This window comes from Mus musculus, chromosome 4 (assembly GCF_000001635.26).
Source record: "Mus musculus strain C57BL/6J chromosome 4, GRCm38.p6 C57BL/6J".
NCBI classification, from domain to species: domain Eukaryota; kingdom Metazoa; phylum Chordata; class Mammalia; order Rodentia; family Muridae; genus Mus; species Mus musculus.
Genome location: NC_000070.6, coordinates 55,203,105 through 55,275,193, shown reverse-complemented (window position 1 = coordinate 55,275,193; position 72,089 = coordinate 55,203,105). Strand labels below are relative to the sequence as shown.

At 44.6% G+C, this 72,089-nt stretch overlaps 1 long non-coding RNA gene and 1 pseudogene across 2 annotated transcripts; both read right to left on the bottom strand.

Moving 5' to 3' along the window:
• Positions 1-19,974: 19,974 nt before the first annotated feature.
• Gm12508 lies at positions 19,975-31,521 on the bottom strand (annotated as a pseudogene).
• Positions 31,522-36,257: 4,736 nt separating this feature from the next.
• On the bottom strand, positions 36,258-67,294 carry Gm34231. Of its 2 annotated transcripts, none has more exons than XR_390581.4 (3): positions 67,070-67,294; positions 49,161-49,324; positions 36,258-36,461 (listed from the first exon to the last, which is right to left on the bottom strand). It is a non-coding gene; the product is annotated as a predicted gene, 34231 (long non-coding RNA). The 2 variants fall into 2 exon arrangements; XR_881287.1 differs by lacking the exon at positions 67,070-67,294 and adding an exon at positions 62,612-62,822.
• Between the last annotated feature and the right edge of the window lie 4,795 nt (positions 67,295-72,089).

Below are 72,089 nucleotides of genomic sequence, written 5' to 3'. Positions count from 1 at the left end.
ACTCTCGCCTCAAGCTTATTGCCTCTACGCAATGTGGCTTCTGCACCCGCGTCCTCTGTTACTTCCTGTTCTGGGGATGGTCTTGGGCACACCCAGTTTCTTGACATCACGATTAAGTGTTGTCATCTAAAAAGTTCACACTGAGAATTGCATTAAAGAAAAAATCATAGTGCCACTCCTCCCCTCCACCCCCCAGTCCTCACCAATCTACAGTGTTTTAAGTAAGTTTACCATTTTGTGTTAGGCTTATTCATAGCCATGGTAAGGTATATAAGGCCCACAGGCTGTGGGTTGGAAGCCAGAGTCTGTCTTGATTGCGATGAAATGAGACTCAGTCATCTCCGATCAAGCATCTTTTCTCCCTAATGACTTTTCCCATTGCTTTCACACTACGATGACATGCCTAGAATGTCCAACACTTGACTTAGGGTCAGATGAGATTTTGTAAGTGGTCCACCATGCTACACTTCCTCTGGTGTTTGGGGGTATACGGCTTCAATTGGTCTGTGTTTGCGTTGCACCGATTACATCCCACTTTTGACTTTTGGGGGATGGAAGAAGCAGAAAGCTGGGAAGCAAGAGGCTCTTGTCTAAATTCTTTATTCCTTGAGACAGGCTTAGCATTGGGGCATCAAGAATGTGTTTTGTGACTACAAAGTAAAGAGGAGGTTACATGGCAGGCTTAGGTGATGCAGTAGCTAGAATATGGAAGTAGACTCAGTGTATGTTAGATGCCAACGCAAGAGAAAAATTAAGTTGGAAACCACATCTTGCCAAACCTCCAGCCATGTCAAGGACACATTAGGGACACAAGAGTAGGGATTTATATGAGATTTGTGCAGATTCCTTTGCGAAGTGTGGTTATGCTGAGTTCTTCCTGTCCTGGGATCCTGGTTGAAACAGAGGTTATGCCCAGTCCCCACTTCATCAATGGAACCATGTGGCAAGCAATCAGTGAAACACATGAACCTGTTGTCTGACTCCTAACCCTGCTCTCCAGCCCTCTAGGACATCAGAAGATGAAGTTTCCTTCTTGGGCATTGATTGACCTTCACTTCCATATTTTGACTGGACAAAGAGAGGCGTTTATCTGGCAGCCCTAGGTATGACTGTCTTGCATCCTGTACAGTCGATTGGTCTTGAGGGAAAGGAAGCCTTCACAGAAGATAAGCCAGTGTAGCATTTCTAGAGCACGAGGATCAGAGGAGAGAGTGATACCAGAGCAGCAGCCTTTTTCCCAGGTCAAGGGTATTATAGCCTGTGGAAGCCCACCAGTGAACTGCTCCAGGAAGCAACTTGAATATCTTCCTGTCTGTCAGTCTATCATAGAAAGACAATAGATGAGCTGGAGAGATAGCTCAGCAGTTTTAAGAGCACTGATTGCTTTTCCAGGGGTCTTGAGTTCAATTCCCAGAAACCACATGGTGGCTCACATCCATCTGCTAATGGGATTTGATGCCCTTTTCTGATGTGTCTGAAGACAGCAACAGTGTATACACCTACATTAAATAAATAAATAAATAAATAGTTTTTATTAGATATTTTCTTTATTTACATTTTAAATGTTATCCCCATTCCTGGTTTCCCCTCCAAAAACCCCCTATCCTGTTTCCCCTCCCCCTGCTTCTGTGAGGGTGTGCCCCCACCCACTTACCCACTCCTGCTTCCCTGTCCTGGCCAAAAAAAAAAAAAAAAAGAAAGGCGATAGACACATTTGGTAAGACATTTTTCTGCTACTATTCCCCACTGCCTCTATCTTCCTGCCTGATTTTGCTGTACCTCAGCCTGGGGGGTGGGGGGGGGCGGGCAGGATAAGTGTGGGGCAGAGTCCAGGTCCTGCTCTCATTCTCACTGGAAAGGAGAAGAAAGTCTCCTTTTCAAATTGTTGACATCTTCAAATAAGATTGCTGATCTTTTTAGTTACATACTATATATATATAATGTTTGCAACTTTAAGTGGCCACCGGACATTTTAGCAAAAAAGTAATAAAAAAATCATGATATATTCTGATATTTTCCATCTCAGTTTCAAAGTCTCCATCCAAAACTAGCTGTTGAAATATTTTGGTGAGAATTTATTTATTTATTTATTTATTTATTTATTTATTTATTTATTTATTTATTTATTTATTTATTTTGAGATGGGGACCTGCTTTGTAGCTCAGGCTGGCCTTGAACTCACCATCCCCCTGCTGCGGTTTTCCTAGTAAATGACAGGCGTGCCTCACTACATGGAGCCTCAAGTAATTTTTGCCTAAGCTTGTGGACGCCCGGGAGGCAGACATTGTGCTGTTCGTTGTTAATTCCACAGCTTTGCCCACTGAGAAACATCAGGTACCGATGGATTCGCTCCTTTCCCCAGGGCTGGGTAATCCATGCCCCACACTCAGGTGCTTCTAGCTGCCCCGACTCAGTCTTATCAGGGGAACTCTTGAACAAATCGATCACCCTTTCTTTGCTTCAAGTCTCATTCCTGAGTCTGTCTCTCTAGTTTTCAAAAACACTTCGATTTTAAAATTGTGCTGAAAAGGGAAGAAAATGACTTTTCAAGGTCAGGAGGGTCACCGGGAAAGAAATAGATGTGTTCAGAGCTGCCGTGTGAACACATCGCTTATAAAAACCAAACCATCCTATTGCTGGCACTCCCCCCTCATTCTTGACACCATTTTCTTTGGAAGAATAGAACACTTATTATTCAGACTCTGGGCAGGAGAGTGAAATGGCTGGGATCTAGAGATAAGGAGCAATTTGTGACTGGTCAGCGGCTGCCCTTGTCACCTAGCAAACGCAGGTGTAAATGGAAGAGGGGTGGGGCTGTGGCTGCCAAGACAGACTAAGTTATTTTGAGCCATGGTTTTCCTTTTTCTTTGTATCCCCATCACCTTTTGATAACCCTCATCTATTTTCATCTCACTCCATGCCTCTCTTCTGCCCAGCTTCCTCCTCAGCAGAACATAACCTCCCACCTGGCCCCTTTGATTCAGGCCTCTCCCTTCATCTTTCCAAGCTCACCCTCTGCCCTACACAGTTCCTGAAGCTCAGTTCCGGCACCCATATCAGAGGCTCTCATAACTCATTGACTAAGGGCCAGCGATGTATTCATGGCCTTCCAGGCATTCTCTGCTTTCTGATCTTTCCTATTGTGTTGCTCTGCCATCAACCGATTTCACCAATAGCCTGTTGGTAGGCAAACCCACTTTTTCCCCTCTCTCTGTGGCACTTTGTCTGTTTCCTTGGAATAGGCCTTTCCTCAAATTCTGCAAACTATTCTGTCTTTACTTTCAGAACCTAGAATTAGCTTTCTTGAACAATTCCCCTAGTTTGCAGAGGACTGGGGCGGGGGTTGGGGAGGGATTGATCAGAACTGTACACACAAGCGAGCAGGGAGTGGCACTTTCTAGGGTTTTGTGGGAGGGTGAAGTGGGGTGTGTGTGAGGTTTTAGGTAGGCAAGGTGGATACATTTTAGGGGTGGGTTGCTAGGCAACTGCATCTACAAGTCCACAGCATGTATCTCACAATTAAAAATGTGCTGAGAGAGTATACTGCATGTCAAGTGTTCTTACCATAGGACAACAGGAATTGTGCAAATACAGACGTGCCAGGCTAATTGCGGACTGCACACTACTTGTCTGCACCATTTAATTGTACAGGGAGAAGGGCCACAGTTTCCAATGTCTGATATCTGGCTGCACAGCCCACTCCCAACATTCAAGAGAGCTGTGTGATCTTAAATAAGTTGCCACTTCCTCCTCTTCTCCCTCCTCCTCCTCCTCTGCCACCACCTCCTCAGATTTAAACTATTTTTTCATGTATTGTTTTTTGTGTGTGTATGTTTGTGTACGAGATGTGTGGATATGGATGTGTACATGCTACAGCACATGTGTAGAGATCACAGTACAGTTTTCTGGAGTTAGTTCTTTCCTGCCATCATGGGACCCAGGGATCAAACTCAGGTTGCAAAGCTTATGAAGCAAGTGCCTATACCTACTAAGCCATACCATAGACCCAAAGGTTTAGTTGACTTAGAAATGTCTTTTGTTCACAGAAAATCAAAATAAAGTCCGAGATTGCCTATATATGCATTGTGTCCCTGTTGACAACATAACCTACATAGAGAGACACTTGTCACAACCAGGACACGTCATTGACACTCCAAGCCCAGGGTTCTCATTAAGATTTGCTTTGATCTGATACATTATATAATGTGCAGTATCACATAGGAGGTAGATACTTCTTTATAATGTTCTGATAATAATAATAACTGTCTCTCTGGGACTATAGGTAGACTGACTGTAATGATACAAATGATATGTCCAGAGTGGGGCCAGGTCCCTGATACCAGGTTAGGACTCTGCTATGAGAACAAGTGCAATCCCAAACCAGACTGGGCGAGGGGGGGGGTCCATTAGCAAGGAGTGAGGCAAAGGCATTGGTGATGATGACCATCTAAGGGAGGGTGAGCTATTATGGATGTCTTAGTTAGGGTTTTACTGTTGTGAACAGACACCATGACCAAGACAACTCTCATAAGGACAACATTTAATTGGGGCTGGATTACAGGTTCAGAGGTTCAGTCCATTATCATCAAGGGAGGAGCATGGCAGCATCCAGGCAGGCATGATGCAGGAGGAGCTAAGAGTTCTACATCTTTATCTGAAGACTGCTAGCAGAGTACTCACTTTCAGGTAGCTAGGACTAGGGTATTAAAGTCCATACCCACAGGGACACACCTACTCCAACAAGGCCACACCTCCTAATAGTGCCACTTCCTGGCCTAACGATATACAAACCATCACAATGGGTAACACAATTCTTACTAAAATGACTGTGTGGCAGGGGTGGGGGTGGGGAGAATCTTCTCTTTCCTCCCTGCAACAATCAACACAGAAGACCAAACTCCCCAAATGTGTGGAGGATTCTCCCAAGCAGCAAACAAACCATCAGTTCTGTCTAGGACAGCACAGTTCTGGCACTGTCTACCTTGATACAGTGTCAGATCCCATGGGTTAAGGGTTCAGTTCCAAAGACAGCCCTTCAGCTCTGTAGTTGATGATTGACAGCTCTGGGATTTTCACCCAGGTCACTACTGGGGCTCCCATGATCCTTTCCTTGGGTTTGATTATTTGTTTGAACAGCTCATAGAATTCAGGGAAACATTTATAGGAACTGGTTTCTTACAAAGGGATACAGGTGAAGGGGTGCACAGGGGATGAGGGGAAAGGAAATTGAGCTTTCATGGCCTGTCAGGAATGCCAGCCCCTACGCGCCGCAGCATGTTTGGCTATCTGAAGATCTTTAAACCCCATTGGAGTTCTTATGGAAGTGTCATTCTGCAGGCAGATTGATGAAATCTCGAGTCTTTGATAGCCAATGAATCCTTCAGTCTCATTCCCTTCAATGAGGTTTGAGAAGGGGGCTCAAAGTTCTGACCCTCCAGCCCTGCAGTGGTCTCTCTAGTAGCCAGCCTCCATATTGATATTATCCTGGGACTGCTGTGAATCAAATTTATTAGTATACCAAAAATATCATACACAAAAGTTTAAAAATTTTAGGAATTTTGTGTCAAGAAATGTTAGCAAAATATTAATATGTATATATAATACATATATTAAAATATGTATATACACAAGCACATATTTAAATATGGAACATACAAATATATTTTAATAGTTAATATGAATATAAAATGTATAAATTATATAAAATATATTAAATTAATGTACTTATTAATATATTAATACATTTATTATTTGTTATTTATTTATATGTAAATAAATAAATAGATAAAAATAAATAAAATTTTAACTCACATCCCATTGTCTCTGAAGACAAGTCAGATCTACAGTATGCCACAAAAGAAGAGGCTAAGGAACACAGTCAGTATCAAAAATTATGGGATGTAAAGGGTGAGTAACTCTAATTATGTCAGTTTGTCAGAATTCTTGTGAAAACTAGGTGAGGTAAGTGAAGGACAGGAGGGGCCAAACAGGGAGGTGAATACTCAGAGGAACTTGACTAAACTTTGGTCAAAGAGCGTCATTACTTTCTGTGACTCTCTATCTCTGTCTTGCACCTCTCTCTTTCATCTACCTCTCTCCCCTTGAATAAGATGGTATTTTATTCTTTTTTTCAAAGATGCCTACAAGGGCTGGGAGATGGCTCAGTAGTTAAGAGCATCGCTACTCTTCCAGAGGACCCAAGCTCCCACCTTGGGCAGTTCAACTGCCTATAAACCTAGCTCCAGGGGATCTGACAGCCTTTTGCTTTCATGGGTGTCTGCACACATATGGCACATATGCAAAAGTATACATACATACACATAAATAGTAATAAATAAACAACAATAACAGTAAAGTCATCATAATGACCAATTCTGGAAAGTTCTGCATCTGTTTTTAACTTTTTTTTTTACAGTTAAAATTGCAGTAAAAATAAAGTGGATTACAAAGTAATGGGTTGTATCACGACAATTATATATCTATATCTATCTATATATAACATATATAATATATAAAGTATATAATGTATAATTATAATATATGTATATATAATTATACTTTGTTTTCATTGATTTCCCTACTCTACCACACTTCCTCTCCCTTCCAACTGCTTCACTTTCTTATCTCTGTTATTTCTAGTCTGTTTCCTTTTGTTGCATTTTGTTTTTATGAGACAGGGTCTCTCTACCTAGGCTGTTCATCCTGGAACTCACTATGCAGACCAAGCTGTTCTCAAACTCACAGAGATCTGTCTACCTTTGCCTCCCGAGTGCTGGGATTAAAGTTGTGAACCACACAACCTGGCTGTCTGTTCATTCTCTCTCCCTCTCCCTCTCCCTCTCCCTCTCCCTCTCCCTCTCCCTCTCCCTCTCCCTCTCCCTCTCCCTCTCCCTCTCCCTCTCCCTCTCCCTCTCCCTCTCCCTCTCCCTCTCTTTCTCTTTCTCTCTTTCTCTTTAGTTTTATGAGACAGAGTTTTGCTGTGCATCCCTGACTGTCCTGGAACTTATTCTGTAGACCAGGCTGGCCTCAAACTCACAGAGACATGCCTGACTCTACCTCCCAAGTGCTGGGATCAAAGACATGCTCCACATTGCCTGTCTATACTCTTTTTCTCTCTCTTTCTTTTCCTTTCTTCCTTCCTTCCGTCAACTCTCCCTCCCTCCCTCCCTCCCTCCCTCCCTCCCTCCCTCCCTCCCTCCCTCCCTCCCTCCCTCCCTTCCTTCCTTCCTTCCTTCCTTCCTTCCTTCCTTCCTTCCTGTCTTCCATGTATCCCCCGTTGTCTTGGAACTCACTCTGTAGATCAGGCTGGCCTCAAATTCCCAAAGCCTAGCGAATTCTGGGATTAAAGACATGTGCCATCACTGCCTGGCATCTGTTTTCTCAATACTCATCTTCTGTCACAGATCAAAGGGACTTTGCTTGTAATCAAGTCCTGATGATCTGGGTTGCATCCCTAGAACTCCCCAAGTAGAAGGAAAGAATTGATGCTTTCAAGTTGTACTCTGACCTCCATACTCTGTCAGGGCATGTGTGCCTCCTCTCAATATACATACATAAAATAAACACAGAAATAAATAAATGTAAAGATGAGACCTTGGATTTATAGTGTCTGAGGTACTTCACAACCTCAGGGAAATTCAGAAACATTGTGGACTCATTTGCAGTTAGATGACCCCTGTACTGGCTGGCTTTGTGTGTCAATTTGACACAGGCTGGAGTTATCACAAAGAAAGGAGCTTCAGTTGGGTAAGTGCCTCCATGAGATCCAGCTGTGGGATATTTTCTTGGTTGGTGATCAAGAGGGGAGGGCCCTTTGTAGGTGGTGCCATTCCTGGTAGTCTTGGGTTCTATAAGAGAGCAAGCTGAGAGCAAGCCAGGGGAGGCAAGCCAATAAGTAACATCCCTCCATGGCCTCTGCATCAGCTCCTGCTTCCTGACCTGCTTGAGTTCCAGTCCTGACTTCCTTTGGTGATAAACAGCAATGTGGAAGTATAAGCTGAATAAACCCTTTTCTCCCCAACTTGCTTCTTGGTCATGATATTTGTGCAGGAATAGAAACCCTAAGACAACCCCTGAGATTATTTTGAAGTTTGTCCTAAAGTTTTGTTGCTATTGTAGGTAGTGATTGAGAGCTTCCACTTGGCCTGTTGGGTCTTCCCATCTGTGTCTAGTAAGCATCAACTTTAACATAATTACTGCTTTTTCCCAATATTATTGTTTCTCCACACATCTTCTGAATCCAATTGTGATTCTTAGTAAACAGTACAGCCTAGGGTCCAAACACAAGAGATTCAGGCTACAGAGGTCATGAGGAAGAGGGACTCCACCATGCCAGACCTTATATCATAGCTTTAATTTTAGGGGGCATCTTCAGGATTTTGGTACTGGGGTGAGGCACCACTTAGAGACCCTTGGCAGTGACTATTATACAACTAGTATAGAAATGTTTCAATAGTCAACTGAGAAGACTCCCCTGGCTGGTATTGTTTATCTCCTTTTTATTTCTATTGTTTCTGCTTTATATCTGTCACTGTTTCTTGCCTGGACCTATTTTATGGTCTCCCAGTGTTTTCTTGCTTCCAAACACGCATCTCTATAACCTGTTGTCCAAACAGCAGCCAGAGCAATCTTTTAAGAATATAAACCGCATCATAGCACACTTGAAAACGCTCTCACCTGATCTGGGTGATGGCACTGTTTGCCCTTCTTCTCTGCTCTGCTCTCTTTTTTTTTTCCATTTTTTATTAGGTATTTAGCTCATTTACATTTCCAATGCTATACCAAAAGTCCCCCATACCCGACCACCCCCACTCCCCTACCCACCCACTCCCCCTTTTTGGCCCTGGCGTTCCCCTGTACTGGGGCATACAAAGTTTGCGTGTCCAATGGGCCTCTCTTTCCAGTGATGGCCGACTAGGCCATCATTTGATACATATGCAGCTAGAGTCAAGAGCTCCGGGGTACTGGTTAGTTCATAACTCTGCTCTCTTGCACTCTACTCTCTTCCACTGCCATAGTAGCCTCCATCCTCTATATTCCTTCTTCCCCTCACAACCCTGACGCCCAGTCTCTCATAAATTGTATTTCCAGGCCAATTTTGTATGAGAATCTCTTCATCCAGGGTCAGAGTCAAAAGTCACATGCCACCCTTCTCTAAGTGTTATAATGAGATTCCATCTATTCAGTCTTTGTTTCCCCATGTCCTTAAACTTTTATTGGCTTTTACTCCCATCCACTTGCCACTCCCCCAGCTACTAAGGGCACACAAATTAATATGACCAAGTTGCTCTCCACAAGGTCCTCAACTGGGTAAGAGAAGCAGAAAGAGAATTTCACAAAGACCTCAGGATATTTATGGCACAATGCAAAAGTGAGCTGTAATGGAAGGCTCATGGGAGCCCAGCGGACATGGCCATTAATAACTGTGCCTGGGGAAATTAAGGGAGGTTTTAGAGAGTATCTGACTGCCTGGGTAATTAGAGTGGAGGATCCTTGTTTCCAAATGGACATAGTGAAACAAATTGCATGCACTATTTAAGACCTAAGATTTGCAAAACACTAAAATGGACATATCCCCGATTTTCATACAGGTACATCTTAATGGTCATCTTCTGTATCTAGTGTTGATTCCTTTACCTTCTTATTCAATGAGGGCCTCTTTTGGCTTAGCTGACTTAGCAACAAAATTGATTTTCACTGTGTACCATCAGGAAACTGAGTATTTTTAAAGCAGGGTGTGTGTGTGTGTGTGTGTGTGTGTGTGTGTGTGTGTGTGTGTGTGTGTGTGTGCTGGAGGTCTTGATGATGGAGCTGATTCATTTTTCAGTCCTTGAAAGGATGAGTGGATGTCTTCTCTCTTGGGTAGGACATAGCTTCTAACTGCTCTTTACCTTGCCCAGGAAGGTGAGTATCTTCCTAATCAGTCTTTTCAGAGAAATGGGAGACGAGAGAAAACAAACATATTCCCAGTTTTCATGCCCTCGTTAATACAACCATCAGAACCATAAGTATTTTTATTTTTATTTTTTTATCTTCCTTGTATTTTTTTTTTCTACCTAGCAGCCACCAGGACGTATCTTTCTTTCCAGGTCATTTGTTGTACATGTTTGTTTTTGCTACATTTCGGAAAGTTCTACGAATGAGAAAATGTCTACAAGTCCATTGCTGTACCTTCATAGTTAGCATCTGGCGTGTAGTCAATTCTCAAAATCCATTGATTCAATGAGTGAGCAAATGAAGGAAAGAATGGTCTTGATCATTTGAGTAAAATTCCAAAAGAAGGTAATTGGATGGGTTCACATCAATTAAAGGCTAATTGACTCCTCTGGGGACAACCTAACATGTTCACAGAGCTGTTTCAAGTGGGCAGGAATTTCAGGTCCCTAACCAATCATATTCTTTTCCAAAGGGATATTTTAAAATGGTCTTCTGGGGCTGGACATACTCAAAATTATAAATCATAGAAATATTTTTATTTGCTCAGCTAGCAAAAATCCTTTGCTTTCCATAAGAGGGGAGTATTAGTCATGTTCCACTTCAATAGATTATGTTCAACATTACTAAATTCATTCAAGAAAAATAGTCCTTTTACAATTATTATTGTTGTGTGTGTATGTGTGGGATGTGGCACATGTGTGGAAGTCAGAGGACAACTTTCAGGAGTTGGTTCTCTCTTTACTGTGTGTCTCTCTTTACTGGGGATCAAACTCAGGTCATCAGGTTTCCCAGGCAAGAGCTTTTACCTGCTGAGTCATCTCACCCTCCCAAGAATGGGGCTGGAGACTCACTCAGGACTTTGTATATGCAAATCACATGCTGTTACACCGAACCTGTGCCCCCAAACGTCTTTAAGATGAACTTTAGCAAACGGGTAGAGTTATAATTTGAGAATGAATCATTTAAGAAGTAGTTCAAACTTGGTGACTATATCATTGAGCAAATGGTTCCTGTTAAGCAAGTTCTCAAGTTTTGCTTGCCTTCCTGGTGGTCAATGGTGCTAAATGCTTTTGTTATTAGAAAGAACCCATGACCCCAGGTGGGGCGCCTGTAAGTCTGCCTGGTGGTTTCTCTTTTTAATGTTATGGATTGACTTGACACAGCTTGACTGTGCATAGTCTAAAGTTCTTTGCTTAGAAGTCACAGCTGAAAAATATTGGTACCTTTCAATAATTGATGGCTAGGGACAAAGTTAAAGATCATGGTGTGATAAACAGATGGACCTCAGGATTCCTGCCACCCTGTTGAATCTGAATTAAATTCAAATGAGACAAAAGAATACATAGAACCATTATTCCCATGACTGGGTTAGAATCATCCCAAAGGTAGATTATTTTATTTTGTGTGCTCTTGACTTATTCAGGTGAGCCCTTGAAGGAAAGTAAAATGTCAGAGAGATTGCTCTGCCAGCTTCAGACAAGGCAAAGAACAAGTCATGAATTCCTGTGGGTGGTGGTGGTGGGGGGGGTGAGGTCACATGACCAAAACCAAAGGCAGCCTCTAGGAGCAGAAAGCAACACCTGGCCAATAGCCACTGAGAAAGCAAAAGGCTTGGATGAAGCTCAGTTGCTTTGCTGGCATGCTCAAAGATTTCTGAGTTTAATCTTGTCACTCCGTGAATGAGGCATGCCTGCAATCCCAGCATTTGGGAGGTGGAGACCAAAAGACCAGAAGTTTAAATTTGTCTTCAGTTATACACTGTATTTGAAGCTAGCCTGGGCTATATGAGGCCCTGTATCATAAAAGAAAAACTCAGAAACCCAGAAAGAGTCAAGAGAAAGAAAGCAGAGCCAGAATTCTGCATGCACCCAGAACTCTGCCCACTACCCAGAGTTGCTTGGGGGGGTGGGTGGGTGGAAATGCCAAGTGGTAGATGAGGATGTAATCTGATGGACACCTTGATTTCAGCTTGTAAGCATTTTTGCAGAGGACCTAACTGCTGCCAAGCTAGGGAGAATGTGAAACAATATGTTTATGGGTTGTTTTTTTTTTTTTTTTTTTGAGACAAGTTTTCAGTGTTTAGGGCAGGCTGGCTTTGAACTTGTGACCCTTCTGCCTTAGCTTCCTGAGTGCTTGGATTATGGATGTGTGTACCATTCCTGCTCTGCCTTTTGGTGCTTTGAAACATCTATCTCTGAAAATTTCTTATATAGGAACAAATTATATATATATACATATATATATATACACATACACATTTATATGTATGTATACACACACACACACATACACACATATATATATATATATATATGAAATATAATTGGTTCATTGTAACTAGGAAGATAAAACTAAATGGGCTGTCTTAGTACAGAAGTTACAGACTTTTAACTATGTGAGGGGGATCTACAGGGAGATCAGAGATCAGGGTTTAGATGCTGTCAGAGTTGCGGCCCTTCTATGACTGAGAATCCTCATACTATTTTATCTAAGGGATGGGAGGAGCAGATGCAGCTGAGAGGAAAAATCCTGGAGAAGTACCAGATACTAGTTAGCTGAACAAGGACAGTTACGTGGTTTGGATACTGCTCGTGTGTTTGTGCTTGGACATGAATCCATGGTCTTCTTGACTTTCATCTTGATTCATAACTGCCAGAGAAGCCTCATGCAAGTTCAACAGGAGGGTACCATGGGCTTGCTCTGAGAATTGGGCCAGCCTCAGCTGATAGCCTTTAGGGGCTTCTCCAGGATGGGGTTGGTGACAGTGAAATAGTTACACCCCAATAGATTTCAAGTAGCTCTATAAAAAAAATTCTGCCATATGTACAAATATTTATCAAAAAATGCTTATTAGCAAGTTGGGACAAAAGAGTTCACATGACCTGGTGCAAAGGCTTGAGAAGATCTGCTATGAGGTATTCAGCCTGTACTACACATTAAAGAGTCACTCAAGGTAAAGGCCAAAGATCTGGTCGTCTCTCAAGTCTTCATTAGGCAGCCAACCCCTTTGGCAATTAATAACAAAATGTGGGACCTTTTCGTTTAAGACCTTTGGGACAACATATCTCTAATAAAATAGCTAGTATAATATTTCTTTTTCAAATTTATTTTTCTACTTACGTGCTTTTGTGTATGTCCGTATATCTGTATGCCGTGGATGTGGGTGTCTGAGGTGGCCAGAAAAAGGTGTTGGGTTGCCCTGAAGCCAGAATTATAGACAGCTGTGAGCTGCTCTCTGTGGATGCTAGAACTAATCTAGGCTTTTGTAGAAGAGCAGGAAGTACTCTTAACCACTGATCCATCTCTCTAGCCCTATAATATTTCTACTATAATATCTTCTTTATTCTAGGTTCATATGAAGTAGGAAGCAACTCTAATATACATTGATTATAGAAACAATTTGCATTGAAGTAGAGAACCCATTTGGTTCTACAGTTTTGATTGATTGAAGACGGGTAATCAGGGTCTCTCTATATGGTTCCATCTTTCCTGGAAACTATCCTTTAGATCAGGATGACCTCAAACACATAGAGATCTGTCTGCCTCTGCCTACTAAGTGCTGGGATGAAAGGCCTGTGACACCATGCTTAGCTCATATTAAAATGCTATCTAACCACCTCTAAACTTTGTACATTTAAGTACATTGACAGTTTCTGGTCTAGAACTTGATCTGGTGAGTTTCTTCTTGGCCACGAATTAGAGTCAACTGGAGAAACTTTTAAGGCCACTGATACTGCTGCCGTGCCTTCAGATGGAGGATGTCAGAATCTCCAGAGGTGGGATCCTAGCATCAATACTTTTTAAAAGTTCCTGTACTCATTACTTTTCTAGTTGCCATGAAAACCACTTGAAAGAAGTAACTTAAGGGAAGAGGGACTTATTCTGGCTCACAGTTTAAGGGGACACAGTCCATTGTGGAGAGAAGGCATGGCCATGGAAACAGCTCAGGGCTGTGGCAGCAGAAGGATGCGGTGGCTGGTTACATCATGTCTTCATTTAGGAAGTAGAAACCTTGGGCTAGAGGTAGAGCTGACCTATAACTCAGAAGTGCAGCTCCTCTGGCATTACCAGTAACCAACTTCCTCCAGCTAAATTCCATTTCCTAAGGGTTCCACAACCTCCCACAAAATCATGCCAGCTGGGGACAAAATGTCCAATCATGGGCCTATTGGGGACATTTCACATGGAAATCATAAAAACTCCCTAGGTGACATTAGCCTATAACCTACATCAAGAACGATGGCTTAATTCACACTTCATTAGTATTACATACTTTTTGCTGAGGTTTTGGGAAATCAATTATGCATATTTTAGATACTGGTCTCCTTAGGATTACCTGGAGGAACTTTTAAAACAAACAAACAAACAAACACGGCACTTGGTAGGTAGATCTCTGTGAGTTCAAGGCCTGGTCTACATAGTGAGATACTTTCTCAAACAAACAAACAAACAAACAAACAAAACAAACTCCACAAAACAAAACAAAACAACAACAACAACAAAAAGCAAACAAGCAAATATGCTTAGACCTAGCCCAGAGAACTAACTCAAAATCTTTTCCTGAGTCCTGTGACCTTTATACATGTCTAGACGATTCTAATGCACAAATGGGATGAGGAATCATTGCCTAGAGATACATCACCCCAGTGATAGGCAAGCAGAAATTAAAGGCCTAGAAGGAGAATAGCGCCATGGCTCTTCCCTTGAGTGCTAGGAAGGACTTATAGCAGGGCAAGTTCTGTCCCTTGGAACTTGCCACATACTGACCACCAGGGGCACCAGTCTGTCCCACAATACCAACATGCTTCCTCTCTCTAAACCCTTTAATCTTAGTTTTCACCCTCTCCTTGTATACCTCTTTAAATATCGTGACTTCCCCTCTGTTGCTCCACACCCTCATTGTAGCTTACCCAAGTTCTCAGTGGATGTCCTCAGTGGGTCTTCTCGTGGGGAGGAGTGATGGTTAATTCCATGTGTCAACTTGACTGGGAGGATGGATGGCCAGATAGCTAGTCAAAGGCCATTTCTCGATGTGATTGTGAAGGTGGTTCCCAGAGAAACTAGCATTTGATTCTACATACCCAATGGATATGTTCACCTTCATCTACATGCGTGGGCATCATTCAGTCTGTGGGGGATCAAGTAAAAGAAAAAAAGGCCAAAGCATGGTTACATCTCATTGTGTCCTCTTGAGTGAAGACATCATCTTCTACTGCACTTGCACATCAGAACTCCTGGTCCCTAGGTCTTTGGGTTTCCAGCCTGTCTTATTTAGATTTTCCATTGCTGTGAGGAGACACTATGACCAAGACAAGTCTTATAAAGGACAACATTTAATTGGAACTGGTTTACAGATTCAGAGGTTCAGTCCATCATCATGAAGGTAGGAGCAGGGCAGTGTCCAGGCAGGCATGGTACAGGAGGAGCTGAGAGTTCCAGATCTTCATCCAAAGGAAGCCGGGGGAGATTGACTGTCCCCTAGGCAGCTAGGAGGAGGGTCTCAGAGCTCACCCCCAGAGTGACACACTACCTCCAACAATGTCACACCTCCTAATAGTGCCACTCCCTAGGCCAAGTATATTCAAACCACCACACAGCCAAATGAAACAATGAAGACAATAAACAGACAAAAGGCTCCTACATACTGACAACAGAAAGACACAAAAACAGCTGGCTTATTTTCTAAATGTGTTGGAATGTAGGCCATCTGTTATTGGGTCATCCGATCTTGAAGGTTTACTTTGAGACAAAAATACCAGAAAGTTTTGACAATAACTTAGAAGTTTACCCAGCCACCAAAGCATTCTGGATGCTGGTCTGTCCTGAGCACTGTAGGGCAATTGGTCTGGACCTACACGATGTACTCTGCTAACCTTAGTCACTGTGGTAATACTGCAAGACACCCCCACATCACAGGTCTAAATCTCTATGGTTTTCTGATAAATACAGAGATCATAGATAAGAGCGAGTTCTTGAACCCAAGATGCTGTTCCAAAGATGTTGGGCTTCTGTGTTTTGATACCTGACTTGTCAAAATGTTCTGCTAATACAAGGCAGGTATTCTTTAGATAGATTGCACTTTGTCACTGAAACATTATTCCTAATATCTCTTACACTAATTAATAAGCTTGCCGTGTAGCTTCAGCCGGTGGCATTTAAAACAAGCACTTGTGTTAACACTCACAGCAAGCTGTGCAGTTGGAGTGCAGGCTTCTGATTAGGGGCTTTCAAATGCTAACCAGCCACCTCTGGAATGTGGATTCCTGATTAGGGTGCTTCGGAGATGAATTAATTCTTTCTAGGTTATAGACTACTGTTCATTTCTACAGCACATCCTACTACCTCTGCTAAAATGTTTTCGTGTAAATGACAGATAAGATACAAAATTTTACATATACTGAATGTGGCAATTGGTCTAGGTCTAATGGAGGATACTAGAGTATATTTAGGAAAGACCTAGAAAGCATGTAGAGTGGGTAACTGTCCCAATTTACCAGGACTGAGGGGTGTCCTCAGACATGGGATTTTCAATACAAAGCCATGGAGAATATCTAGGGCAAGGAGCATAGACACTTGGTTACCCCGACAGTGACTCTGCCTCCATAAAACTATATTGGGAGCCAGGAAAAGTTAAGAGGGATTGCTTGTGAAAGTAAGTCTGTAGTGAAGATACAGGATCATACTAGGAAATCCATTGACTACCTCTTGCTCTGTTCATCAGTTGGAGCATCACAGCTCTGAAAAACCCATGCATGCCCTTTGCTGCTAGGGCTGCCATACCAAGAGATCACAGGATGAATGAGTTAAATAACACAGATGTGTTTTCCCGTAGTTATGGAGTCTGGAAGCTTCAGGTCAAAATACTGCAGGTTTCCTGGTTCTCTTTGTGGATTACAGATATCCACCATTTTTTTAAATAGGACTTTTAAAATTAATTAATTATTTTATTTATTTACATTCCATCTGTTGATTCCCTCCCTTGCCCCTCTCCCACAGTTCCTCATCCCATCCCCCACCCCTTACCTCCAAGAAGGTCCCCCCTGGGGAGGGTATCCCCTTCCCCTGGGGCCTCAAGTCTTTCAAGGTTTAGTCTTTCAAGGATCTTCTCCCACTGAGGCCAGGCCAGGCAGTGAGTTATTACAGCACATGAGACTAATGTCCTTTGCAGAGCAACATGCTGAATGGGTTAGCTGATTTTCTTTACTGCTGTCCTTAAAAAAAAAAAAAGATAAAAACAAACAAACAAACAAACAAACAAACGAAGAGGACTTGGCACTTCACACCACAGCTTTGGACACAGTAACCCTGCTTTCCTGGGAAAACTTCTTAATTATTGTTGGGATCATTAGCATTAACAACTGAAGACATAGGACACCCAAGAAAACCAGAATTTCAGAGAAACAAATGACATTTCAGTATAAATATATCCTAACTATGGCTGAGAGCCTAGGCTTGGGTACTGAAAACTACCCTTTCTGTACTGAACCTTCATATGTAACTGCATACCATGTATTCTACCAAGTATTTCCAGTTAGTATGGATATGGTCCCAGCACTGAGAAGGAACTGGACCATGAAGCTGCTTCGCTCGCCAAGTCTGCTGCTCTTTGGTTTGGGTACTGACGTTTCCTCTGCAGTGAGGAATAAATTGCATATGAGACAACCTCTAGGGTCCTAAGTGGGCGCTCGTCATGTGAGGTGCGCTTGCTGGGTGAAAGGGACAAGAAAGCTTCTGCTTCAGTAGCCATGGAGTTTTGTGAAAGTTGTACAGCCTCCTCAGGCTTCACTCTCCTCATCTTCAAAATAAGTCTGTTTATATATGACTTGTGAGACATAAAATGAGACACATCTAACGAAGCAGAATATAAAACATTTGATATATAGATTAGACAGCCAACCAAGAAGACCTAGTATGAATACTACTAATTCAAAACCAAGTGAGACATGATGAAAATTGATATTAAGTCCTTTTTCTGTACTCCTCTTCCTTGAACATGTAAGGGACAACATGAAGACGTTCTCTTTCCTGCCCCCAAGCTGTTTCCAGTGGAGAGGTCTGCAGGAGATAATATTCTACCAAATTCTCTCAACTGATACAAGAGAATCAAGGGAGAGAGAGAGAGAGAAAGAGACAGAGAGACAGATAGATACAGACACAGAGACAGAGAGACAGAGACAGAGAGAGACAGAGTGACAGACAGATAAAGATGGACAGAGAGACAGACAGAAACAGAAACAGATAAAGACAGACATACACAGAGAAACAGACAGAAGCAGAGAGAGACAGAAAGACAAATAGATAAAGATGAACACAGAGACAGAGAGACAGACAGACAGATAAATATGATCTCACACAAAGACACACACACACACACACACAGAAAGAGAGAGAGAGAGAGAGAGAGAGAGAGACTCTTTTGAGCTCCATCACAGGCTGAGAGTAGCTATGAGACGTGAGGGTGAATATGGGGTGGCTTCCAGAACACAGAAGCAAGGCTGTCAATCAGCCCTAGTGTTTGCAGTACAAAAGTGAGGGGTGCCATCTGTCTAGATCCCCTACTACTTCTAAGCAGAACATTGGGAGGAACAGGAAAAGGGTGTCTACTTGACTTCATACTTTAGATCTCGTTTGAGTGACTTTAAGTAGCTAGAAGAACTTGCATGGTGTACTGTCTGGTTTTGTGTGTCAACTTGGCACAAGCTGGAGTTATCCCAGAGAAAGGAGCCTCCCTTGAGGAAATTCCTCTATGAGAGCCAGCTGTAAGGCATTTTCTTAATTAGTGATCAGTTAGTCCAGGCCATTGTGGGTGGTGTCATCCCTGGGCTGGTGCTCCTGGGTTCTATAAGAAAGAAAGCTGACAAGCCAGGGGAAACAATTTAGTAAGCAGCACCCTCCATGGCCTCTGCATCAGCTCCTGCCTCCAAGTTCCTACCCTGTGTTAGTTCTAGTCTTGACATCCTTTGGTGATGAACAGCAATGTGGAAGTGTAAGCTGAATAAACCCTTTCCTCCCCAACTTGCTTCTTGGTCATGATGTTTTTTGCAGGAATACCAACCCTAGCTAAGAGACATGGCGAGTGCTACCTGTTAAAGGGTCACTAAGGGAGGGAGACAAATGTTGAGTGCATCAGACACTGCTGGATCTAAGCAGACAGCTCAAGGATGTGTCTAATGTAACTTTATGATGAATGAGGATGCTCTGTCAGCATCAAACTCAGCATCCTTTCCTTCCTCACAGACACCATTTGCTTATAAAATTCAGTCTTTGTTCTTTCTCCTTTCTCTCTAGAAATGGGTCTCTCGTTTGCCCCACTTGCTATTACCTAGATGGCTTAGGGGTTGAGCTGCCTGAGGGAACGAGGAATGAGCAAACAGTAGACACACATACCTAGAAGCTGAGATCACATAGGCCATATTCTCTGATGGAGATGCACCAGCAACCTGGAAACTCGAGTAGTTTATTATATACAGCTGAGTGAGGAGGTGGGTTGGCTAATCGTGCGTGGGGGGTCTCTGTAGTTTCAGGCTGCAGCCACTTGAGGAAGAAGCTCTGCTTGATAATGTCTATACATGGTGCCAACATCCTTCCTCCTATCTGGAAAAGGTCCGACCGTTCCCCTGAGACTGACCTGGGGAAGGCCTTGCTATTCCCATGAGACTGAGGAGTTGGGGTCCTTGCTGTAGCCATGTTCACGTCATGACTTCTCACTCATACGTGATATACTTGCTCCCTGTGGCCTCCTATTTCAGAATCTTAGATGCCAGGCTTCCAGGGGCTGTCAGCATGGACTCCTAAGTATTGCTTCTCTGCATCTCCTTGTTGCCGACGGAGCTTTCCTTGTGTCTTTGAAACCTGCCCTTGTTTGCTGTTTTGCACTTTTTCTTTTCCTTTCTTTTCTTTTCTTTTCCTTTTTTTTTTTTTTCACATCTTGCCTGAGTTTATTCGTAAGAACAGCATAGGACACTGGTCATCTGCAAATAGTGTGTGGGGAAGTGTGTCACAGCAGTCTGTCTGTCTTCACACTGGCAGGAGCCTTTTCTATGGGGCCTTCACAGGGGCCTGGGCACCTTTGGGGGCCTGGGCACCTTTGGGAGCCTGGGCTGGAGCTGAAGCCTGGGCCTTAGCTGGAGCTTTGGACCCTGCCTTGGTTTGGACCTTAGGCTTCGGTTGGCAGAGCCTCTGACCCTTGGCCATGTAGCTTCGAATCCGCTTCCCAAGCTTAGGGTGAGCGATGAAAGCCAGCCGCTTGAGTTTGGGGCCCTTTGGCATCTTGGGCTTGATGGCCTGAGGCTTCACCAGGGCCTTGATGGCCTCAGTGCGCGCACTCACTGCCTTTGCATTGTTGGCCTGCATCTTCTTCAGGCCTTTCTTGTTGTGCTTCTTGGCAAAGCGCATATTCCTCAGGAACTTGGGGTCAACTCCCTTAAGAGATTTGTATCTTTGCGACCGGGGTTTCTTGATGCCATTTCTGTGCCATTTGCAGGACTGGTTGTGTGTGGTGTGGTTCTTGGACTTGGCCGCGTCTGCACGGTAACCCGCGGCTCCCGAACGCACTTTTTCTTATCACCTAGAACATACCTGCTCTTGCCACGCCTGCCTCTGACATCCCCAGTGAGACTGGTTTTATTTGTCATCACCAAGACTTTCTCAGGTCAAGGGTTATGAGAGAAAAGGTTCTTTTTGTGCTCGTGTGTGCATGTGTGTGTGTGACTCAGGTGTGTGTGTATTTGTAGGCCAGCAACCAACCCCAGGTATCGTACCTCAAGACATAAACTACCTTGGTTTTGTGAGACAGGGTCTCATTGTTCAGGGTTCATTGACCTGGAACACATTAATTAGCCAGCAAGTCTCTGAGATCTGTCTCCATTCTCCCAGAGGTGGGATTAGCAGTGCATGGCATTGTGTTCAGGTTGTTTGTTTGTTTGTTTGTTTGTAAGTCCTCACGATTACACAGCAAACACTTAACCAACAGAACCATCTCGTCAGCCCAAGAAAGGGTTCTCAAGGGCAAACGCAAACTTCTGGAATTTAAAGCCACAAAGCTTGACCCCAGCTGTGGCCTGCATCGCCCTGGGTATCGAAAGCAATCTTCATATCTCAGTTCCAGATGCAGACTATCAGCCAATCATCCTGCTTGTTTAAGTGCTCCCAGCCTCTTCAGAGCCCACAACCGTGCATCGTCGTTGTTAACATACTCTCTTCTCTTCTGCTGCCAGAGATGGAACTGTAACGCCCCACCTGCCCTCCCCCACCTCGAAATAAATACTTTGCGCCGTTCTGAAAATTTCCAGCAATTAGCTGGTACCATCACCTCTAATTAGTCACTGGCAAACACAGTTGAGATAATAAAGCTTACCAAGAGGGAAGCATGAATAAGCAGCAGATTCTTCGTCTACTGGGGAAGTGGCCCTGATGAATCATTTAATAGTCACTGTAATGGAATTGTACAGGTTTTCTGTACACACACCACAGAGAACATATTAAGTGTGTCTGAGCCATGAGAGAGCCTTAGTGATTAATTTGCCATATGGTACTAGAAAAATCTCATTTTTTTGACACACAATATACTTTTACATTTTTTCCTTATTAATAAAACCATCAAGAAAATATAGTTTTCTTTCCATCTCACTAATGACTCCCACAAATTCATTCAGACACCCAGGAATTGGTCTTTTTTTTTTTAATTATATCTAAGTTCTCGTGGACAACGAGAACATAGCTATTTACCCTCTTATTATGTGTTTGATTTCATTGTTGCCGATTGCTTTTGTTTGTTTGTTTGTTTTGTTTTTTCAAGACAGGGTTTCTCTGTGTAGCCCTGGCTGTCCTGGAACTCACTGTGTAGACCAGGCTGGCCTCAAACTCAGAAATCCACCTGCCTCTGCCTCCCGAGTGCTGGGATTAAAGGCGTGCGCCCGGCTGCCGATTGCTTTTTAATCATTTTTATTGGCTATTCCATGGTGACATCACCCAGAAGATGATTGTTATTTTTTATTTACAGAGAAAAATGTCACTGGTGGGTTAAATGACATGCCTGTCACTTGGGCTGAGGGGTTTTTGATAAGAGCCCAGCCTGTTAGTTCCCAGAAACACGGGAATGACCGGAATTTGAAGATCCATTGCTGCGACCTAGACACCACCGAACTAACCAGCTTCCTTCTAAGTAAAGCCTGAATTTCCCTGGCACTGAACCTCCTGTTCTGTGAAATAGACTTATCATGGAACACCATTGTCAGGTCCCAATGTAATGGCAGAAAGAAAGGGCTTTGGGGGTTTGTCATACCTCAGGGACTTCGGTATCACCACAGTGGGTAATCCTTATCTGTGTTGCAGCACTATAGACACCCAGCATGGTGGCACGTAACTGTAATCCCAGCACTGGGGAGGCAGAAGCAGGAGAATCAGGAGTTCAAAGCTGCCTTCAGCTACATAGTGTGGTTCAAGAACAAACAGCCTTTGCTTTGAGAGCTACTGTTCAGAACGATAACAGAAAACAACATGTCAAACAACGATAACATGAGACCCTCATGGAGAATAGGGACAGGGGATAGTAGGTAGCTATGGTAATAGGCCTCAGTTTAGCTTCCCAATTCTATTTTTGCTGCTTCAAGCATAGAGAGTGACGTACTCACATGAGGTTGCCCAGGGAACCCACCCAGCTATGGTCCCCTTTAAGCGCTCTTCACGCTACAACTTTCCCATAGAAATAACCAGTTCCTCTCCCGTCTCTCCTGAGGTGTCATGGATTTTGCAAGATCATGAAAAGTGTTTGTGATTAGCTGGGACTGTGTCCTCTTGTTGGCTACCACTAAAGACAGTCCTGGTGTGCTGGAAAGTTTTATGTCAACTTGACATAAGCTTGAGAAGAGGGATCCTCAATTGAGAAAACGCCCCTGCAAGATCAGGCTCTTGGTCAAGCCTGTAGGGCATTTTATTAATTAATGATTGGTGGGGAGGACCAAGCCCATTGTGGGTGGTGCCAATCCCTGGGCTGGTGGTCCTGGGTTCTATAAGAAAGCAGGCTGAGCAAGTCATGATGAGCAAGCCAGTAACCAGCATCCATGCATGGTCTCAGCATCAGCTCCTGTCTCCACGTTTCTTCCCTGCTTGAGTTCCTGTCCTGACTTCCTTCTGTGATGAACAGTGATGTAAAAGTGTAAGTCAAATAAACCCGTTCCTCCCCAAGTTGCTTTGGTTATGATGTTTCATCACAGCAATAGGAGTCCTAATTAAGACATCTAATAATGAATGTCAACATCCAGGATGTCCCAGGGCTTTTGGGACTATAGTTGAAATCAGTGAAACTGAGCCCTCTTAAGCAGACACACCACTGGGGAAGTAGGAGGGAACCTTTGTCCCTGGCTTTTCTGCTCATAAGATTCGGTGACTCTTCTTGCCTGTTGTAATACACAGGAAGGGAAAACGGACTCAAATTATATTAATGATATGTAGGTGATCAAATTGAGGTTCCCAGAATCTATGACTAAGTCCTAGGCCTCAGAACCTGTGACTATGGCCTTTTTTGGGCAAAGGATCTTTGCAGACTGTGATACTTGAAGGATTTTGAGGTGAGATCATTTTAGATTATCCGGGTGGGCCCAATGACACAAGTCTTTTTCCTTTAGAGACTGGATCACACCACATAGCCCAGACTGGCCTCCGACTCTTTTTTTTTTTTTTTTTTTTTTGCCTTGGCCTCCGGAGTGCTGGGATTATAGACGTGTCCCACCACACCCAGTAACAGATGTCTTTATATGAATAAAGGAGGGGGAGGGGAGGGAGAGGAGCGTACACATGAAAAAAAAAAAAAAACATGGCCAAGAGGAGGCAGAGGCAGGAGGTGGAGTTATACACAGTCAATGAGCATCAGTCTATGTCAACAGCCTTGGAAAGCTGTAGGAGGCCAGCATCAGCCTCTCCACTGGAGCCTCGAGGATACCTCCATGCTGGACTTCTGCCTTCCACAGCCATGAGAGAAGGAATTCCTCTAGTGTTAAGCCATTCAGATGGGGCAGCGCTTTACAGCTTTGGGGATTTACACAGGGGTAAGGGTGTGGACTGACAGGGGCTTTCAGTTCTGAGCTGAGTCCCTCTTATAGTATCTGAAATTAAGCACATTTTTATCCCGAGCTAACGTCACTTTGCTTACGTCAATATATTTTCAGGTCCTGGCTAGCTACAGCCGTAGAAGAGAAGTAATTTTTCCAGTTAAGAAATTTGTTAGTTCTTAAGAAACTGCTGCAGTCACACACACACACACACACACACACACACACACACACACACACACACACACACACACAAATACTTGGCTCTTCCCAGTTTGATAATAGAAGTGAATATTTTCCTATTCATATACTCTTCTGAGTGCACACCAGAGTCTTATGCATTTCTGAATCCCAACCAGAGATGCAGCCAAACCCTCTTCTTTTCATCTGCCCCTGAGAGAGACACTGAGCAACCCTGCCACCCTGCAGGCTTTATTTGGTTTTGCAACACTAAGGACGAGTCCAAAGCTTCACACATGGTAACCCAGCATCCTGCTGCTAAGCTAAATCTCCAGCCCCATTCACCAGTTTTAAGCACTTGTAATCCACCTTTCCCCCTTTTACCCCGTGGGCTGTGTAAGAGCCTGATCTTTGTATTCTACAGACTTTGTATTCTACAGACTTTGTATTCTACCAGACTTGGGGTGCATAGCAGAAGTGCAGGAAGTACTTGTGAACTAGAGTGACGGGCTGTCCTGGCTTTCTCTGGGCAGAAGAGATTTTTTTGGGGGGGGGGGAATGCTTGGAATGCTTGGAAGAGAACAAAACAGATGCAACAATTGCCCCGACCCCACTGATCCTGGGATACCATGACTTCTCAGTTTGTTATTTGGTCTCAATCTCACTCAGCTTCCTTCTGAACCTTTAAACCTCTCAGGGGTTACTCTTCCAGGCAGCCTTCTCCCTTACCAGGGTGCTAATTCTAGTCAGAGCTGGTGCCCAGGGGCTCATTGCTAACAGCCCCCTAATGCAGATCCAGGCTCCTCTCACATGACTCTGATTTTCTCCCAGTTCTCTGATCGGTGGTTTCTCTTCTCCTGTTTCTTAAATGTTAGACGTTTCCATTCCAGGACTCTGACCTGGACACATTTCCTGAGAGCTGAAGAGCAGAAATGAACTCCTCGTATGCACTCGCTAGCTCCCCTTTCATACCCATTTTCATCTAACCAAAAACTCAGTTGACTCCTTTATCTGAGTAAAGCTAAGTCAGTTCCCTTCTCCTCATTCCCAGGCTCGCTGTCACATACCAGGTCTAGATCATTTCTTGATTTTTCCATCTCCATAAACCATCCAAATTTCTCCTTTTCATTGCTTAGAGGTGCAAATGGTACTATGTCCCTCTCTGGCTTAAGGGATGCCAGTGGCTCCTTGTGTTTCTTCAGATGAATTCTAGCCTTCTCAGAGCCACACAGGAGATACCTCATCCTCTGCCCTTGCTGTTAGTTTGGCTTTATCTATCACTAGATGCTGACCTCACACCCCCTGTCTCAGAGAACACACCTCTACCTCCGCAGTCAAACCCTTGAACCTATTTGCCAATCTGCTCTCTTGGCTCCTCTAACCAAAGGTCACTTCTAGGACCCACTGAGGTCAGGAAACTCAACAGAGGTGTGTAGCGATGGAGGCTGGGGAACTGGGGGTAGCAACCAGAAAGTCCCAGATTCCAGAAAAGCAAGAGCCTTCCAGGACCCCACAGGGATGACAATAGCTGAATAGGGAGGGAGAACCTGTGGAGACCATATCCAGCGGTTAAGCATACCACCCCCCACCTGTGGTTGAGGGATGGGGCCACCCACCCATCTCCAAGATTTTAACCCAGAATTGCCCCTGTCTAAAGGAAATACAGGGACAAAAAGTGAAGCAGAGACTTAAGGAAAGGCCATCCAGAGATTACCCCACCTGGGGATCCATCGCACATGCAGACACCAAACCCAGACACTATTGCTGATGCCAAGAAGTGCTTGCTGACAGGAGCCTAATACATCTGTCTCCTGAGAGGCTCTGCCAGATCCTGACCAATACAGATTCGAATGCTTGCAGTCAACCATTGGACTGAGAGCACAGGGACCCCAATGGATGGGAGGGGAGGCTCTTGGTCCTGTGAAGGTTTGATGTCCCAGTGTAGAGGAATACTAGGGTGGTGAGGCAGAAGGGTAAGTGGGTGGGGGAGCTCCCTCATAGAAGCAGGGTAAGGGGGGAGAGGATAGGGCATTTGCAGAGGGGAAACCAGGAAAAGGGGATAACATTTGAAATGTAAATAAATAAAATATCCAATTAAAAAAAAAAGACACTCTGAGTCAGGATGGACTATCTCCCTCACCTGTCCTGAACCAGCAACTTGGGTTTACTACCCCAGGAGAGTTTCCACCTGTCTGTTTTCCTTGATGCTGCTGACCAAGTGAACAACAGGGCAACTTTTCTTTGTGGGAGTTTGGTTGGTTGGTTGGTTTCAGTTTTTGTTTTGTTTTTTGTTTGTTTGTTTGTTTGTTTTGTTTTTGTTTTTGTTTTAGACAAGATCTCACTATGTGGACTTGGCTTGCCTGGAATTCACTACCATTGAGCTTTCAAATTCCTAGAGATCCACTTCCATCTCCCTTTGTGGCACTGAGACTTAAGATGCGCAAACCCACTGTGAGCCTTTCTTTGCTTTGTCTCCTTTTCCCTCAGCAGGTGGTAAGCACTTCATTGGCAGTGAATAGGCTCTTACACAGCCCACAGCCTGGAAGGGGGAAAGGTGCTTAAAGTGTGGTGAATGGGGGCAGAGACTTGGCTCATCAGCAGGAGGAGCTGCACATGTGAAGCTCTGGACTCAATCCTTAGTGTTGCAAAAATAAATACAGCCTGTGGGGGTTGGCAGGATTGCTCACTGTCATTGTCAAGGCCAACTTAAAGGAAGATGGTTTGACTGCAACTTAGGTTGGGGTTCAGAAACGCATAAGAATCCTGACTCTTGTGTCCAGTCAGATCCCAAGTCTGTAAGAGAAAACATTTTGCAGATGTACTTAACTAAGTTAAGGTCACCTTGGATTAGGAAGGTCTCTATATGCACTATAATGATGACCTCATAAAAAGAGGAGAAGACCCAGAGACATGGATATATCATAAACATACATAATACATACAAACATACATACATACATACGAAAAACCAAAGCAATAATAGCAATGGATACTGGAACATGGCCACAAGAAACCAGGCAATACCAAACATTCCTGACATCTGCCAGGAGCCAGGAGATGAATCAGGAGGGGCGGTGGGGGGCAGGACCCATCACAGAACCTTCAGAAGGGACAACTTGGTTTCAGATTCCAAGCTTTCAGGACTCTTAAAAAGCCCATTGCTGGTGGTGTGTGGCATTTTGGGCTCTCCGTGTAAAGGGAGCTCTATTGGGAATCTAGTCCCCCTTTCCTCCCCTGCAGCTACTGAGCAGAGCCTGTCAGCCCAGGGCTGGAGTGCTCCGGGAGTTTGCTGACTGGTCTTCAGTGTTTGTTAAATGGAATGGTACCAAGAGCTCAGGACTCCAACGGATTCTGTGTTTATCTGGCTGATTACCAGAGAAAAAAATCCCCCCTCATGACCCTACAACAAAGTTAGCTGTAAAAAAGAAGAAGTTAGCTCACAAAGAAGAAGAAGAAGAAGTCACCTGTGCCCCGAGCAAAGCTTTCAAGCAAAGCTCTGGTAGTTTACTAAAGGGCAATGATTTGGAATGTGTCTGAGCTCTCAGGGCAAGAGACACGGGCCTATTCTTGCACCTGCTTAGCTAATAAATGAGAGCCTGCGTGGCAGAATTTTCTTTTTTTTTTTTTTTTTTTTTTTTTATAATAAGTCACAAAGAAATTTATTCTAAAACTAATTTTCTCCTTCTCCATATGTTGTGCCTCAGCCCCACCAACCTGATCAAATTTTCTGGAGAACACAGTTCATTCACCGTAACATTTAGTAGGTGCTGATACTCCTACAGAGGAGGTTGTTCAGCTCCATCTCCACACCTCTGTAACAAATCAAACCACTACATTTCACAACTGAATTGTCTCCTGCGTGGTGGTTCTTGAGGCCTTATGCTGCTGATAAAGATACATCTCTGCAGGCAAGCGGTTAATCCCAATGAACCGTGGTAAATACTTGAAAAAAAATCAACAGGCAGCGTCTCCTCTCAAGGAACTGGAATAGGAAGGCCAAACTGAACTTTAATCTGCTTCTGTCCACTGGTTGGATGCAAACATCTGCATCTGACTCTTTCTGCTGCTTGTTGGGTCTTTCAGAGGGTAGTCATGATAGGTGCCTTTTTGTGAGCACTCCATAGCCTCAGTAATGGTGTCAGGCCTTGGGACCTCCCCTTGAGCTGGATCCCACTTTGGTCCTGTCACTGGACCTTCTTTGCCTCAAGCTCCTCTCCATCTCCATCCCTGTATTTCTTTCAGGCAGGAAAAATTATGGGTCAGAGTTGTGACCGTGGAATGGCAACCCCAGCCCTCACTTTATGTCCTGTCTTCCTGCTGGGGGTGGGCTCTATAATTTCCCTCTCCTTACTGTCGGGCATTTTATTTCAAGTCTCTCCCTTTGATTCCTTTTTTTTTTTTTTTTTTTTTTTCAGCCTGTTTATATTAAGGATATTCTTTTTTTTTTCTTTCCATTTTTTATTAGGTATTTAGCTCATTTACATTTCCAATGCTATACCAAAAGTCCCCCATACCCACCCACCCCCACTCCCCTACCCGCCCACTCCCCCTTTTTGGCCCTGGCGTTCCCCTGTTCTGGGGCATATAAAGTTTGTGTGTCCAATGGGCCTCTCTTTCCAGTGATGGCCGACTAGGCCATCTTTTGATACATATGCAGCTAGAGTCAAGAGCTCCGGGGTACTGGTTAGTTCATAATGTTGATCCACCTATAGGGTTGCAGATCCCTTTAGCTCCTTGGGTACTTTCTCTAGCTCCTCCATTGGGAGCCCTGTGATCCATCCATTAGCTGACTGTGGGCATCCACTTCTGTGTTTGCTAGGCCCCGGCATAGTCTCACAAGAGACAGCTACATCTGTGGCAGAATTTTCTGTGGCACCTGCTTTCATTACAGCCTGCAGAGACTTATGGCCCAATGACCTCTTCCATCTACATAGTGAATAACAAAATTGACTCAGGTCAGTTCTAGCCAAGAAGGTCATGGGGAGAAGTTCAGTTTTGGAACGAGACAAATTTGGGCTCACATCCCAGCTGTACTACTGACAGCCTGAGTCACCTATGATGTCCCTTCACACTGGTGACAATGATCCCTGCCCGCCTCACCAGGCGGGCGCTATAATTGCGTGAGATCAAGCATGGAGAGCGGTACAAGTGTTTGCTGTCATTCGGTGTCCCGCCTGCGCTCAGTCACACAGCTAAGAAGTAAGGTGCTGTCCGAGGTCTCACCCCTGAGGACAAGACCTCTCCCCCAAGCAGAGACAGCGCCTCTAATGAGGGACTTGAGCATTAATTAGGAATCCAGGGTGTAGGGTTATATGTCCTTTCACATACAGTCTCTATCTTGATCTTCACAAAAGCCTTCTGTTTATAAAAATTCTTGTCCCCACTAAAAATATAAGTGCATTTTGGAAATAAGACTCAAACCAGGTACTGCTTGTTATTGTCCTTGAGGTAGTGGTTTCTCTGGGAACTTTAAAACTCCCTCCCTCCCCGGAGCAACCCCACCCCCACCCCCAGGTCTGTGAGTGTCTATGTTGGGGCCTCCTTCAGAGCTTTAACCCCTTCTGTGCTCTAGACTTTATATGTCACTTTCTCTCAAATTGCAATGTTGTGAGAAGAGCAGAGTTGATTCCTACTGTCCCCATCATGAAGGTAGAGAAAAACCAAAGCTCAGAGAAAATTCTGTGTGTGTGTGTGTGTGTGTGTGTGTGTGTGTGTGTGTGTGTGTGTTAAGCCAGAAGTTAACCTCAGGTATCATTTCTCAGATGCCACTTTGTTTGTTTGTTTGTTTATAGTAAGTCTCTTACTGTCAATGTAGGGGCTTATCTAGAGATCTATCTGTCTCCTCTGCAATGCTAAGTACCCCTCCCCCATATATATATACATACATATATATATATATATATGAGATTTTACTTATGTGTGTGTGTGTGTGTGTGTGTTAGTGTGTATGGGCCTGTGTCCATGGAAGATAGATGGGGGTGTTGGAATTCCAGAGCTGGAGTTACAGGTAACTGTGAGCCAACTGATGTGGGAACGGAGGTACTCTAGAAGAGCACCATATGTTTTGTTTTTTTGGTTTTTCGAGACAGGGTTTCTCTGTGTAACCTTGGCTCTCCTGGAACTCACTCTGTAGACCAGGCTGGCCTCGAACTCAGAAATTCACCTGCCTCTGCCTCCCAAGTGCTGGGATTAAAGGTGTGTGCCACCGTGTGTTCTTAACTACAGAGTCTCCTCTCCAGCCCTATGTCTGTCTTTTAAATACAGAGTCTTTCATGTTCTCACGCATGTGCCACCAGCACTTTACCAGCTGAATCATCACCCCCGCCCCAAGAAGCAGATTTCTTGATTGTAAATCTTGACTGTGGACATGGTATGTGTGCACGCATGTGTACGTGTGTGCATGTGCGTGTGTGTGCACTCCATATTGATGCCCTCGGAGTGTCCTCTTATACTAGGGTTTATGGAGAACTCATTACTAGCAAATGAGAACCAGGTCCTGATGGCCGGCCCCAGTGGTATCATCTGATCCCTGTATGCCTCTTCCAGATCGTGAGTATCCTGCCATCTAGAGCAGAGGCCAGAGGGTTTTTCATTTGGGCCTGTCACACCCATTTCATTCTGCCCCTGTTTTCCATGCACTCACATAGGGTCTGTAGTTACTGGCTTGTGTCTGCCAAATGTTTCTGAGGCCTGGAATGGAGAGAGAGCAGCAGAGGCCAGAGCGTTTATGCCATGGGAAAGGTGGCCTTTCGAAGGATCTTCCTCCTCCTTCCCCAGGTTCTCAGGCCCTACAGAATTCTCAGGGGGGCTGGCCGACTCTTAAGATGTAACTCTGGATAGCAGAAGGCTCTGACAGTCTCACGGATCAGCCTGGTACCCCCAACCCCAGCATTCATGCACACACACACACAATCCCTCCAGAACAATGCCACCAAATCATATTGAGCTATGGAACCAGAGCATCCAACGTCATGAAAGAACACAGAGGCCTTTTTCTGGCTGTTGGTGTGATCTCAATAGAAAGCCCTTCTCAGGCAGGAAGAAGCCATTCTTGTGCCATGTCCCTAACAAAAGCTGACCTCTTCTACAGTGGCACAACTGGGCAGGCCCAGAATCAAGCTGGGGTTATTTCCCCACCATCTCCATAGTCATAGCAACAGCCTTGATTAATGCCATGGCCCATTAGAGAGATAATGTCAGCCCTAATCAGAAACGCCTCAAGTATCTCTCTTTGCATTTTGGTAAATGGAGTAATCACATTACGGTTGGATGTGTCTGGGAGCTGATTGCTGTCTCGAAAGTCTGCCTGATTTTCCAGGTTAAGGGGTGTCAGGGGGCCCGAGCCGCAACTAATCATGGTGCATTGTTAGGAGCGCTGAGAGGGAAAACAGAAGGTACAGAGACAGATGGGGAGGTCCCTGCCCTGTCCCTCCTCCTGGGTCAACAGGGGATCCCTGGGTTGGTGGTCTATTGGCAGGGACTGCTTCCCTGAAGATGAGCTTAGTGTCTCAGAGGTGGTGCCCGTGCTGTGGATAAACACAAGGATGGAGAGGCACAGCTAGCATGAGCAGGCAGGGGCCTCAGTTGGGCCCGGCTTTCCCTTCTCCTTTTGCATCGAGCTGGTGATGGACAGCCAGCCTCGGGTCACGCCACTGGGCTGGAAAAGTGGCAGGAGAGAGCTCACTTTTGGCCTGGAGATAGGAAATGGCAGAGGTGACATGCACCCTGTGTAATGAGTGTACACTTGCCCTGTCACAATAGTCTTTGGCCTTTGGCAGGTTCTGCCTTGTGGGAGACTCTCTGGAAGCTTCTCGAGGGCAGAGTCTCGATGCATCTTGGGAGAGGATGACATCCCCTCCTCTCTCCTTTTGTTGCAGAGACACCAAAGGAAGGAGAGGTGATGGCTCTTAAGCCTGCACTCTCACCAGGAATGGACGCTCAGTTCCATCTCTCCAGAGACCCTTCCCATACCGCTACCTCTGTCTGCCTTCCAGCCTGGCTGCCTTTGTTTCTGTCGGTCCACAGGTGACAGTAACAATAAATCATAGCCACCCATATGGAGAGATTAAGAGGAGGACCCGAGGAAATATGCATCGAGCCCCTGGAGGCTATTTTCGGATGCTCCTGGGAGGATTTTTTTTTTCTTTTCTTTTGGAAAGGACTCACACAGTTAACTATTTATGACAGTTTGAAGGCAGAGCAGAAATAGGAGAGTGGTACTTGGTGTCCCTGCCAAGGCTGAGAAGTAAAATCTTCTCAGAGGTCTGAAGCCACTTCAGGGCCATTAAATTTACTGTCTGTTAGACAATATTTAATATCTGGAATAACATTTTATTTTGGGGCCCAGCAATAATTTTTCTTTTCAGTTTTAAGAATTATCTCGGGGCCTGCCAAGTTGACCAGATAGAACTGTTACAGGGTCACAATGTTGCCCCGTGGCCCTGTCCCCCATGAACTCAGATCCCTTGCCAGTGAGGCTGAAGTTCACCTCAGAGCTTTAAGATCAAGGTCCCAGGTCAGGGTTGGAGTAGCGGAAAGCTATGTGGGGAGACTGAGAACAGCCATTAGGCAAGAGGTTACCACATCATGAATCAGTCAATCTCTGTCTTCCATTTGTCTCTGCTCCAGACCAAACTTTATCTTCAAAAATCAATATCCTTCCCAGGAAGATGTTGGATTAGACACGTTAAAGGACCCAACATCACAGCTTGACCTAAGCTCTTACAGACTGGTGTTAGACGGGGTAGGAGAGAATAGATTTCCCAGGCTAAGATGTTTCTCTAACGGCTCTATAAAGCCTTACAACGGCCTCCCCTGGAAACATGCTCTGGACCATCATTGCTTATAAACACAGCTGATCAAGGGCTTGAAAGATAAATCAAATTGAAGATGTGGCGCCTTGACTCCCGCACAGCCACCAGCTTTGAGCTAAATCAGTGGGTCTCAACCCGTGGGTCACAACCCCTTTGGGGGTCAAATATCATATATTCTCCATATTAGGTATTTACATTATGACTCATAACAGTAGCAAAGTTACAGTTCTGAAGTAGCAATGAAAATAATTTTATGGTTGGGGTCACCACGACATGAGAAACTGTATTAAAGGGTCACAGCGTTAGGAAGGTTGAGAACCAGTGAGCTAAATGAACACAAGAGATTCACGGGGAATGCATTAGCATTGTGGTCATAGTGTCTACTGTCCCTGCAGGTACTCTTACCCTAGACACCACTGGTGTTGGCTGTCTAATCCTGGACCTGAGACTGATTCTGGCAGTGGCAAGATGTGCTGCAATCCCCACCCTCCCTCAGTCCAGTCTACTGGGTTTCCCAGGCCCACAGCTCTGACTAGCCTCTGTTGGCACCTCAGGCCTGTCACTTTCAGAAGCCTCCCACGCTCTCACATTGGTACCGTACATGTGTACTCTCCTTAGACACACAGATCTAATGATCTGCATATATCATCTGCTTGGCATCCACTCCTTCTTGACGCTTCAGTTTGCTCAATAGCACCTCACACTCAGTAACTGGCTACTTGGGTACCACCAATGTTGGGACTTGGGCTCTGTGAGTCCCTGCTCCCTCTGCAGATCTTGTGACTGTAGCTGATCTTGCTTCCGTTGATGGCTGTCTTCTTTGGTCCTAGCTCATCTCCTTTCCCTGACCGGTGTGGGCTGTCCTTATTGTTACCTTGTACAGAGTTTGTATGGGAGCCTAGCACATCGTGACCTTCCCATGAGCAGAAACCTCATGGGATTCCCTCCCCCTTGGTGTACCCCTGTCACCTAGCATCACAGCCAGCACAAAGTACGAACTCTGAACACGTATTTGATGCATGAATCAGAAGTGACATTGTAGCCCATTTCTGCAGAAGGGAGGGATTTACCCGTTCCAGTTTTGATGACCCATAGCTACCTGATGCCAATTGAATAGAAAGAACAAGGCCATTATCAACCAACTCTAGCAGGATTTATCACTTCTAAAGTAGTACCCTCTTCAGACAGACTGGTGCCCTTCGTGAACAAGTACCTAAGCACCTAAGACAGAGGTCAGTTCTTATCTGTCAATAACATCTCTATTCATCCTAGAGAGAGAAATATTTATTATCCAGAGGGGAAGAAACACGTGGTTGGAGGTGGCTGGCTCATGGCTGGTTTTATATGTGAGTGAGTCACCAAGTGGTTCTTCCCTTTAGTTTCCTCATCTGGAAACTGATTTCTCCCTCTGATTTATGATTCCATTAACAGATAATTCTGTCCCAAGTCCCAAAGCATTTGTTTTCTGTCCTGCCTTTTGGTCATACCACAGCACCTCAGGGGGAGAGCCTTTGCCTGACATTTTCTACATCACCACCAGGTGGCAGGAGCGTGCTGCAGTCCTTTGGTCCCAAACACAAAGAACGTGCGCTTTGGAGGTTGTCAAGAGGCTAGCTGTCTGAAGCAAAGGGCTAGCAGACCCTTCTGTTTGTAAAAACGTTGGCTTGTATGAAAAACAACAGCCGGATGACTACGCCTGGGTTCATCTAGGAGGGTATAAGCACATTCCTCGCCTACAGGGGGCTTCAAGTTTGCTGAGGGGGTTATCAAACTGACACTAAAATTTGACTATAGGAAGAGGACCGCTGAAGAAGAGCTTGGTTTGTGCTCTAGCCACGAACCATTTGTAGTTATCTAAATTTAACTTGTTGACATTAAATATAAATTAAAAAGAAATGCTGCTTCCTAGTCGCACTAGCTGCAGTTCCAGTGTGCGGTGGCTGCATGTGGTTAGCTGACTGCGTGGGACAGCGCGGACTCTAGGACTCCTGTCAATGCCTAGAGCAGGGTTCTTCTCAGCTGCAGCACCAGCACGCTTGACTCCAGGACTCTAGATGATTACCTGGTGTCAAGAGCAGGCTGTGGTGTGCATCACAGGGTATTTACCGTACCCACTTGAGAACCACTAGGCTAGAGGATATTGGAGAGGACCTGACTTCCGCAACGGGGAGGGAGACCGGTAAGTGTTCTAGAGAATAAACCAAGTGTGGTCACAAGGTGGGAAGAAAGTTCCCAGTTCAGACTGGAGGATGGTGGTGCTGGGGCTTCCCCAGGGAGTCAGCTCTCTCTTTGGCTTCACCAGGGAGTTATCATGCTATGCAAAGCAGCGCAGTGGCATCATTGAGAACGTGCCACGCGGCATCTTACTGCCTGCACCTTGACTTTGCCATCTATTTCTAGCTGGTCCAACCCCGAATTCACAAAAATAACGTCCAAAATTCGAAAAAAAAAAATAATGTCCACTTTATCCCCTTTGTTTTTTGTTTTTCTCTCTTTGGTTACTGGCTCTGGGAGGATGGTTGTTCCTCTGTGGTCCAGAGCAGGGATTTTATGTATCAATAAGAATTAGCTCAATCAACAGAGAGACTCAGGAGACTAGAGACAACAGTCTAAATTCATCCAGTACCCACAGAGATGGGTACAAAAAGCCTCGTTGTACTTCTTCTGCCCTTTGCGTGTAACTTCTAGTCTCTTCCCTCACGAGATGATCAGCTTCTTCTCCTGGTCTGTCACAGATAGTTCAAAGGAGCCTCTGGTCCCCCCTAGGGTGAGGTAATGCTTGATAATCCTTTTGGCTTCCTTACCAGCTATGACTGGTTCTTATGAATTCCAGCTCAATGTCTTACAAAGGGTTCACAATTCGTCTACTTTGTTGGGTTGAGCAAGGCCACAAAATTTAAGAACTGCTAGTCTGGAGGAGAACTGGCTTCCCTTGAGGCTCATGTCCACTTCTATTTTGTGCCATTTGGAACAGAGTCTGACTGATAACTTCACAGAGACCTATACTGATGGAGCGGGAACAGCCTGGTGCTCTATACATAGCTGGTCCCACCTCTACTAACTAGACTTCTTTTCTAATTTCTATTTCTCATTTATTACCAGGAGCTACAGACCTGATCCAGCCCCTCTCTTGTCTCCAGGCAACTCTTTTTTTTTTTTTTTTTTTAAAGATTTATTTATTATTATATGTAAGTACACTGTAGCTGTCTTCAGACACACCAGAAGGGGGAGTCAGATGTCATTACAGATGGTTGTGAGCCACCATGTGGTTGCTGGGATTTGAACTCTGGACCTTCGGAAGAGCAGTCGGGTGCTCTTACCCACTGAGCTATCTCACCAGCCCCTCCAGGCAACTCTTGGCTTTCTTGGGAAAGTGCAGTTCTTAGCCTCCAGCAGATGTACAGCGCATATTTGGTGTATGGCTGCTCACCAAAGACTAGGGAACACATCTGCAGTCAGACAAGTGCAGGTGCGCTGAGGCTGCCTGTGGAAGGGAGAACACAGAGTTTCTTAGTACGGGAGGATTTGAGGGGCTTGTGGAAGGCTGGGCTAGAGAAACATCTGTAGGTTTGCATTGGATGCCAACAAGATGTGAGCAGTTTGGCATCTCAGAAACGCTGGTGCAGTAGGCAAGAAGAACAAATTGAGGCTGGGTAGGTGTACCACTGACAAGAAAGCAACAATCTTCCAAAGAAAACATTTCATCTCTAGTATGGCCTCGATTCTGTTTAGTAGTAAACATTATTTATCACAGTTTGACTGACAACACGCTTGATTTTCGCTTCTTTAGTTCAATGCAAAAAAAAAAAAAAAGAAAAAAAGAAAAAATTACATAACTGAATGAATATTTAAGTTTGGCCAAATGTAGAAGCAATCACAGTGGGTGACAAACAAAACTGAGGTGCCATTTTTAAAGCAGGCAAAGTGATCCTTCGTATTATCTGTCTTTTAGGTGATTGCTTTTCACTGCTTTGCATAAAATTGGCCTTTAGTATAATGATATAATGCAGATGCATCTGAGGTTCTGTCTACCATGTTGGAATAAATAGTGGTTGATGGTTTCTGTTGTTAGCACCTTCCCCTCTCTCTTGTGATTGCTCATTCAAAAGCCCTGTGCAGTTGTCTGTGCTCCTCTTCAGATGTGGTCCCACAAACCACATCTTATCTGTGCGGAGCTAAGAACAAAGGGTCAATTACTTCCGGAGTGTTTCCCACCGTTTCTATTTCGACTCTCTTTTCTGGCAGTTGCGTTACCTCCTGCTTTCATGCGAGCTATTGTTGAAAGAGGGACCCTAAGGGTGGCACTTGATGATTGCAAGTTGGCCTGAGAGCTCATTAACCTTTACATCTTGCTAATTTTACTTACCAGTCTAGAAGGTTGGAGTGGAAAGGAAATCCCATCCATTGTGTTATTCCCTGGACCTTTTGTCATTTCGTTAATGTTTCTCCTCTGTGACTCACTCATAACCTTAACCAAATGCTGAGCGGGTCACCATGACAAAAAAAGAATTTCTCCACCTCCACAAGTCTTCACAATACACTAACAGCAGGATGTCAGACTGTTTTCAATATTACCAACCAAGATGGTAGCTACTTGCCATGTGCATTATCAGGTTGCTGTACCAGAAAGCATGGAGAGTTGGGGTGGTGAGTGTAAGACAATCAATAAAGATTTATAACAAACAATCCAGACATCAGGACATCCATCCTTAAAAGGAGGGTGGAATAGCTTTGAGAATGGACAGAGATGTTGGTGCTAAAAACATGAAGAGAAAATCCAAGACATCACCACAGGCAAAAAATAAATATGGTTAGAATTGGGGTGTGGAGCTCGAACAATCTAGATCATAGTTAATTCATATAGCATTGTGTCTGAGGGAAATGAAGAAGCAGTAGCAAGAAATTTGGGACAGCAATTGGATGGTGGAAGGTATTATGCTGCAATGCACTAGGCAAGAATAGTGGTAGTGCATGTGGATAGCCCTGGGGCTAATTGTATTTGATGTTAATTCTGTTCTCCTGTGAGGGGCTGCGAACAAGGAATGAGTCAGCACTCAGGTGATTTCTTGTAAACCTGCTTCCCACCTTAATTTATAAATAAAGGCTAGAGCCTGTGATTGGGCAGAGAAAGAGGGGAAGGTGGAGCTGAAGATTTTGGGAGAGAAAGAGAGAAGAGGATGATGAAGGAGGAGGGAGAAGGAAAGTGGAGCAGAAGCATGTGGCCTGGAGAAACCGCAAGTCATAAGGGGTCTCATAGATGGGGAAGATGGTAGTGTAGCGGTAGATCTGCCCAATCTAGGCACTCAGTATGTAATCATATTAATTGAGTTGTGGTTTTTTTTTTTTTCCTTTTTTTTTTTTTTTTTTTTTTTTTTTTTTTTTTTTTTTTTTTTGAGACAGGTTTTCTCTGTGTAGCCCTGGCTGTCCTGGAGCTCACTTTGTAGACCAGGATGACCTCGAACTCAGAAATCCGCCTGCCTCTGCCTCCCGAGTGCTGGGATCAAAGGCGTGCGCCACCACACCCAGCTGAGTTGTGTTTTCATTGCATGGGCTTATTTAGGTTGGGCGTACCACAACAGTAGCGTTGTGTCTCTTTGTCCAAGTTCTTGGTTAATTTTCTAAGGTGCTGTTTGTTTAGTCTTTAATAATGCCATCTGAGGTAGACAGGACCAGTTCTCATTCACCAAGGCAATTTGAAACTGAGAAGCTAATGTCTTGGCCAGAGAGGTCTGGCATCTTTAGAAGGAAGCATTCAGCCCTGGAGATATGGAAGTAAGAAAACACTTGCCCTTACTTAAAAAAAAAAAAAATCAGCATTTGTAGAATGATAAAGGCAGTTACTTATCACCTTAAGCTAAGAGAAGAGAGAATGTGTGAAAATGGAAGATCAAGTAGAGGGAGAAATAGACAGAACATGCAGCATGCAGCTCTGGAATGTCTGGGGAAGGACAAATGAGTGAATGTGTTCCTGCTGGGAAAGAATTGTGTATGGTTGGGTGGGAGAGAAAAGGAGGCAGTACTCAGCTAGTGGAGGTCCTTTATGGCTGACTGCAGTTTGGAGTCAGTGTTGCTTGCAGTGGGGAGCCAGGGAAGATTCTAAATGTGAAGATTTGCCCAGCTCCATTGGATCTGCATCACAGAAATAAGATTCTGACATCGGATAGAAACTTGTTAGAAAAGGCTAAAAGAGAGACACTTCAGAAAGCCAGTGACAATCATAGCCAGAACCAGATGCGGTGAAAGTAACAGGGCAAAGAAAGCTAGCTTAAGATGCAACGAAGACAATGTTGACGTTATGCCTAGATACGGGGACTTGAGAGAAGGGACGTTGAGGATACTAGGACCATTGCTAGATAGTCAAGTCATGAGTCAAGACAAAGAAACTAGACAGATGAATAGGAAGACAGGAGCAGATGGGGCCAAGATGAGAGTCTAGTTTTGGATATGCTGAGTATTATTATTGGGGTCACTGAGGAGAATTGTCCAGTACACAACTGTTCTAATTTGCTTTTCTGTTGCTGTGATAAACACCATGACCAAAAACAAGTTGGAAAGGAACAGAGTTATTTTAGCTTACAGGTAATGATTCATCATTAAAGGAAGCCATGGCAGAAACTCTCGGCAGGAGTGTGGAGGTAGGAACTGAGACAGAGACCACAAGAGAACACTGCCCACTGGCTTGCTTCAAGCATCACATTCAGCAACCTTTCTTTTACAGCTCAGTCCCACCTCCCTAAATAGTACCACAGACAGTGCGCTGGGCTCTCTTATGTCAACTAGCAATCAGGATGATGCTCCCAAAGACAAGCCCATGGTTTGATAGAGGCAATGTCTCAGATGTGTTGTCTTCTTCCTAAGCATGTCAAGTTGACAGTCAAGATTAGACATCCCAACAATTGAATATTTCAATTTACAAAAGATGAGACACCTGAGTGGCAGATCAAATTCTCTCAGGGGCATTTTTGTTTGGATTGTATAATTGATTCTTTTTATTAGAGTTCTGCAAAGCTACCATGAACACTAAATTAGGAAACACCAAGCCATTGCTCCTAGCAAAAGATAGAGTGGGGGGTGGGGTGTCTTGTGACTCTCACAACAGTCTCATCTTTATTTAATAGATAACCTTATTTATGTATGTTTTCATTTAAGAACATCTTTTTTTTAATATCATTGACTTGTGACTAATGAAATCATGGCCAACAACACTCCAACTCAACCCATAATAAAGCTTTTCTAAAATATATTTTCACCATAAGGCATAACACAGACTTCTTGTGTTTAAGACAAGAGAGTAGACAAAAATGTGAAGCTGATAAATTGATCATGAAAGTAAATGCATGTTTTTGCTTTAGTTATTAATGGAGCCAAGGAAACTAGAAAGAGAAACAGAGAATTAGGGAGAAATGAGGTGAAGATGATGATCCAGTTTGTGATATGCTAATTATTAAGAACTAAAACAGGAAGGCAAAGTGCTGCCTTGTTCGGCCTCAGTTGGGGATCTGTAAGTAGATGCCTTAAACTTCCTGTTGCTGTGTCTATCCTGACAGTAAAAGCTCCATGAGTACTGATGATGGGATTACAGATAAAGTTTTTCGAGCGGGAAAAGTTCTTGAGTGATGTGGAAAAGCCATTCAGCATCATGACTAGTTGGTTGATATTGCCTCATGAAGGGATAATGAGATAAAAGGGGGCTTAGAATATGCCCCGAGTGTCACCAACATCTAAAAAATGGGTAACAGGAAAGATATGTGTGTGTGGGCAGGGGCGGGGTGGAAGAAGGAGGGCTCACACCTACAGCTCACAGCACGCACAGGAGCCGGGTGGGGAGGATCTTGGAGCAGTTGGAGGAGGAAAACCATAATCACAATAAATTGAAGAACTCTATTCTCATTGAGAAAATATTATTTTTTTTTTTTAAAAAGTGCTCAGGGGTCTCCACTATAGCAAGAGATTAACTAAGGAGGGAAGGGTACCACTTGATTTGACAAATAGAATGAGAACTTGGGGAGACAAGTTCTTGGGCTTCTTACTGCGGGACACAAGGCAATTTGCTTTGCTGGAGGCTGAAGAATTAATGGCAGGGGAATGTTCATCCCATTGTAGATATTCCCGGATATGCTTCAGAGTAAAGGGAATGAGAAAGGTGGCTTAATGGCTGAAAAGAACCCAATGGGGTGTTGGCTTATCGTCTAAGAGGAAGAAGGACGACATTTCCAAGTGTCAGTGGTTTATTCCTGTCTAGTTGTTGAGAGGAGACAGTAGAAGGGGAAGGAGGTAAGGACTGGAGGGTGGCTGGCAAGTAGGGGCCACTGGTAGGTGTGAGCACAGAGGAGAGCCTTCAGTGGCCCGGGAAGGGAGCTGAGCCTGAGAGCTGGGTCATTCAACATGTCACATTTGTCCTCTCCCTAGAGCTTTTTCAGCCGTTGTTTCCTCTGTCTGTGTCCTCACATGCCTCTCTCTGTGGCTCTTCATATGACCCATTCCTTCCCGTCAGGTGCCAACTCAAAGGTCAGCTCAACAGAGAGGCTGTCCTGACATTCCGAGTTCAGGGTGTCCTTCATCCTTATCCAAATGGTCTACTCATCTCTTCACCCACCTCATCCCCATCTCCTCTCTTGACTGAGAACTCTACTGATTGTCACCTTGGTAGGATCCAGAAGGACCTAGGAGACAAACCTCTGTGTATGTCTGTGGGGGAAGCTCTTGACCAGTGACTCTCAAACTTCCCAATTCTTCGAACCTTTAATACAGTTTTGCAGGTTGTGGTGATTTCCAACCATAAAATTATTTTTGTTGCTACTTCATAACTTTAATTTCTCTACTCTTAGGAACCATAATGTAAATATCTGTGTTTTCTGGTTGTCTTAGGTGACCCCTATGAAAGGGTCATTCAACCCTCAGAGGAGTTGAGACGCACGAGTTGAGAACCAGTGCTCTAGACTGAGGGAATCCAGGTGGGAAATCTCACTCTAACTTTGGGGACATCATTCCACGGACCGGGGGGCCAATACTGAGTAAAAATGGAGAAAGTGAGCTGACTATCAGCGTTCATTGCTCCCTACTTCCTGTCTGCAGATGCAATGTGGTCAGCCACCTCACACCACTGCTGTCTTGTTTTCCCCCAATAACAGTCTATCCCCTAAAGCTGTAAGCTTCAACGGGCTCTTCCTGTCTTAAGTGGCTTTTGTCATCTTTCTCTGCCACAGCCATAAGGAAAGTAATGAGTATAAACCTCACAAGACCTTAGATTCTCATTGGTTTTGTTCACAGGTGTATGATGTATTCCCAGTGCGTGGCAGGCACCTGTACAAATGAACAGCAGCTAGGAAGCAAAGGTTTTGCTTGGGGGCTGGGGGGGGGGGGCGACAAGTTTTCTTCTTTGTGCTCCAGTGCCAAGAATATCCATTCAGTGTTGACTACATCTCTACTTCCAGAATCGACCAAAGAGAAACAAGAAGCGGTATCCAAGCACAACCTTGGATACAAAATGGTTAAAATAGCATTATTTAAATGGCCTAGAAGTGACCAGACCTCAAATGTCAGCCAACAAATGGATTACCAGCTTTTTGGAAAGGAATGCATTTGTGTAGCAGGCTATTATTCAGCCATAAAAGGAATAAAGTTCTAATATGTATAGCAATGGCTGAACCTTGAGAAATAAGAATAAGTAGAGGAAGCCAGACTTAAGAAACCACATACTGTACAATGGAACTTATGCAGAGTGTGCATGAATCACAGAGACGGAAAGTACATTGGTCACTGGCAGGGGCTCAGGAGATTGAGGGTGGAATGAGAAGTGACAATTCAGTGAGAACAGGAATTTTGGGAGTGACTGTGAGAGGGGTGTTAAGAAACATTTTTCTTTTCTAGGATGTAATTAGGTAATTATGAAGATTGAACACCAGAGACCATGACATTGTGAAGTTCAAAATAGTTAAAATTGTGAACCCTAATAAAAAGTACACAACGGAAGTGCATCAGGTGTGTAGCTCAGGTCTGAAATACGCTGGCCTGGTACTTTAATCTGTCCCCACAGGAGTTTGAGAACTACTTAACGAAAGGCCTCAGGCATGAGTATGCCAAACAGATGTGTTATTCCAAGTTATCAATTCATTACTCCTAAGATTCTTGAGAGAGTCTCTCAGTCTGTGAGCTCTCAACTCTTGCATAAAGATGTGGTTTTTAGGTAGCCCATAAATGCTTTAATATTTACAGAATAAAACATGGAACTTTTGCTTGGAGTCCTTGCAAATGCTAGTACTAAAGAGAGACATATTTTTCAAGTGACAGAAACCATCTCCCTGCCTCTCCGTCTTTATACAAAGGTCCGTGGAAGGTGATACTTCTAAGGGTGTCCTTCCATGATACCAGTGGGTGGGGAGCTTTCTAGGGACATCAAAGCCACAGTAATGGGACTAGTTCTCTGCTAAGAGTTCATTGTGTCCTGGGGGCAGTCAGTGAACGAACTGATTCCTTTGAGTCCTGGCTGTGAGTAGCCCTCTAGTGGCAGCTGCTGACATTAGCCATCCTTATGTAGAGCCCTGGTAGGTCTGTGTGCCAATCAGTGTGAGTCCTAAGCAGTGTCACAGCAATGCTATTCCAACAAACCATCTCTAGGAACATGAAAGTTCCAGGTCTAGTTTAGCCAAACATGAATGATTAAAGTCTCTGAGTAAATTTTCTTTTGCTCGTGGAAGAATGAAGGATCATGGGTATGAACATATGGACATCATAAATCTTCATTTCAACTGGACATGGAAAAAGACACCCAAGTGTAGGATCTCTTTATAGGAGAGAAATTTGGATGTCTGTCATATATTTTTCTTTTATTCCCCTCCTTTCGATAGGGCCTCATATAACCCAGGCTGGCTCTGATATAGTCAAGGATGACCTTAAACTTCTGACCTCCTGCTTCCATTTCTCAAGTGCTGTGATTCCCGAGTGCTTAGATTGCTGGTGTGCACCACCTGGCTTGTGAGGTGCTAGATCAGACCTGGGGTTTTATGTAAGCTAAGTGTACTGGCTAGTTTTGTGTCAACTTGACACAGGCTGGAGTTATCACAGAGAAAGGAGCTTCAGTTGAGGAAATGCCTCCATGAGATACAACTGTAAGGCATTTTCTCAGTTAGTGATCAAGGGGCAAAGGCCCCTTGTGGGTAGGACCATCTCTGGGCTGGTAGTCTTGAGTTCTATAAGAGAGCAAGCTGAACAAGCCAGTAAAGAACATCCTTTCATGGCCTCTGCATCAGTTCCTGCTTCCTGACCTGCTTGAGTTCCAGTCCTGACTTCCTTTGGTGATGAACAGCAGTATGGAAAATGTAAACTGAATAAACCCTTTCCTCCCCAACTTGCTTCTTGGTCATGATGTTTGTGCAGGAATAGAAACCCTGACTAAGACCCTAAGCAAGCACTCTACCCACCGAGCTTCATCCTTAGACACCCTCCTCCCCCAAGCTGATCATTTAACCACAGAAAGGATGACCTGAAGATAGAGATGTGTGAATTTCATCTAAGTTTATGTGAAAACTTTGTTCACTTAGTGACTCTGTAGCATGTCATATCTCTCCTTGAAGGAGTCTGTTCCAACTGCCTCTTTTCCATTCTGACATCAGGCCCTGGTCTGTGCTTACACCTCTGTTCCTGTGGGTCAGCCACTGCTTCAACAATATGTACTCTGAGTTAAGGATAAGGTAGTCAATGTAAAAGGGAAAGTGTTGGCTCTGTAGGGAGGTGGATAAATATACCTGGCAGAGAAATACACATAAGAATCAGCCTGAGTGAGAACAGAGAGATGCAGAGGGCTAAAAGGGATTGATGACTTCTGATAAGGTGGTTTGAGAAGAACCTTCTAGTAAGATGGGATTCTGCGTCAGGGACTTGATACAGAACGCCATGGGGTTGTGTACTGGATCAAGAAGGACTAGGACATAAGAACATTCTCTCAGGATCACTGAAATGGCTTGAATGGAAAATGCTCACCAAGGCTCATGTGTTTGAGCACGTGGTCCCTGGTTGGTGTTATTTTGGGGGATTTTATGGAACCCTTAGAAGGTATGTATGTCCTTGTTGAAGGATGTATGTCCCCACTTCCAGTTCTTTTTCTCTGCCCTGCATTTGTAGTTAAGATGGGACTGCTCAGCTTCCTGCTCCAGCCTCTTGCTGCCATGCTCTCCCCATTATTGTGCACTCTTCCGTTAGAGCCATCAACCAAATGTAAATAGTTCTTCCTTATGTTCCTTTTGGTTATAGTGTTTTAGCACACAAAAAAGTGATGTTATGTGGTTGTGTTGTTCCTAATACCCTCACTATGGGTACAGATGAACCATCCAGAGCCTGCTGCTGGAATGTAGGCAGAGGAGACAGTGGTCCCACCAGAGTGAGGCAAAAGGCAGTCAGACTGCAAGAGCATTTGGAAGATGAAAGGCTAAGGGTATGACACCATGTGTGGATACCTGAAAGAACGGGTCTATACCCAAAACAGCCATATGTGGGCTGGAAGTTTGAGACAGGGAGCTAGAAGATGGGTCTTGGATTTGTTAAATCTAAAATGTCATTGGCATGTCGAACTTGAGGCTATTCATTGTCAATTGTCAGATTCCACATGGTACAGGATGAAATTATTATCATCTTCCAGGGGATAAAAATAGACACAAAAGACAAGTAGACTAAGAACAGAGTTCCAAGGCACCAGGGGCCCCAAGAACTAGATGAGACACAAAGACTCATGAGGAAGTGGTGCCCTGAGAACAAGTGACAAAGTTGGTCCAAGAAAGAGGGAGCCGAGACCCTGGGCATGAGGAAAACAGAGAAAATGACACTGGATTTTGCAACATGGAGGTCATGGGAGTCCTGGTGAGAACCCTTCTATAGGAATGATGGAACCCAAAACCTGAGGGCAATGACTTTGAGAGAGGAAGGGGAGGGAGTGATGTGGCTGAGCCTCCATAGCTACTGTCACATTTTTTCTATGAAGATCTGAGGAGCTAAGGAGATGGCTTAGTGGGAAGAGGGCTTGCCCTACAAATATGAGGGCATAGTTCAAATCTCCAGAACCCATATGAAAGCCAGGCACTGTATCTGCATTCCCAGTGCTCCTATAGTGAGATAAGAGGGGGAAATGAGGATCTGTGTAAGCTTGTAGGCCAGCTAGCCTGGTGTATACAGTAGCAGTCAACCTGCCTCAAAGCAAGGTAGAAGGAAAAACCATACCTTGGGTTTTCCTATGACTTTCTCAAAGTTGCTATGACACTCGTGTAGCCTCAGTCACACTCACCCATACATGCACACTCATACACACACACACACACACACACACACACACACATATGCATGCACGTGCCTTTTGTGAAGAAGTGTGTATTCTCCAAGCAAGTGAGAAGGTATAGGCTCCATTGCACAGTGGAGGAGTCAGGCACAAAAGATGACTAAGAAAAAGGGTATTGTATCATTCTCCTCTCTTCAGGGTTTCATAGCTAGTATGTCCTGTGAGCTGGGGACAGAGATGGATAGGAAAGGCAGCAGAGTTTAAGTTATATACAATTTGAAGTGAACTATTCAAACACCCTTAAAATATCAATATGTAAACCTTAACATAGCTCTATACATCGAATGCCAGAATATAGCAATGCAAAGTTCTAATAGGCACCAAGGGTACAAGAAAAAGTTTTCGGTTGAAAACTTAGCATCCATCATCATGAATGCATCTCTATGAGTTGGGGAGGGGCTCACAGTGCTGTTGGTTTTTGCAGATGACACTAATAGCTGGTCTAAGCCTCACACATTTGTTACCTTTGTTGCTGTGTTCAGATGCAGTTTAAGGAAGCGTTTATTTTGGCTTATGGTTCCAGAGGGCTAGATGTCAATAACAGCAGAGAAGGCATGGCAGCAGGAGCAGGAAGCAGAGAGAGCATCTTGGCAACTGCTTACGCGGGTCTGGAGAGAAGGAACTGGGAGTAGGGCAAGGTTGTAAACCCTCAAAGTCAGTTCCCAGTGACACGTTTCCTCCAGTAAGGATACCTCCTGAAAGTTCCATAGGTTCCTAAATGGAGTCAGTGACAGAGGACCAAGTGTTCAAATACATGAGCCTATGGAGGATATTTCTCATTCAAACCGCCACACTGCAGAACCGAAAGCTCCATTGGTTCAGAGACTGTCCTTATGAAGCTGTAAGCTGTGTAGTACCCATAAAGTATTCAAACTATTGAGGCAATCATTCCACTAGCACAGAAAGACTCACTGAGTCACAGGCAAAGAGAAAAGCATCCTCAATCTTTGGAACCAATATTGAGATTACCAAGCCGCAGAGCAGCAAGGTGGACATCTCTTGTGACAGAATGCTGGACTCTCTCACCTGAGCAAAAGATGATCATGGGACCATCCCAAAGGGCTTGGGGGCTTTTTCTTAAGTGGCTTCTGCAAGGAGGAGAGATATAACACATCAGACAGCCATGTTCTGTTTTCTAGAAAGCCAGGACACAAGACACAGCAGGCTAGACTCTACTTCAAAACTGCTGCTCCACTCAGTAGTGACAGGACCATGCTGTCCCGGGTCATTGCTCTTCCCCAATTATACATGTTAGCTCATTAAACTCTGACAGAAGCGATAAGCCTCAGAGAGGTGGGGTGGCTTTCTGAGGTCACACATCCAGTAGGTGGCAGACCTGGGATTAAAACACAAGCTTCTGACATGAAATTTTATGCTTGTTTTAGCAAAATAAACTTAAACAGCAGCATGAGACTTAAACCGAGCTTGTCTTTGAGCACACACTTTCCAAGTGTTGGGCAGTCTGGTGGTGGAAAATCTTATTGTCATTTGGAGGTGGGGAGGGAAGTTAGGACAAAAGAAAAGGTTGGGTAGAGTGAATTCTATTCAATATTTTTGCTTGTTTTATTTCTTCACTTTTATGTTTGAGCCTGGATCTCACTATGAAGTCCAGACTACTTACTATATAGCCTAAGCTGGCCTTGAGCTTTCCATTCTCTTGTCTCAGCCTCCTGGGAGGTATAATTGCAGGAGGGCATCATCACACCCAGCTCAGCATTTTCAAATACTGTCTCATCACACACACACTTCCCTTTGGTCACCATCCTGGGATGCGGGAGTTAATGTTAGGCCCTTTTGATGGGTGAAGCAGTGGGCCTGGAGCTGTGTTACATTCTTGTTTCAGGGACTCTCATAAGAGGATTGTAGAATGTTGAGACATCTCTATTTCTAATCTCAAACCTCCAGGAGACAAAGGTAAGGTTGGAAACTGTCACCTCTGTTAGCCTTTTATGTTTTTATCCACCCATCCATCCATCCATCCATCCATCCATCCACCCATCTGTCCATCATCCATCCATTCATCCATCCACCCATCCATCTGTCCATCATCTATCCATCCATTCATCCATCCATCCATCCATCCATCCATCCATCCATCCATCCATTTGTTCGTTATTTCCCTCAGCACTTTCTGTATTTTTATTTAATCATCTCAACAATTCAATATTGAGCTACCATACTCTGTTCAGCTTATCACCTAGCCTGGTCTCCTGACTTCACAAAATTTCACAAAGACAAATAACCCTTTTAGGATTATTATTTAAGCACAGGCAGGCCCACTCTGCAGTCCCTACTGTTGTGTGAATTGCTACAACACAAGAATGTAGGGGAGGGCCAGGCAGTGGTGGTGCATGCCTTTAATCCCAGCACTTGGGAGGCAGAGGCAGGCAGATTTCTGAGTTTGAGGCCAGCCTGGTCTACAGAGTGAGTTCCAGGACAGCCAGGGCTACACAGAGAAACCCTGTCTCGACACCCCCCCCCCAAAAAAAAAGAATGCAGGGGAGGATCTGTGTGTGGGGGGAATTGGGAAGGGGCTCAGATATTGGGATATAAAGTGAATAAGTAAATAAATTAATGAAGAAGAAAACCAACAAGAACACAGCAGGCTTTGGAAAAATGCTCTTGTCTGTTCATGGCCACATAACTCTGATTCAATGTGTTATATTCATATATATGTATATGTATATGCATATATATTTTTTACATTGGATGCCCTGTGTTTTCCCAAAACACAAGTTGCATCATTTCCTGTGATTCCCTTCAGGTGGCAATGTCACACATGTGATGATGACAAGACCTCTCTCTGTATAGGTTCAGGATGCAAAGGCACAAAGTGGCTTCTTTAGCTCTTGTGCTTACTGTGGTTGGTTCCAGCTCTAGGCTAACCTTGACCACGAAGTCATTGTAGATGTGTGACTACTCTTGGATGGGTGCCGACTTCACAGTAGCCCTGGCCTCAGGAAGAGCAGACAGCATTGCCATGGAGCAGAGGAAACACGATGGAAATGACTGGTTCTCAGACCCTGTCAGAGGAAGAACGAGATGTTGTTGCTACGTAACTAATTATTCCAACACTTACCAGCCTAGAATAAGCATTTGCTACTCTGTATGGGTTCTGAAGGTCTGGAATCTGAGAGCAGCTTAACTGCTTGGTTCTGGCTCAGAGTCTTTCACAGTTTTCAGTCAAGTACAAGTTGTTAGCCCACCGAAGTCAATCAGAAGATTTGAAGGAAGTTGGTCTTTTATAGCCTTCACCTCTAAGGCTAAAAATCATCTTTTCTGTTGGTCATGTAGAGCAACCATGGGATAATCAGGGGAGAACTCCATTAAAGTTTATGCCAGAAGCAGCTTTGGAGGTCATATTAGAGGCTGGCTATCTGGAAATGTATGCTCTTCAGACAAAGCCTGTCTCAAATTTTGCATCTTCAACTAATTGTCTACAGGGTCTTAGAAAAATCTATTAATTTTTCTCATTTTCAATTTCCTCACAAGTAAGATGAAGATTAAAAAAGAAATCTGACTCAAGTGGTTATAAGGAGTGTTCAGTTAGATAGTGTATTCTAAATGTTGAGCACGTAAATCATAGCTCAATTAATATTAGCTCACTTTTTCTTCTCCTCTATTGCATTTTTAGAGTGATAAGTGGAATAACTTGATAGATAATAAATATAAAGGTAAATAGATAGATGATAGATAGATAGATACATACATACATACATACATACACACATACATACATACATCGTTATATAGATACATAGATCAATAGATACTGGTGTGGGGAATTACAAATTAAAGACATTTTACAAGACAGTAGCCGAATTGGGTTATGAGCTAGGATTGCAGGGAAATTCAATGTGATTATCTCATTCTCTGCTCAGTGGAGATAACAATGCTTACCTCATAAAACATCTGCTAAAACAACCGTGCTCCTACAGGGAAAGTGTATGGAACAGGATGTGTCAGGTGTACATACATAATGATTCTCTCCTATGTGAGCAGCATGGACAGGGCCCCTGTTAGGCTCCAGAGAGTCATTGAAGTGTGGACTGAGATGTGGCAAGTTCCTGCCAGGAACCTGCAGTCGGACAAGGAGGAGGCAGATGAACCTCCAGTCAAAATAAGAAAGTGAGCAATCACCAAAGTCATCGGGGGGCTCTCTGGCACCCCTTTCCTTGTATGCAGACTCAAGGGTTGGTTTCCCCTTCTTTTCTCTCTTCTCGCTTCCTCTTCCTTAGATTTCTTCCAAACTCTCAAGGCCTGTCCCTCTGGTATGTATTGTGTGTTCTCAACACTGAGTGGTGGCCAGTGCTGGGATCCTTGGAAGTTTGGCTTTCTGCTCTTAGCCGAGTTAGTTAATGGGGTCGGTCATTTTTCAACAGAGGTGCTAAGAAACAGAAACAAGCTTTTCGAGCACAGCTTACTCTGTGTTGGGATGGCTGATATGATTTCACAGGTCTTTCCATGTGGCCTACCTAAACCCTTTCTCAGCCTTACTAAGTGGAGGCATTAGAACATCAAGAATAAACACATAGCATCTTGCACATTCCCCCAAGACAGGCTTCATTACTTTGCATTAATTTTAAAATTGTATTGAAGGGTAGCATTATGGGTGGTTGTGAGCCACCATTGTGGTTACTGGGATTTGAACTCAGGACCTCCAGAAGATCAGTCAGTGCTCTTAACTGCTGAGCCATCTCACCAGTCCGTGATTTTCCAACTTCTTATGCTTTTCAGTGTGCCTCCTGCTGATACTTTAGAAAAGACAAGTAGTTGTTGCAAGGGACTTACTACTTTAGGAAGTGAGGTGCCCTGGCCCTTGTCCACTGAAAGTCAGTAGCTGTTCTCAGTCATTGAAACAACTCCATGTGGTTTTAGATGTGCCTTGTGGCAGTGGTGCTGTCATTCATAATTGAAAGCCTCCATATCTAAGACAGAAGGTGTCCACACCCAAATGTGACTGTGTGTTTGGTGATGCTACATACAGTAGAATACAACAGTGAAGCACCATGAGAGCCCGTCATACGGATGAAGCCCACTTCCTCCTTGGGAAATAATGTCCAGGTAGAGGATGGGGCAAACCTTTGATGTGGGCTCTAAACCACAGAGGCAAAGCATGACCAAACGTGAAACATCACTTCAGCAAGAGCATCATGCTGTGCATTTTTGAATGTTCTGAGACCTCTCTCATTAATATAGTCCATCTCAAAGAGTCTAACAGATAGACTAACTTGGAGGAACATCCTATATATCACAGCTCTCTAGCTGGATCTCTTGACCTAGTTTTTTTTTCCCCCTGTTGTGTTATAACATATTCTGACCAAAGCAACTTACGGGAGAAAGGATTTACTCTGGCTTACAGATGGCTACAGTCCATCTCTTGTGGAGAAGTCAAGGCAACAGAGGTTTGAAATAGATGAGCACATTATACCCATAATCAGAAAGCTAAGCGCGATGAATACGTGCTATTAACCAAGTCTCCATCTCCAACTGTATAATCTAGGATACAGGCCAGGTAATGCTGTCACCCAAAAGAGGTGGATCTTCCTGCTTCAATTAATGCAACCAAGGTATGCCCCAGAGACGTTTCTAGAGGCCCACCTCCTGATTCTGTCAAGCTGACAGCGCTGCCCATCACAGCTGTTTAAAACAAGAACAAGCTTCCGAAACAAGTCCCCACATTAACTAGCTAGCGAACTTTCTGACAATTATGTCTATCGAGTGATTGATCCAGCAGACTGAAGTCAGCATTGGTGGGTGCTTATGCTGAAAAGTCTCACAGACTTGAAATGTACTTTGTAACATGACAAAGGAAGAACCATAACACATATAAGTCAGTGTTTTGGGAGAAAATAAGGCTCTTGGATAAGAATAGAAGCCAACCTGTGACTCAGCTCTAGAAGTCAGAAGAGATGCAAGGCTGTGTTGCTTCAGATGGAGACGGCATGGCGTGGGAACAGTCAACAATAATAGCTTGCTGTTTAATGCCTCTGTGCTTTATGGCTGCCCCTGTTGAATTTCAGTTATTCCCTTCTTGTTTTATTGAGTCTGAGTGGCTTCTCGCTCATACAACCAAAGCTTTCCTGAACTATAACTCCATAGGTAAAGTAGCTATCAGTATGGTCTAACGTCACTCATCAAAGCCCCAAATCACAAACTAGCATTAGTGTCATTGAGAACTTGGTTTTGACAGTGGCTGAGCAGGTCCACCCTTTTTATGAAGTTGAGGGGGGCATGCAAGGTATTAAGAGACTTCTGAGGAATATAGCCTTTGTTTGACAACCAGCATGGGACAGTAACTGCTGGGCACTTCATCCAGCCTCGCCCAGGGCATCAGATCTATTTTGCCTCGTTCAGCTTGGCTGATAATTTCATCTTTCAGCCAGAAGCAGAAGAAATTTAGGGAGCTTCTGTCCTGGACTTAATTCTGACCAACTAGGAAAGATTGCTTAGCAAAGTGGATATGACAGGGACCTCTGGGGAGAGCAGCAGTGTCACCCTGGGCTTTGTGAAAGCCAAGAACACAAACACAGGAGGCTGGACCGTTCGAATTCTAAGCCAGTGACCATACTTACCTGGATTCATCACATGCTTGAGCCAGCAGGCATGCCCCATGCTACATGTACAACATGTAAGAAACCAATTGCTAGGCCCCGTGCTAGTACCGCAAACGAGAAAAATGCAGCAACTCTGTTATGAGGCAGCTTCTATTTATACTAACGAATGAGTAAAATTATTTCAGATCTTTTAAAAGTATTGCGTAGTCAGAGTTATGGAGAAGATTACTGCAGAAGTCGTCCCTGGGGTGGATATCTTTGAGCTGGAACCCAGTGATGAGAACCAGCTATACACATGACAACTTGTGTATGTGTGTGTTTGGGGGGGGGGGTGTGCGTGTGTGTTGCAGATACAAGAGTCTACTGATTTCATGTGATTAAAAATACAAAAGAGCTCTGCATACATTTATAGCAGAGGACTGCCTGGTCAGTGGGAGAAGAAGAGCCTTGGGGCCCCGAGGAAGGGGGACTCCTGGGAGCTGGGAGGGAGAACACCCTCTCAGAGGCAAGGGAGAGGAAGTATAGGATGAGGAACTGTGGGAGGGTTGATTGGGGGTGGGCAATGGCTGGAATGTAAATTTTTTAAAAGCCCAAAAGAGCACTATGAGTGCAAGAATGAGGAGCTGAGGCCAATCTCCAGAACCCATGTGAAAACCTAGGCATACTTGCATACACCCATGATCCTAGCACTGGAGAGCCAGGAGCGCTCCTGGGAGCCAGGCTGCCTTGATCAGTGAGCCCCAGGTCACAGTGAGAGACTCTGTTTCAAAGAAGTAAACAAGGTGGACAGTCCCTGAGGAGCAACAACCAAGGCTGAGGTGTGGACTCTATGTGCATGTGCACACGTGTCCACTCGCACACACTTCTGAATACACACACAGAGATAGACACAGACAGACAGACAGACAGACAGAACACACTCTTCTAAACTTGGATTTAGGAAGTCAACTTTGTGATGACTATACAATTTGGCCCTATGCATTTACACACAAATGGATAGTCATTATGTCTGGCTTCATGAACACACTATCAACATTTGTTTTTGCTTGTTTGGTTTTTTTTTTTTTTAAGGTCAGACTGAACAGAATAATAAAGCAGATTGAGGCAGACACTATGTATATCAACTTCAGCAAAATATGCAACAAGGCATTTCACGTTATTTTTTTCACGTTATTTTTATGAACAATTTAAAAAAAAATAGTGACAGTCCTAGTTATACACTGAAGTGAACTACATCCGACACAACAGTCATGTGCAGAAGAGGGTCCCACTTGATCCCAGTTCCCAGAATCCCAAGCTGGAAGCAAGTATTGGGAATGATGGGCAGGTACACCTTAACAGAGGGTAAGGCTGGTCTTCCCAAGAACTAAAGCGGTCCTGAGGCTGCTTGGAATTAGGACGCAGATGAGCAGAGTTGAAGCAGCAGATGGTAAATGTTTGGGGGCCTGGTCTCATCTACAATAATCTAGGATTATGAGATTCGGGAGAAATAGCTGAACAATTGTTTGGTTTATGCATCATTTTCTCTCTGTGGTTTAATAATGATTTCTGTAATAAAAGCTGTGCAGACCACCCAGGCAACAAGCCCCCCAAACTTTATTCCCTTGTCCTCTATCCCTGAATTCCACTAACACCCACACTCTTTCCCCTTCTCACACCCACTTCATTTGCTCTGGTTCACACCCCCTCTCTATTTCCCATCTGAATTATACGGGTGCCCTGTAACTGTGTGGAGAGTTCTACCATTCTTTGTGCATGACCAGAATGCCACTTTAAAAAGCCAGTATCGTATCAAATTTCTGCTAAAATCCCCCTTTTCCACAAAAGTATTGTACAGTGTCTGTGTTCTTTCCAAGGCTGCCATCTCATTCCATGCACATCTACCATACTCTCTAAGGGTCATATAAAGGCTGCCCCCTCAAGAACCATGCTTCTGTTTCTGATCGACAATAATGACTCTGACGCCCAGAGGGTGACTCCATGGTAGAGCTGTACCTTGCATGTGCAAGGCCTGGGATTGATCCTCACAGCTATAGAACAAACAAACAAGCAAACAAACAACAACCACAAAACTCGAGTCATTCCTCTCACTTTTATTCTCGTGACAGTCTCATTAAATAATTTATTCATTATTTCTTTGTTTTATTCTTTCTATGCCTCATTACTCATTTAATCGTGGGGCCTGCTATAAATCATCTTTATGATAGGTGCGGAGGCAAAGTGAGCTGAATAAGATAAACACTAATAAGATGTCATGTGGCATGTATTATCATGTGTGTGTGTGTGTTGTGTACATGTTCATGTGCTTATTTTTTTGCTAATGTGTGTGACTACACAGGTATGCATGCACATGCATTCATGTGGTGGTCAGAGGTCCACATCAGGCGTCTTCCTCCATTACACTCCACTTCAGTTTTTGAGGCAGGCTCTCTCACTGAGCCTGGAACTCAGTGGATTTGGCTAGGCTAGCTGGCCAACAAACTTCAGGAATCTTCCTATCGCCATGCCCTAGAGTGACAGACATGTGTTTCCTCACCCAGCCTTGTCTATAGTATATTAACTGGGGTTGCCTAGAGTAACAGAACATATAGAATAAATCTATCTATCTATCTATCTATCTATCTATCTATCTATCTATCTATCCATCCCTCTATCTATCATCCATTTATGTGTGTATACATATATATATATACATATATATATACATATATATACATATATATACATATATACATATATATATACACACACATATATATGTATATACACACATATACACATATGAATACATATATATACATATATATATATACACACACATATATATGTATATACACACATATACACATATGAAGGGGAGTTATTAGAATGATTTTCAAGCTGCAGTCCGGCTAATTCAACGATGGCTGGGAGTCAAGGCAAAGTCCAAGGATCCAGTAGTTGCTCCATCCACAAAGCTGGATATCTCAGCTGGACTTCAATCTATGGTGGAATCTCAAAGAAGTAGACTCTAATGCTAGTGAAAGAGTGGACTTGCTAACAAGGCAAGAGAAAGCAGACAAAGAGCAAAGGCTTCAGGCTTCCATGTTCTTATGTAGACCTTCAGCAGAAGGTGTGTCTTGGATTGAAGGTATGGATTAAAGGAATGCCTTCTTGCCTCAAGATCTACTTTCCAGTTTGAAAGATCTGGATTAAAGGTGTGTCCACATTAGAAGTGAATGTTCCTACTTCAAATAAAGCAAAAACAAACAAGTCCCTCATAATTGTGCCCTTGATCTTTGGATTTTAGTTCCAGATGTAGTCAAGCTGCCAATCAAGAATAGCCATCACACATGGGCTCTGGGGGTCCAAGCTGGGAGCCTCGCACTTGTGAGACAGGCACTTTACCAATGGAGCCATCTTCCCACTTTTGCCATTTGTTTTGTGGCCATTGTCTCCTCCTTCATCCAATCTATGAAGTAGTTAGCTCAGTCAGTCGTATTTTAAAGACGAGGACACTGTGGTTGATGGATGTTAACCACCCCTCAACACAAGGCAAGAGCCCAGAGCTGGAGTCACACTCTGCCACATTCACACCCTGCCAGTCTGACTGGAGGTCACATATGAAGGCACTTTCTGGGGCTGTCTCTTACTATAAAGGAAGGAAGGCAGAAGGAACCTTGTCACCTAAGAGCTTGGAGGTTGCCGCTTCTGGCTGCTGCCTGGGTCCTAGTGACCACCCATTTTTGACTGGGGCTGTCTAACCATTTCCATAGGCATGCCATCTGTTGGATTATAATCTCTTTGAGGGCAGGAATGGCACAGTACCACTTCATCCATCCCCAACTCCCAGGCCCAGAATTCATCTTGTTACATTTAAAGACTGAGTTAATAAATTATCAAATTTGTCAGACCAACCATGCTGCAAGTTTTCCTGGGTAATAGGATTTAATTATATTCAGCTCGGGGCCCTGCACAATGGGGACATTGACAAGCTGGAGCACATTCATCAACAAAGCGGAGGGGGCTGTTTTGAAGACTATTTATAAACACTGCCTTTTCTTAGCATTTATTTGGAACATATTAAAATAACCTGTGAATGTGTTAGAAGGTCTTTCTGTTCCTCACTTTATAAATGATTGTTTCAATTTTAAACAAAGCTGTTTTCCTTTTTCTGCATGCAGCAGGGCGTCTGTCCTGATAATCGTATAGGATCTGTAATGAGAAAGCACAGTACAGCGCTTAAAGGGGGGGGGGCACTAAGAAATAAAAGTTTCCAAAGTCAAGAGAACAGTGGGCACAGAGAGCAAGGACACATTCTCCCATGCACTGTGGGTCTGCTTGTAGTTATCGTGCATTGAGAGATTGCTGTGTACGAACGTGGTGCTAGGTTAGCGCTTGGCACATACACTTTACAGGTAAGAGACTCACAGCCACTGAGTGGCTCAGCTGCAGGTCTTTGGAGACATTTTTTTCACATCCTATGGTTTCTCTGCCTGATTTCCCCATGAACTGGCTCTCCTTGAAGGCAAAGCTCAAGGCTGGCTGTAGCTCTCTACCTGGGAGGACACAGAAAAAGATCCTCAGTGCTCAGGTGGTGTGGTGTTTTCCCTTTTCCATTGGGGACAAATAGGCCTTGCTCTCTAAGGAAGGCTATAGGGGCAAGCACTGGGGAGATTCTAAATTAAGGGAATATTTTCTCCATGGAATAAAACAAGCTTAAGTTAAGATTGTTGAGACCAGAGCCAAGATGTGGAGTTAGATTGTTAGAATATGCAATTGCCTTGCTCTAAGATGGCCTCCAAAGGGATGCTCTTAATCATGGGGCCAGAACTCTTTAGGCCTGGGAACTGTTTCCTAGAGGGGTACAGCCTCTACTCCTTCTCTTTGCTATGGATTTATCTCCTATTCAGTCCAAAATTCTGTTCGGTATCATTAGGTCTGTCTGTCTGTCTGTCTATTTTGACAGCGTCTTACTATCTAGCTCTGGATCACTATGTAAACCAGGCGAGTGACCTGCCTGCTTCTGCCTCCCAAGTGCTGGCATTAAGTGTACCACTATGCTCCGTGCTTTGTTGTTTTGTTTGTTTTTGAGATAGGGTCTCACTATGTAGCTTACGTTGGTTGTGAACTCTGTCCTCTTGCTTAAGCTTCCTGAATACTAGGATTAAAGATATGAGCCACCATACCTGGTGCTTTCTTGACTGTTTAGAGCAGTGGTAGTGGGTCTCATCCTTTCTCAACCTGTGACCCTTACAGTTCTTCATGTTATGGTGATCCCCTAACCAAAAATTTACTTTTGTTGCTACTTCATAACTGTAATTTTGCTACTGTTATGAATTACAATGTAAATTTTTGTCTTTTAAGATGGTCTTAGGTGACCCCTATGAAAGAATCATTTGACCCCCAAAGGGGTTGCGACCCACAGGTTGAGAGCTGTGGTTTAGGGGGACTTTGCTTTATCTGGCAGTTTTAACCATGCCCAGAGGGTGACCTCAGTCCCTCATTTTAAATTGTCTTCCTCGTCCTCTTACTTCCAAATATGAACTATGTAACTGTACTCATTTGACAGACAAGATTTCAGATCCAACATTAGCCTAGCATCCTTTACTCCCTCCTGTATCAGCACCACCCAGAAGGTGTTCCTCTGGGACATCTGATTGCAGGTTGCACTTATTGTAAGTATCCTTAGGCTATGGTATGGCCTGGTGTCTTCAAGTGAGATCTGCTGGTACCCACAGGGGCTACCTGGCTCTTTGGGGTTTTTTGTTTTGTTTTGTTCCTTAGTAGTAGAGCAGAGCAGCTTCGGAGATGACTCCTTTCTTTCCTTTGCCACAGCAACAGCTGGTGGCCTTCCATCTTGCAATCTTTCTTCTCTTGGCTCTGGGATCTTTGCGATTCAGTCACTCTTCCCTTTTACACACCAACACTTCTTGTTCATGACCCTGAATGCACTTATAATCCTCTCCTGAGTCCACACTCGCAAGGGCCTCATCTCTAATCCGTCGTCAGCTTTCTCTGTCCTCTGCCTCCCTCCTGTCCTCTTGCCCTGAGCCTGTCTTCCTCTCTCAACAGAGGCCATTTCTCCAAACACGCCAGCTTGGCTGGAATCCCCTTCCTGCCTATACAAGCCGAACCTCCCTTCTTGCTGTCTGTTATTTACCTCTTTATCTGGGAGCACATCCCACTTATTATTAAATTTCATTTAGGCAGACCTCAGGCCCCTGTGTGTGATTGCCTGGCTTTCAGCTGGTTGGCTCTCTTTTTTCTGCCCCCAATTGCAAGCAGACGTTAGTAATCAACACAGGGCTTCTCTGATAATCAAATTAGACAAGTGGGACTCAGCCTTTATTTTCTTCTTAATCACTGGGCGTGATAGTAATAATGTCAGCTCGAATAATCTGGCAGCACAAACCTCTCTGTGTTATTTATTTATTTTTTTCCAGATTGACTTCAGTGTTGTCTCATAGCCAGAGAATGCAAACCATGCCCTCACCCAGGATGCGCTTAGAGTCTTGATTGTGAACCATATTGATGCTTCAGAGTTCCTGTGAAGTTCGTAATTGATAGGGAGTATCCTGAAGCAGGGAAATTTTTTTCTGTCCTTAACCCTAGCTGGCAATAAGCTCGTGCCTCACCAGTAGAGTCTGGATAGCCCTTGACATTTTTCTCCTCCTTTCGGAGGGAGACTGCAGCTGCTGCAGCTGCTGCAGCTGCTGCTCCACCCTTCACCAGAGGTTGGGAGAGCAGGGGCTAGAGTGAAAAGAGAGCCAGCTGTCACTACCTCCAATTCCTCAGGTGGCCTTGGCCAAGTCAACTTTCCTCAGTTGTAGAAGAGAGGCTCTGACCTCCAGCTCTCTCCGCTGCAGTGTGGAGAGATGAGCCGTTTCTGGGATCCTTGAAGGCACTTAACATAAGGATGCTACACAAACAGTGAGGAATACACAGAAGTGTGGTTATAGACACACAGAGAAATTAACACAGGGAGCCTTGAAGAGGGAATGGGACCCCTCTGACCTTTCTGTGGTAGCAGAGGGCTCCGGCTTGCTGATGCGAAAGTAAAGCCATATTGTGAGGGAACGGAAGGCCCCAGAAGAGCACATCTCCACTGAAGTGGCTGGAAAAGGATCATGAGTGCCAGAAACCAAGACTGAAGCTGCGTGTGCTCAGGGCTCTCCACTAGATTGATAGATTCCTGCTGCTATGGTAGTGTAAACATTACCCCAGGACTTTTGGTTGGGGAGGAAAATATTTGTGACTTGCTGTTGACTTTAGATAGGTTGTTAGATCTAAATCTCATTTGCTTCGTTCTGGAATACAAAGATGCTGTCCAAGCACCTGGGTGGCTGAGACAAGAGGACCATGATTCTAGGCTAGCCTGAGCAATTTAGGGAGATACTATCCTAGAAAAGAAAGAGAAAACTGAGAAATAAGAATAGAGACTTTGCTCCACATGGCTGCTTTATGTTATAAAGGAGAGAAACAACAACAACAACAACACTGTGGTCTCTAAACCAGCTTCCAGGAAAAGGAACATCAACGTGTATTGTGTTTGCCAGTTTCTATAGTGTAGATGGTAAGACCACAGTCAATTCAGGCTACTTGGGGTTTATCCAATGGCTGGCCAGATTCCAGAATTTTACCAATCGGCTCTTGGGAGTTTACTTAAAAAGCACCAGTGCCCATGAATGTCATTTAGCAAGCACTTTGCATGTCTCAGGATTCACCAGTAACTTTTCATTTCATTGTCACAAACTTCTGGGTATCTTTCCACGTGCTTTACATTAGAAAGCTTTCCCATCCTATTAGGGTTTGGGCTACACAACTTCCTATCACCATGACAAGGTGCCTGAGATAAACAGCTTAAAAGAATGAAGATCGCTCATTGTTTCAGACTGTGAAAGCCATTTTTAAATTATCCTCTTGATAGGATTAAAAAAACAAGAACAAAAACAAAACAAAACAAAGCACAACCCCTAGGGCATTGATGAGAAATACTTTTTGGGTATGTCTATGAGGACTTTTCCGGAGGGAATTAACTAAGAAGGTACAGACAGTCCTGAATGTGGGTAGTTTCATCCTATAGGCTGGGGGTCCCTAGTGGAATAAAAAAAGATAATGAAGAACACAAGCTGAGGGTCATGCACCATCGCCTCCATTCTCTGGTTCCTGGTTCCCTAGCTCATCACTCTTCCTCATCCTTTCTTCTCTTCCTCCTCCTTTACCTCCTCCTCCACCTCTACCTCTTCCTCCTTCTCTACTTCCTCCTCCTCCTCCACCGCCTCCAGTTCCCTCTTCCTGCAGCAGCATGCTCCTGCCTCCACACAGCCACCATTGCTATGCCTTCCCTGCTGAGGTGGACAGCATCCTGTGCTGTGTCTTGTTCTCTGCTCACAGTTCTCAAATTGTGAACCAGAACAAGCCTCTCCTCCCTTAAAACAGCTAACTTCTCAGGTATTTGGACATAGCAAGGAGAGAAGCAACTGATACCAAGAGGGTTCAGCACACAGTCAGATGGCTCCATTGATTTTAGTCTGTGATTTGATGGGGCACCAGTGTGGAATGTGGTAAGAAGAAAGCTGTTTATTTCTAGGGGCAAGAGGAGGAGAAAGAAGGAGGGGGATGGGATGACAGGAAGAGGAGAGAGAGAGAGAGAGAGAGAGAGAGAGAGAGAGAGAGAGAGAGAGAGAGAGAGAGAGAGGGAGGGAGGGAGAGAGAGAGAGAGAGGGAGAGAGAGAGGAGGAAGATATGTGGTGCCCATTTGTGCCATAGTAGCATGATTATCTGAGATTATACGAGGACAAAGTATACCTGTCAAAAGTATGTTCTAGTGACTCACTTCCTCTAAATAGACACTACCTTCTAAGAGCCCATTTGGCTATGAAGTCATATATGGGTTAACCCTCAGATGAAGTTGGCACTCCTGTGACCTAATTACTTCTCAGTAGCACCACCAGCTGGGCACCAAAGCTGAACCTTTGATGACATTCTGCCCCTGGTCCTCAGAAGGTCATATCCATCCTAAAGAAAGAAGTGAGTTTAGTCTGTCTCCAAGAGTGCTCAACTCTCAGCATGTCCGGCTTTCCTCAGAAGTCCAAGTTCCTGTCTCTTTTGACAGTGAAGGTAGTATTAGCTGCAAACTTATGGTATATGGAAATGGACATTACATAGTCCCCAATGGCTTAGAGCAAATCCATTCTAAAAGGATGAATAGCAAATGAAATAGGAAAATCAGATCAAGGCAAAACACATTAGGGGAAACATAAACATAAATATACAGGGCATGCAGTGGCATGCCCTGAGGTCGAAAGCCCTTGGGCAGCCCTCTTGCATGGCCTTGCTAGTTGCAGCACACATGGCTATTCTGTTGGGCTGGTAGTGCCTCTACCTCTGGATTTCCTCACTATGTATTCTACATTTCTGGGATCTCTAATTTCCTGGGTATCCATAACAATGCCATCATTCTCACAGCCTCATATATCATTCTCTCTGACTACCTACCACCAATCACCTGGTTTCCTAGGCTTGCCTTTGAAAGCTGGGTGGAAGCCTCCACAAACCTGTAGCTTTTGCACCCAGAGTACTTAAAAAGCCAGCATGATGAAGTACACACCCAGAGAGAGAATAGCCTTGGACCATAGCTGCAGTAGAATCTGAAAGCCTGGGTGGATGAACTTAGGGAATACATTTTGAAGAAACAAGTTCATAAGTGGATTGTGTGAGCAGGAGACCCTTGGGCTCTCTACTCAAGACAATGACTTCCAAAGTACTTACTTTGACCTTGTTAGATGATTAACCCTCTAATAGGTGGATCTGGTCAGTTCCCGTAGTCTTCATAAACAATACTTGTCTAGGTAATGTCCTCCTTTCTTCTTTTTCTAAAACATTTTAAATTTAATGTTTCACGGTTTTGTGCACATCTTCAATGTAGAATGACCTCCTTATTCCTGGCTAGCCCTCTCCTGCTTTCATGCATGTGCAGCATGAAACCCACAGCTGCTGGGTGTTCATGACTGCAGTAGCCATGTCCTATCTAGAAGACAGAGTTTCATAGCACTCCTCAACCTCCAACTCCTTTAGTCTTTCCTCTGCCTTTTCTATGATGTTCTTTGGGTCTTAGAGGGGTTGATATAGATGTCATTGAGATCCGAGCACTCAATGGTCACTTATTCTCAACTAGCTATGAGTCTCTGTATCAATTTTCACCCACTAAAAACAAACAGACAAGCAAATAAATAATAAAAGGATTCCCTGGCAAAGGCTGAGAGCATCAGCAGTCTAAGACTATAGACAAATATTTGGAGGTCAGTCTAGCCATATTTGAATTTAGCATAACATCAATAGTCAAGTTTCCCTCCAGGCTTGTGGCCTCCTCATTCAAGTTTGTGACCCAGTTTCCAATACCACTTCTTGTGGAGTGGAATTTAATTCTAATTTCAGAATGGTTGCTCCCAGATAATCTTGCTACTGTTGGGTACCACACATCTTGCCTGAGAGGTTGGTATTATGGTACTCAGGGTCCACAGACACATAAGACTACTGATGTCTTTTTCTCCCCCAGAAACTCACAACATTTCCCAGTACTATGAACATTGGCCAGCATGGAGGGAAGGTCTAGTCCAGTTCCAACTTTATCTATATCCTTTATAACCAAAATGTGTAGTGTCTTCAGCAATAGGGTCCAACCATCTACTCTGATGACTGACTTAACTTGCCTTCTTTGTAATGGTATAATCTCTTTAGCAACTACATCTTCTTTGATCTTAAACTAAATGCAGTGCTGTTCTGAGTCTCTCCCATACATCTTTTTCTGGTCCAGGATTCCATCTAGGACGTCACATGATATTTGTGGTTGTATCTCCCTGTGGCTTTATTTTTATGACTGCTATATTTATTTTTCATCTTGCTACCCTGGGGCATATCTGACCGTGTGTTTCCTACAACTGTCAGAAACATAAACAAAGAAAGTCTGAGAAACCGCCTTATTCAAAAGAAATAAAGTGTGGTTGGGTGTATGTCTGTAATCCCAGCACATGGGAGGCTGAGACAAGAGAGTCATAGACTCCAGACCAGCATGGACTATCCAGTGAAACCTTCTCTCAAAAGGCTGGGGCGCTATGCCAACATATGAGATGCTTCGATGCACAGATACAAGTGCAGACAGCTAGGGTCAAAAGCTTGTATTCACAAACATTTCATTCTTTGTGGTAGAAACCTTCTAAACTCTTCCTTCTAGCGTTTGAAACATACAACTTTTAACATTGCCCTTGGTTCTCACAGCTTTCTCTACTGCAGTTGTGAGAACCACTACTATATCAAGCACCCATCGTCCTTGTGCCCTTTGAGTAGAAGAACGTCCTGATTTTCAGGTAAACACATGACCATCCAACTAAGGACCACATGCCCTTACCTCTCTTGGAATTATAAGCAGAAGAGAACTCTTTAACCATATATGCCTTCCTCAATATGGTGGGCCTCCAGAAGTTTCCAGGCAGCTAGATTCTTTTATGCCTGTCCAGCAGAGTTATCTATTTACCATCAGTCACCCAAATCCAGCCCTGGCCTCAATTGGTGAAAGAAACACTTCTGTCTCATTTGAGCCATGTCAGCCTCACATATACCCAAACACTTGTCAGTCACGACATTATACTGGTCTTGGCTCTCACCTAAACTTCTCAACAGCTTCCTCTTGAGCTCTAACTCCTTCTGTGTTCTCCAAGAATCCTCTGTATTTCTTGTCGAAGGGGTGTTTCTAAACTAAAGCCTTAGAAATATTCCGGCTAGCATCCTGTAAAGTCCAAGCTCCTCAGCCCAAGATGCGCGACCTATGTGATCAGGCACCTGTCGGTCCCCACACCACACAGGCACAGATTCGGTAAACCTTGAATTTCTTTGCTCAAATGCTCTCTAACCCAAACCCTCTCTCCTTTACTTCCATGGCTAATGGGCTAATCCTTCCCCACTCTCTCCTCCCCTCCCCTTTCTCCTCTTCCCACTCCCCTCCCTTCCTCGATGCTATAAACTTTCTATGTACACCAGGCTAGCTTCATACTTGTACGAAAACCTTCTGTCTCTATCTCCTGCGGGTGTTTGGAATAAGGGTGTGTGCCACCATGCCCCGCTCCTGTCCTTTCGTTAAACCACAGCTCCAATGTCCTTCCCTCTGGTCCCCCTCATCCCATGCTATGTTTTAGCTTCCACGTTTATACTCTCATAAATCCTTGTTTCAATCCAATTGGAACCCATCAACTGGAAGTGAGGGAGTGGGGTGATGGAGGGGGGGTAATCTGAGAATCAGATGCTGCCCTTCTCATACTGAGAACTTCATCACCTAGAGACTCTCATTCTGTTCTTAGCCTAAGGAAGAATTCTTTCTCCCTAGTCAGGCCCAGCAAGCATACATCCTGATGTCCTTCCTGCCCGCGGACCTCCCACCTACATCCAATCAGGGCCAAATGTACAGTCTAACATATTTCGTGTCCACATGTGATCAAGCACATCTAGTGCACGTGGGTCAAAAAACGTAAGACAACTGTGCGCGTGCCAGGCAGAGCGCATGTGTCCCAGTGCTCTTCTCTACCTTTCCGTGGGTCTAGGGAGTGAACTCAAATCTCCAGGCTCACACGGCAAGTTCCTCTACCTGCTGAGCCATCTTGCTGGCCCCTAACTATATTTTGATATTTCAGTGGACACTCAGTATTGACCCGAAGGCTTCAAAGGGAGGAGTTGGCTGTGGAGTAGGAAAGACTTGAATTGGAGTTAGTTGATCTGCCATTGATTGGCCAAGTGACCATATGTAGGGCCACTGTCCCTTCTGCCCCACAGAGACTCCTGTGTGCATCAGAATGACATGAGGACATCAGGTGGCCTCCAGGGGTGACTCTTTTATTTTATTTTATTTATTATTTTTTTTTATCACTGAGGAAGTTTTCAAAAGGACTCCCAGCCGTCCTCCTGTCTGTAACAAGGTGGCTGCCCTCCTTTGGCTAGAACAGAGAGTCCCTTGTCTCTGAGAGCCATGGAGGCCTGGTCACGGGGCAGGGCTGAAGCCAAGGGTGGCTTTTCTGCCAGGGTCCTCTGGGCTCCTGCCTCGATAACCCTGTCCTCCCCTTCTCTGCCCTAGCGCTTCCCACACAGCTGTAGCCTCATTATCCGGGGCGCCTGTGAACAGCTGAAAGGAGCTTAAGCAGGGGTGGGCTTTCAAGTGCTCATAATACAGCTTCAAAGTTCACACCTTCATTAAGATGTGAAGAGGCAGGGCCTCCCCCCACTTCTCCCCGGGCTATTGTTCCCTCCCCATCTGGCCGCAGACTCAAAAGACAAGGCGGGATTGGTTTTCTTTGTCCAGACGGCAGGCTGCTAACCAGAAAGGCTAGACCTGTTTGTTAAGAAAGCATCCTCCCTGGACCCCCACCCCCCCCCCCAGCCCCGCTGTGAAGGTTCCTAAAGGCTGGAGAACTGGAGTGCATCTCCAGGTTACCAAGGCTGTATCTGTGTGGTACCACTGAACTTGTTCTGGGAGGGTCCCAGAGGAGCAGACCCGTGACCAGTGGTGGCAGTGAAATGGAGGCTGGCTTCAGAGTCCCCTAGAAAGATTTATTAGTCAAGGGTGCAAGGCACATCTGGGCACAGGGACAGTGGTTTGCTCCACGTAAGCGATGCCTACAAGGGCACCACGGGCTACTGTCCTTCGGAAAGCAGGCTTGGATCTGAAGTCACATGGGCAGATCTTCCCCACTTCTCCCAGCCCACATCATGCTGGGACTTCCTAAATCCACCAGCCCGTTTCTACATAACCGGCCCCTCCCCCTTCCTCTCTTCTTGTTTTAAACATGGTCTCATGTATTGGAAGCTGGCCTCAAACTCAATATATAGCCAAGATTGGCTTTGAGCTCCTGATTCCCCTTGCCGCCACTAATAGGACTGGGATTATAGGAATGCACCACGACGCCCCGTTTATATAGTCCCAGGGATCAAACAGGGCGGCAGGCGTGCTCAGCCCTCCACAGGCTGAGCTACTCCTCCCGGCTCTTTCTTTTCAAATGGCTTTTGTTCCTCAGCCTCCCAGCTGTGGATTTCTGCGTGGATTACAGTTTTGGAGTCCTTTGCCTTTTCTGTTTGCCAGATAGCCACTTGGGAATAAAGCTACTAAAACCCCTCAGAGCCTTTTTGTGTCGAGGGAGCCGTTCCTGGCGGTGGCTAACTGCACAGCTTCTGTGGGCCCTGGCTTACCTCTTCATTCTGTGCCCCAGGACTGGACAGAACTCTTCCATCGTGGACTCTTCCACCAAAGCTGGGGCAGTTGAGACTGGCTTTTCCTAAATGGGAGGCAGCTTCAAAGAGTTTACTCTCTCCCGGGGAAAGCCATGCAGGGAATTTTTTAACCTTGGTTGGTCCTCAAGGTTTCACGATAAGCTATGAGGAGACTATGACTACTGTGTTTAGGTGACGCAGCAGGCTATTCAGAGCAATGCTAGCAGCTGAGCAAGGTTCACAGACCAGTGTTTTCTTCTGTGAGAAAGGAGGCAGGGACTTTAGACACGGTATCTCAATATCCAGGCCTGCATTTCTTCAGATTTCAAAGGACAGCAGTAACGCCTGTCTTGCAAAGTAGCTGTAGGATTTACTATGATACACCCACAAAAGGGTCCTTAGCAAGCGCCATTCACTGTCCTCTGCCATCAGACTTGTTTGTTACCCAGGGTTTGCTAAACTAATTTGTTGGTGTTTTCTGTGGTGTTGTTGTCCTTTGTTTGCTTGCTTTGTCTCATGTGGCCCAAGCTGGTCTGGGACCGAGTATATGGTCACAGATGACCCCAAGTTCCTGGTCCTCCTGCCCTTAGCTCTCAACTGTTAGAATTACTAGTGTATCTGCCATGTCGGGTAGGCTGTGGGTCTTCTGATGGAACATTATCCCTTAACCTAATTACTTACCTTTTCAACTCTTCACAGATACGGTTGCATTCTCTGACATCCCTTGGTCTTTTAGGCAACTCTTCGACAGAAATGTCTGTATGCAGCACACTGCACAGCTTACCCCAGCAGGATCTGTCATAGCCCCAAAAGGGAGTTTACCTATGTGTTCCTCGTGACTTACCCTGAGGCCTGATTGTATCTATATTCAGGACTACCAGGCAGGTGCTAGCAACGATGAAGACTGAAATGAGCCAGGTGTGTGGCTGAGTGGCAGGACACACAGCAATCCTGTTTAAATGCTAATAGAAAAAACCCCAACAGGGCAGTGGTGGTGCACACCTTTAATCCCAGCACTTGGGAGGCAGAGGCAGGCAGATTTCTGAGTTCGAGGCCAGACTGATCTACAGAGTGAGTTCCAGGACAGCCAGGGCTATACAGAGAAACCCTGTCTCGAAATAAACTGAAAGAAAGAAAGAAAGAAAGAAAGAAAGAAAGAAAGAAAGAAAGAAAGAAAGAAAGAAAGAAAGAAAGAAAGAACAAACAAACCCAGGCTCCAGCCCCACACTTCATGGCGTGGGACTAGAGAAGCATGATAAAGAGGAAGAAATGTTTATTGCTTTGAATACAGTATTTTATAATGAATATATCCACTTCTCAATACTTTTTGATTAATCTGACTTTAAACTTTATGTTGTAAGGGTCCATAATTTGCAGAAGAATAATACCCTGGACTCAATAGCATGTAAACATAAAGAGTGTTTTATTCAGCAGAAGTCTAGGATGCTGGGGTCTCTCATCACCAAGATAGAGACATCACTAATTGAGCTCTCGGGCTTGACTTAAAGCACATTAGGGGATTCTGGGATAGGTGAGCTCTATCTTACTCCATCTTTAAGGGCATCCCATCCCTGGGGCCTGGAGCTGGAAACTGTTACTTGGGAGGTCTGGAAACCTGCTGACTCATTGTCCTTGCTTTCGGCCAGGTGGCTGGGACATTCCATTACCAGGGTGTGGGGGCAGGAAACTAGGGCTGAAGAAGTCTGGGGCAATTGAGCTTTATCTGACTCTATCTCTAGGCATTCTGGAACCATTACCAGGGCATGAAAGCGGGAGCCTGAGGCTTTTTTCTATTAGTAACTGACTTGCCTGGACTTGCCCAGTTCTTAGGCCTAGTCTCCTTAACTTGAAGTCTGTCATAGAATCAGCTTAGCCTTCTCATTGTATTTACTTAATGTGTATGAGTGTTTTGCCTCATGTATACCGGTATATCACATGTACGTATGATGTACCACATGTGTGCCTGGTGTCTGCAGAGGCCAGAAGACGGTACCCGATCTCCTAGGCCTAGAGTTACAGGCTTTTGTAGCTACCATGTGGGGACTGGGAATCGAACCATGGTCATCCTGGCACCATGGTGGAAGAGGAGCCAATCCTTTTAACCTCTGAGTCATCTCTCCAGCCCCTTGATTTTTATTCATCTTATTTTATTTATTTGATACAAGGTCTTACTCTGTAGCTCAGGCTAGCCTAGAACTCGTGGCCCTTCTGCTTCTCTGTCCCCAGGGCTGTAGGTATGAATTGCCATACCCAATTTCGTGTTTTTATAATAAAAATAATTGAAAGAGTGTTCCTTTTGCTGCCGATTTGCCGGAATTGATACCAAGGCCCGGCAGTTCCACAGACCAAATCAAACAATTTGCACTTTATGAGTGGGTCCTCCTGCCTAGACCAGGCTTGAGATGAGAGGGCGTGCTCTGTCTGTGTATGGAGCTGGGCACTGTGGAGTGGTCCAGACAGGACCAGGAACATCCTTTAGCTTGACAGACACAGGAAGTACATTCATCCATTTATTTTTTTCTTTTAGTCAACAGATACTGAAGGCTTATCACCTGCTAGGAACTGTTCTAGGCTCTCCGAATAACCAGAGAGAACAAAGCCCTTGTCCCTGCAAATAAGGGCTTCCATGTAAACACAACATAGTCAGTGTTCTGCAGAGATGGCCCATAGGAAAATGGGATGGAATAGGATAGCAGGGGAGGCGGGGTGGAGTGGGGGCGAGGGGGGCGGAGGGTAAAGGCTGGAACTGGGAGCTGGGTCACAGAAGTGCAGTTTGTAATAGGATCATGTGGTGTGGGGGCCCTTGAAGGTATTGGGTGAGCAAGGACTTGGATAAAACACAGGTAAGGCTGTGACAGAGGAAAAGCCTGGAGATGGGCAGGGAGTGGCTATGCAGCAACAAGACACTCCTAAAGGCAGTCCATGCAGGACTTCACAGTGCAGACTATATAGCACTCCAGAGAGTATATATAGCATGCCATGGGGCATATATATCACTCCATAGGGCATATATAGTATTCTACAGGGCATATATAGCATGCCATAGGTCATATATAGCACTCCATAGGGCATATATAGCACTCCATGGGGAATATATGGCACTCCATAGGGTATATATAGCACTCTAAAGGGTATATACAGCACCCTGTAGGGTATATATAGCACTCCATAAGGCATATATAGTATTTCATGGGGCATATATAGCATTCCATAGGACATATATAGTACAGCATAGGGCATATATAGCATTCCATGAGGTGCAGACTTAGTGCTTTTTCTTTCTTTTTTATAAACACAATGAGAAGGCTTTGAAGTCAGGATGGCATAATGGAAGGATTTTTTTTTTTAAGTGCCTACGATATAGCCCAGCATCTGGTGTGTATTAAGCAAGCTATCACTAAATCACTTCCCTAGCCCACAAATGCAGGATTTTTAAAAACCGTATTTATTTATTTTATTTATGTGTATGAGTTTTTCCTTCATGTCTATCTGTGCACCATATGTGTGCCTGGTGTGCAAAGAGGTCAGAAGAGTTCTCTTCAGCCCCAGATGGCAGGATTTTAAGTCCTAGAATTAGCAGTCCAGAGACTGCAGTTTCCCACAGCTGACAGTGACGTCCCCACAGCTGCTGACTACAGGGGTAGCAGTGGAGGAGGTGGGACGCTGTTGGTCTGGCGGTACACGGAAAAGCAAAAGCAGCCACCACGGAGCTGGAGAGAGTTTGTGAGGGAAAGGAAGCACCCGTGAATGGCCCGCCTGCAGCTTCGGACAACCGAGCACCACCACATCCAACATTCTGGACAACGGACCTTCTAGGGAAGTGTTTGCGGCGTTTGCTGATCTGGCCTTGAGGTCTGCTCTCTCAGCTCAGGCTTGCTGTCTCCATTGTGTAGATGAGGAGACTGAGGGCCTGGCAGGAGATGTGACCTGCCTAACAAACATACACGCCACAGAGTAGAGGAGCTGTGTTTAGATTCTCTGGGGACTTGTGCTCAGGTCCCATCCTGCGTCTGGTCACGGCTGGGATGGAATTAGCATCGTGACCTCGCCACCAGGAGCTCTGGAGGGAAGACATTTGTGAGGCAGGTGGGCAAAGGAGGAAGGTGCTCCTGAGGCAAATGGGATTCTAACACCTGCTGGTCAGTCCCTTTGAAGAGGCTCAGGCTTTAGCTGCCTGGCTGGGCCACAAGGAACAGGTGGTGACTGCTGAAATCTCCGGGCGGAGCTGAGGGAAGGAGCTGTGGCCAGTCACTACTGGCCAGGAACAATGGGCTGCCTCTTAGGGGGTGGGCTCAGGTTACCTCAGCCTTTCTTCTGGAGAGGGCCAGTTCCTCCCACTGCACCTTCCTCTCTCTCTTCCTCCCTTCTCTCCTCTCTTTTCTTCTCTTTTATTCTTTTCCCTCAGGCCAGCAGGCTTCTTCCCACCCACTTTGTTCCAGTAAAAACACTGTAGAGCCTCTCTTGGCCAGATCCGAGACCTCCTCCTCCTTCTTCCACTTCCTCCCTGACTGTCCTGCAGTACTGGGGCCACCACCACCACCACCACCACCACCCCACCCCCACCCCCGCCTCCCTGTCACTTGTATTTCAAGTGTCTCCTCTCTTTAGTTTCTTCCACACAGACAGCTTTGAGTTCCCTGCTTCAGTGGTACCTACCATCAACCTTCTTCAAGTACCCCTCCTTGCTTCATTTTAACCCATTTTCCTTCTCTTCCCTACTCTGACACCTAACCATTGTCTGGGCTCTACTTGTCTAGTGAGCAACGCCAATTATCCCTCTTATGTTCTCTGGTCTTCTGTTATTTGGGCCCCTGGTCCCAATCATTCCAAATGCAGCTAAGTATCAGCTTGACATGAGCTGAGAGTAGGTTGAGGCACGTTGAGAACATTCCCAAATGCTGGGGTGAGCTTCATGCACCTTAGACTAAGGACTAAGAGCAGAGGCTTCTATTCCCAGAGATAGGACACGATTGGGTTTTAGAAGTCTCACTTTGCAGTC